The following is a 71,754-nucleotide window of genomic DNA, read 5'->3' as shown; positions in this document are numbered from 1 at the left end:
TGGTCCCTATATAATAGTACTATACTACTATCACCATCTCTAAAAAATTATTATGTTCAAATTGTTATATATGCTTACTATTCAAAGTTACATTATATATTCTCGAGGGAAAATGCTGTCTTTTTCACCATATAACGTACACTCATGTAACCATCAGATTGCATATAGAAAGTGTATAATTTGACGTTACGTTACAGGAGTGAATCTTTCCTCTCTTGTGTTATTGTTAATTGTTATGACGTCTTTTGATGGATTCAAATAAATGAGTAGGCAAAAATGGCCATACGATCATACAATCCAAGCTAAGCTAATAAGGTTGAGCGACGTGTTGTATCTTTACCCATAAGCCGATTATAAGCCCCTGCCTTGCAAGCTACGCAGGGTCGGGCCGGCCGGGCCGAACATCCAACTGTAAAAAGGACCCATTAAATTGTCTTTCTCTTCTCAAAATAATCTCTATGTAAGCTTTCCAACTCCAGTATCTCTCTTAATAGTATAACTAACTTCTTTTTTGCTTGAAAACCTTGGCATTAAACAAGTGAAGATGGAGGTCAAACATAACGGGAAACTTTACATCAACGATGTGATACGTACTTACCTCCAAAAAATTGGCGGGTACATGTTTATTGTGATTGTCTCGAATGGCGGCAGAGATGCTAGTTGGCTAGTTATGCTTAAGAGATTATTTTTGATGATGGTGGAATAAAAGAATTACAGCAGGTTTGTGGTGAATCTTGAACAAGTTTGAGCACAGATTTTGGCTATATCATGTGTTATCTGAACTTGTTAACGATTCACCTTTAACAAAAAAAAAAACCAATCAAAATGACTAGCTAAAGTATGAATTTGTAAGAGAGGTCACTTGAGATCCACTGAAGCAAAAGAACTGCAAAAATGAGACAAGATTTGTGCTATCAGTGTGGAATATTGTGCGTCTCATATTGTGAGTGGAGGCAGGGCCGTAGTTGCGGGTGTGCGAAGAGCCCCTCTGCATAGGGACCATGGTCCAAAATATTTTGGATTTATCTGAGAGGGCCTAATTTGCAAAATATCATACTTTGTATAAACGGCAAACGCTCTACATCTTCGTCTCCGGACTCCATAATTCACGTTCGTTATTCCCTATCATCTTGCTCAATCTCTTTCACCAAAAATTCAACCTTTCATATCTTTAACTTTAGTATTGTCATTAATATTTTTTTCATAATTATCAATAATAATAAAGTCAATCCATCAATCAGTATTGATTCTCCCTACTCTCTATGAAAATTATAGTCCTTTTCTATCACTAAGGGGGAAAAAAGTGCCCAATTTCCATTATAGAACAGGTCCCCGTAAATATTCAAGACGGCCCTGAGTGGAGGGCCCATGAAATAGCCTTGAGAAGAGCCTGTGTTTCAGCATGAATATCGGAAACAACAGCTCCACAATCCCTCCCTATGTGGATGTTGAGAGGAATTGTTACCATCGCTATCTGGTAGGCGTGTCGCGCACCTATCAAAAGTAAATTCCTAACTAACCTCCTAACTATGTAGCAGGGCAAGTCAGGGTCGAATCCACAGGGACAAACAGTATCAAACACTAGGTATCTTGACTCAATCTAACTAAACAAGTGACAAACGATGATGAAAAGGATGTTGAACTAAGACTAACGCTAAACTACGATAATTACTAAGAACACACAAGATATAATCAATTAATTAAAACATCTAGAATTAAGCATCACCACTAGCATGACCAATACATGAATAATTTCCATCCCAAATGATATAATCAAGAATTCAAGAGGAGTAATGCACCCTATAATTACCAAAGATCTCTCCCGAGTACCAATGGACTCTAAGCAAGCAATCAAACCTATTCCCATAGAATCATGCAAGAAAGAGGCATTAAGCATAGCATCACAATTAAATTCCTAGCAATCCCATCTAACTATTCCCATAGAAGATATTCATACCATTGATTGGATCAACAAAACCATCTAGATTCAATTCCCCTTGAAAATAAGATATACGGAGTCAAATCAAAATCACCTATCCCTAGTATGATAATGAGCATAAGAACAATCCAATCAAACAAGAACAATTGATCATATAAACTTGGGATTAATGGAAGAATTCATATATTAAATCATTGCTAGGGTTTTACTTAACCCTAGATTAATGGACTACTCACACATAATTGAAATACCAAAACAAATAAGAACAAATTAAAAGACATGATAATAATGAAGGAAAGAAGAGATTAAGAAAACTTAGTCTTTACTTGAAGGAATCAAAGCGTAGTAATCAATGTTTAATAATGGAGTAAACTCAAAAGCTCTCTAAAAAGTTATAAAATGTATTCTCTAGTAAAAAGGCGTAATTTCTAATTCTAAGAAAATAGGTATTTATATGTCTCATAAATCTGGCGCAACAACGCTTAAAACGCTCAAAGATCGTCTTGCCCGACCGGTCGGGCGAATTTCGCCCGGTCGGGCGGTCGTCAGGTATTATAATCCTTCGTCGCGCCTGACCGGGCGCCTTTCAGCAGGTCTTCGTTCGCCTCGCCCGACCGCCCGGGCGGATTTCGCCCGGTCGGCCGCAAATGAAATCTCCTTGGCTCTTTCAATCGTCTGAAATTGATTAAGTAGAACTCGCCCGCCGCCCGGGCGGATTTCGCCCGGCGGGCGGTCGTCAGACTGCACAAAATCTCAATCTTCAAAACGCCATAACTTCTTCGTTATTCGTCGGAATTAGGCAAATGACCACTCGTTGGAAAGCTCTTGAAATGTAGAATCTAAACAATTGAAATCACTCTATTTGGATTTGTATAATTAAGATATAATCAAAAGAGTGGACTGGAGTCATTTTTCTACTTCTTTTATTATTCGCTTTGCTTCAAAAGTCTTCCAACTCAATGCTCTGCTCTCGAAAGTACATCATCTCTTGTAGTGATATAAATGAGTAGGAAATGCACTAAATATGCAAATTCCTACAATGATCAATCTGAAAATACAAACACACTACAAGGAGCACATTAGTACTAAAAATGGCTCCGAAGAGCGCATTTAAAACCAATAATGAGTGAGGGACGGAGGTAAAATCTCTGTATAAAATAGACATATCAAACTCCCCCAAGCTAAACTAATGCTTGTCCACAAGCATTCCAACATGAAACACACGGTTTTCAAGCACACACAACCACAACACTCTTCAAGCCACACACACAACACGGTTTTCACATCAATCTTCAATGTGAAAATAAGACCATGAAGGGAATACACACAAAACTATTCAATCTAAATCCTAGATCTCATAGTTGTGACTTGACAATCAATACTACCACTTTACTCCCCCAAGCTTGCCTTGACCATACATGATAAACCCTCACTCTAGTCGTGCACACAACACTCATGTGTATAAAAGGATCAAATAGTCACTCAAAGCTCCATTCCATTGACTATATCCTACCATAAGCTTGCACATCTTCTCACTCTCCACCGCTTCGGGACTATGTTATATGCAAAGAATCATGAGGACTTTATATGGGTTGTAATGTAGGCTTAAGGTATGGGTGTGGAAAGTTCTAGGAAAGTGGTGCTCAAAGGGGAAAGTGAAGCTCCTATTTTTTTTTTCTTCAAACATCCTTGACAACAAATACCAATCCTCACACACATTTTAATTTCACTTCATTTTCTCTTTTTCATTGGCCACTTCATAACTCCTCGATCAACTATTAACTCAAATTTCCTTTTATTACGCACTAAAGACATAAATCACAGTCTTTTTTTTTTTCTTCTGTTTTCTCTTTTTTTTTTCTATAAAGGATTTAACAAATTCTCTACAGAGAATCGATAGGAGTTTTAAAAAAACGCTATGAGGAGGTAACTCAATATAATCAAACACCACAAAATATCTCTAATGTAACGTTAACCTCATCAACATAGCTTCACAATTCCCTAGGTAGGACAAGGTAAAGGGCTAAAGATGTAGTTAATCAAGAAAACAGGCTAGGCTCAGAGGGGTGACAAAAGAGAGTAATCAATGTAGGGTGGCATTTGGTTATTAGCTCAGAATACAGATGCCTCAATCATATTCAACGCAAAAACAAGTCAATGCGGTCTCAAGGAGTATCAATGCAAGTTCTAGAGGATAATAATCAAGGAAGAGCATCACACATGAAAAGAAAGACTAAAAAAATGTTAGTCCATTAGGCTCAAATAACCTCACTAGGTAGATTTTTGGCTAACAAGCATAGTCAAGTCTCCCTTGGGAGGATCAAACCGTCTTACCACAAACCATTCAAATCACAACGAGCAAGGAGAGATCAAAAATAGTTCAGAGTTATTCAATCATGCTTAGACTTCACATAGAGATGAGCATAAACCAAGCTTAGTGTGTACTATCAGCAGTGATCGATCCTAAATGCAACCTAAAATGCAACTTAATAATGAAACTATATGCAAAAACAGAAAGTAAAAATGCCTAAATGATGAATATGTACAGATGATGTGGTAAATCCCTCCCCCAAGCTAGCATGTCACAATGTCCGCAGTGTGACAAAGGTAAAGAGTAGACACAAAGAAAGGGGCAGGGTACTCACAAATCCTCACTAAGGAGGGGAGAGCCAAGGGATCAGAAACCCTGGTGACTGCATCCAAGTATTGAGGTTTTCCAACATTGTGAATATGGATGACAAGTTCTTCTGAATAATGCACTGCTCTGCCTTAATCTCAGCAACTGAATGTTGGATTTTTGCAAGTGATCTCTCAATCGACATAGAAGAAGGAGTGCTAGATTTAACCGGGGTATCCTCATTGAGAACATCCACTATATCAACAATTTCTCCCATAGATGGAGAAGCCTTGGAGTTTGTGAGTGTGTACTCCATCTTCTCATCACCTATTTCAAAGGTGATTTTTCCCTTTTTCATATCAATTATGGCTTCAGCAGTGGCCAAAAAGGGTCTCCCAAGAATAATGGGAACGTTTGCATCTTCTTCCATTTCCATAACAACAAAATCACATGGAATTAAAAATTTTCCGACTCTAAGAGGAACATCTTCAAGGATGCCAAGGGGGAACTTGACTGTTCTATCTGCTAGTTGTAAGGAGATGCGTGTGGGTTTCAGTTCACCCATATTGAGCTTCTTGCAGATTGACAAGGGCATGAGACTGACACTTGCCCCAAGATCACATAAGGCATTCTTGATCTCAATATCACCAAGCTTAACAGGAATAGAATAACTGCCTGGATCTCCTAGCTTCTTTGGAAGCTTGTTCTGCAAAATGGCACTACACTCAGCTGTTAGTGAAACAGTGACATTCTCTTCAATTTTTCTTTTGTTGGAAAGCATGTCTTTCAAAAACTTAGCATAAGAAGGCATCTCTGAGATAGCATCCAAGAAAGGGATGTTAATGTGCAACTTCTTCAAAATATCAAGGAACTTCCCATACTTCTTCTCTAGCTTTGCTTGTGCCAATCTTTGAGGGAATGGAACAGGTGGCTTGTATGGTGCAATAGGTGTGACAATAGGTTCCTTTTTCTCAGTCTCCTTAGCTTCCTCTTCCAAACCCGTCTTCCCTTGAACTTCCTCACTCAACTCTATAACCTCTTTTGCAGTGTTCTTTTGCTCAGTTACCCTCCTTGTAGGCTCTGGCAGTTCTTTACCGCTCCTCAATGAAATGGCATTGATATGCCCCTTAGGATTTGGTTCAGTTTGCCCAGGAAGTTGGCCTGAAGGTTTAGAGAGGTGGCTTATTTGTTGGGCTAGTTGTTGTCATCTGATTTCCATCATTTTATTATGAGCATGAATTTGTTGAAGGGAGTTGTTGAAGAAGTCATTCTGCTTCGCTTGATATTCAATTTGCTTTGCTTGAGAAGAAGCTAAATTCTCTATGATGGTTTCAAGATTGGATGTTGAAGATGCGGAGGAGGAGAATGGTGGCCTTTGTTGGAAACCGGGTGGTTGGGAGTAGTTTGTGGGTGGAGGTTGAGGTTGGTTATTTTTGTAAGAGAAATTTGGATGATTCTTCCAACCTGGGTTATATGTGTTTGAGTATGGGTTGTTTTGTGGTCTTGTGTTTGTGTTTAGGAGGGCATTAGCTTGCTCAGTTACCGCTCCCATGGTATTGTATTGACACTCATTAAATGAGTGACCTTGCACTTCACAAATCTCACAAACAGGTGCTATTGATCTGCTACTCAATTGGTCAACCTTAGCTGCCAAAACCTGCACAGTGTTAGATAAAGTAGCAATAGCATCAACCTCATACTTACCTCCCTTTTTAGGGGCTCCACGAGATATACTCCAGTCATTCAAGTAATTGTTGGCAGCCATATCATCCAACAATGTCTTCGCAGCTTCTGGATTTTGCCATGAAAGTACCGCCAGATGCGGCATCAATAGAACTGCGAACTTCATGCTTCAGACCATTGTAGAATGTCTGAATTAGTAGCCACTCAGGAATGCCATGGTGTGGACACTGCCTTTGCAAAGCCTTGTATCTCTGCCATGCTTCATAGAGAGACTCCAATTCATGTTGTTGAAAGCCAGATATCTCGTTTCTGAACTTGGAAGTTCTCATAGGAGGGAAGAACTTGTAAAGGAAAGCCTTCTTCAGTTCTGGCCATGTGGCAATCTTCCTCACTTCTTCTTCCTTAAACCATTCCTTTGCTTCGTCCCTGAGAGAAAAAGGAAAAGCACAGTATCGAATTAGATCATCAGAAACTTAGTTAATTTCAAAGTATTGCATTTTTCTAAAAAGTTAGCCAAATGATCAGTAGGGCTCTCTTTGGGTGTTCCCGCATAAGAATCCTGTGAGATAAACTGGATGAATTGTGGCTTGAGCTCGAAATGATTGGCAGCGGTTGTTGGTCTGGTTATGGTGGTGGTGGTCTCATCGGGCATAGCATATTCCCGTAGAGACTTTGGTGGTGCTTCGTCTCCCATTGTTGGTTCTTGTTGTTGTTTTCTTCTTCGACCTTCTCCTTGCTGTAGCTTCGATCTCGCGATCAAGAGTAATTAGATCTTGTGGACCCTTACTACGAGTGTGCATGCAACAAAAAGACTGAAAGAAAAAGATCAAACAGCAAATAGAGTGACAATGATCGAACAAAGACAGTTTAGCTAAATAAATCAAAGATAAACTAATCTAATACCGTTAGTCCCCGGCAACGGCGCCAAAATTTGGTAGGCGTGTCGCGCACCTATCAAAAGTAATTCCTAACTAACTCCTAACTATGTAGCAGGCAAGTCAGGGTCGAATCCACAGGGACAAACAGTATCAAACACTAGTATCTTGACTCAATTAACTAAACAAGTGACAAACATGATGAAAAGGTGTTGAACTAAGACTAACGCTAAACTACGATAATTACTAAGAACACACAAGATATAATCAATTAATTAAAACATCTAGAATTAAGCATCACCACTAGCATGACCAATACATGAATAATTTCCATCCCAAATGATATAATCAAGAATTCAAGAGGAGTAATGCACCCTATAATTACCAAAGATCTCTCCCGAGTACCAATGGCTACTCTAAAACAAGCAAATCAAACCTATTCCCATAGAATCATGCAAGAAAGAGGCATTAAGCATAGCATCACAATTAAATTCCTAGCAATCCCATCTAACTATTCCCATAGAAGATATTCATACCATTGATTGGATCAACAAAACCATCTAGATTCAATTCCCTTGAAAATAAGATATACGGAGTCAAATCAAAATCACCTATCCCTAGTATGATAATGAGCATAAGAACAATCCAATCAAACAAGAACAATTGATCATATAAACTTGGGATTAATGGAAGAATTCATATATTAAATCATTGCTAGGGTTTTACTTAACCCTAGATTAATGGACTACTCACACATAATTGAAATACCAAAACAAATAATGAACAAATTAAAAGACATGATAATAATGAAGGAAAGAAGAGATTAAGAAAACTTAGTCTTTACTTGAAGGAATCAAAGCGTAGTAATCAATGTTTAACAATGGAGTAAACTCAAAAGCTCTCTAAAAAGTTATAAAATGTATTCTCTAGTAAAAAGGCGTAATTTCTAATTCTAAGAAAATAGGTATTTATATGTCTCATAAATCTGGCGCAACACACGCTTAAAACGCTCAAAGATCGTCTTGCCCGACCGGTCGGGCGAATTTCGCCCGGTCGGGCGGTCGTCAGGTATTATAATCCTTCGTCGCGCCTGACCGGGCGCCTTTCAGCAGGTCTTCGTTCGCCTCGCCCGACCGCCCGGGCGGATTTCGCCCGGTCGAGCCCGCAAATGAAATCTCCTTGGCTCTTTCAATCGTCTGAAATTGATTAAGTAGAACTCGCCCGACCGCCCGGGCGGATTTCGCCCGGCCGGGCGGTCGTCAGACTGCACAAAATCTCAATCTTTAAAACGCCATAACTTCTTCGTTATTCGTCGGAATTAGGCAAATGACCACTCGTTGGAAAGCTCTTGAAATGTAGAATCTAACACAATTGAAATCACTCTATTTGGATTTGTATAACTTAAGATATAATCAAAAGAGTGGACTGGAGTCATTTTTCTACTTCTTTTATTATTCGCTTTGCTTCAAAAGTCTTCCAACTCAATGCTCGTGCTCTCGAAAGTACATCATCTCTTGTAGTGATATAAATGAGTAGGAAATGCACTAAAATATGCAAATTCCTACAATGATCAATCTGAAAATACAAACACACTACAAGGAGCACATTAGTACTAAAAATGGCTCCGAAGAGCGCATTTAAAACCAATAATGAGTGAGGGACGGAGGTAAAATCTCTGTATAAAATAGACATATCACTATCCTCTATAGCCCAACCAAACCCAACCGCTCTTGTATTCCTATTCTAGGCTACATCAAGTTGGATTAGAAAATAATGATAACCAACCCTTGAGGAGCCCAAATTGACTCCTTTAAAGTTTGGTTTAGTGTTAAGAGGCATTTCTGAAGCTGAGATGGCAAAGTTTGTTAGACGTTTCTTTGCTTATTGATGAAGAAGCTTGAGTTGAAGTGTGAGTTGAGCTTCAGCTTTGAGCAAGGAGAGAAGCAATAACTTCAACACCCCCCTCCCCTCAAACTAGGAGATGGTCATTCCTAGTTTGGAGAGTAAGTCTTTATGTTGAGCTATATGTAAGATCTTAGTAAAGACATCAACCAATTGATTTGGAGTAGACAAGTTGCTTAATAGTAGAAGACCTTTTAGGACTTTTTCTCTTGTAAAGTGACAATCCACTTCTATGTGTTTTGTCCTTTCATGAAAAACATGATTTTTTTGCTATATGTAAAGCAGACGTTTTGTCACAATGTAATGTAACAGGAGTGAGAGAGGAAATGCCTAACTCTGTGAGCAAATGAACTAGCCAACAGACTTCGGCAGTAGTCTGGGCCATAGCCCTATACTCAGCCTCTGAGGAGGACTTAGATGTAGTGCCTTGTTTCTTAGATTTTCAACTGATAAGGGAATTTCCAAGAAGCATAATATAGCCATCGACTGATCTTCTGGTGTTGGGACAGAGGCCCAATCTGAATCACTATAAGCCTGAAGTGTGAGCCTATTTGAAGCTTTGAGCAATATTCCTTGATTAGCAGTAGTATGCACATAATTAAGTGTATGAACAAGAGCCTGGTAGTGTGAAACTCTAGGTGAGTGCATGAATTGACGTAGAATTTGAACATCAAAGGCTAAATTAGGGCTAGAGTTTGTGAGAAAGTTCAACTTGCCAACAAGGCTCCTATAAGCAGCATGATCTGAACATAGTTCTCCTTTATCACTCCAAAGTTTTGTGTGAGTAGGTAAGGGAGTAGAAGTATTTCTGGTGAAATAAAGACCATTATCTTGAAGTAATTCTTTTGTGAACTTTTGTTGAGAAATTAAAGGAGAAAACCATCAACCTTCCTTTTTATTCTATACACCCACTTGCAACATATTGGTTTCTTCCCTGAGGGAAGTGAAACAATTTCCCAGGTATTATTGTCATCCAATGCTTTGATTTTTTTTATCCATGGCTTCAAGCCACATTGGATTCTTAGTAGCTTTTGTGTTACAGGTAGGTTCAATGTTAGTAAATAATGAAGCCATGAAAGCTTAGGAAGAAGATGGAAAATGATTAGAAGAAATAAGATTGCACCAGTGAGAAGAGAATGAAGTAGAACAAACCAAATCTTGTAAGTGAGTTGAAGGTTTACTAACTCTAGTGGATCTACTAGGTGGTGAAGAAATTGGAGGTGGTGGAGGACTGATATGTGAGGGAGAAGTAACAGGGAGAGAGGAAGTAGAATCATGAGGATGTGGTTGTAAGAACAGGAAGTGAGGGAAATGAATCACTTAGAACAGTGGCAATAGGTAGAAATATTTGAGAAGGGTAAGTATGTGAAATAGGAGTGTTTGTTTGAGCAACAACTTGGTATGGAAAGTGCTTTTCAAAGAATGTAATATCTCTGGAGATGATGATCGATCTTGTTAATAATAAGATCTAGGAGAAGTGTTGAAGGATATCAAAGAAAAATGCATGGATTGACCTTAGGATCATACTTGGATATGTTAACAAGAGAAGTATTGGCATAGCATAAAAGTCAAAAAATTTATGATCAAAATAGCCCCGTAACTTCGGGAGAAGGGGTGCCCCTCACAAAGGGGGTCGAAGTGACCAGGCCCGGGCGACTGTTTACCAAAAACACAAGTCTCCGCAAAGTCGTAAGACCATGTATGGGGACTGACGCCTGCCCAGTGCCGGAAGGTCAAGGAAGTTGGTGACCTGATGACAGGGGAGCCGGCGACCGAAGCCCCGGTGAATCAAGAAAAGGCTTATGAAGAAAGAGTTTCTCATAAGGGGTGAGATGATTGATGCTAGAGATGGCAATGGGTAAGATCTGGACAGGGTACTATACGATCCAGATCCCTTTTTTAAACAAGGATCCATATCCTACTTGGATCCACTAGGTAATTAAGAATGAGGATCCAGATCCGTATGGATCCTAGGAATCCGAGTCCTAAACGGATCCTTGCCTATTGTCTTCAAACTACCCTAATTCTCACAATAATTAAAGATTTTAAACAATAGAGTCATCTAATATCAACCAAAAAATACATTTAATTTTTGAAAAATAAACATTAATTGCTTACAACTAGTCAATTATCAAATTGTAGATTAGTTATCAACCCAAATTTTGAACTTAATTATCTAGTAAATTCGCACCAAAAAGCACACATTAATTAGAACAATAATCCGAAATTCAAGCGAAAATACGTTTTACATGTAATAACTAATATTATAATATTATTATTATAAAAATGGGTAAACGGATCTGGATTTGGGTAAAAATTTTAGGACCCGATTCGGATCCGTTTTTAAGGAGGATCCTACCCGGATCCATAGAGTCCAAAATTTGAGGACCCAAATTCGTCAAAAATGAAGTTGGATCCACGGATCCTGGTAGGGTCCATTACCACTACCATCTCTAATTGATGCTACTTAAGAGTATTCTATTCACCAAATATGTGGCTGTGAGAATGCATTCACCCCAATAATTTGGTGGAAGTTTGGAATGAAGCAAAAGAGGCCTACTAGTTTCCAGCAGGTGTCTATGCTTTCTTTCAACTACCCCATTTTGTTGGGGTGTGCCACTACAACTCCTTTGATTTTCTATGCCTTTATAAAAGAAAAGTTGTTTCATATCTCCTTCTACAAGATCTGGAGCATTATCTGTTCATACAGTTTGCACTGAGCATGAAATTGAGTATCAATAAAATGTAAGAAGGGCATCATAAGAGTAATAGAATCAGTCTTGTTCTTCATTAAGTGAGTCCAAGTGACTCTTGTAAAGTCATCAACTATGGTAAGAAACACAGTGTGACCAGTATATGTATATGTTTTTGTAGGGACCCCAAACATCTATATGGAGCAATTGGAAAGCAATGCAAATGTAGATTTAATGGTGCTAATTGGAAAAGATTTCCTGGGTTGTTTTGCCATGGGACATATTTGACAAATATGTTTTGCTAAACATCCTTGAACATAAGCTGAGTTTCTCTTGTTTCCAGCAAGCATCCTTCCTTGACCAGTTTGAGTACTAGGTGTATTGAAAGTAACTCTTGGATTGTGTTGTGACTTGTAAAACTTGTGATGAGTATGTGATTTTGTTGTGAAAGCTATCACCTCATTGCTATTTTTTGTAGACTCACTCAAATTCCTATGATTTTCTTCTTGACACAACAATCTATAGGCTTGAGTAATATTAGGAAGGGGTTGCATCATTAGTATTGTGCTTTTAACAAAGGCGTAATTTATGCTCACTTTCATTAAGAAAAGGAGGAGCCTAGTGTTTTGTTTAGACACCAGAATTTGTTTTGTCAAATTAATGTTGCAACCAGTACATACACAAGAAGGAACAAGGATCCAAGCCATCAATCTTGTCCCAAATTGACTTGATTATAGTGTAAAACTTAGATATATTTTCATTTTCTTCTTGAACCACATCATATAACTCTTATTGTAATCCATATAATTTTGTTCCAACAATACTACCAATCCTCTCCTCAAGATTTTCCAGATTTCTCTAGGAGTTTTGAAATATAAAATTGATCTAGCTATAGTTTGATGTAGTGAAGCTAAAAACCACGAAATCACTAAATAACTGCATCTATTCCATATTTTCAGAAGCCCAACATTTCTAGTAGGTTTGGATAAAGATCCAACAATGAATCCTAATTTGTTCCTTACAAATAGTGTTATAATCATTGATCTTTTCCAGTTAGAAAAGGCATTTCCATAAAACAAAGTAGAAACTAATTTTGCAGTATTAAGATAAGATGAACTAAGGTAATAAGGACTACTACGATCTTTCATCATTTCAAGGTTTAATTGAGTTAGTTTCTTGTGAATTTCTAGGCATTTTGAATTGAAGAGATAAATTTTACAAATGAGCAGATGAATTTCAAGAAATGAAAAGATGATCTAACGAACTTACAGTATAATATTCAAACGAAGAAGAGACATCTGACTAATTTCTTTAGGAACTTCTAGATTTCCAAATTTTGAGCTAGATGATCAAACTTCAAATAAGAATTGCGAAAAAATTAGTTTGAGCGGGAAAGTTGCTCTGATACCATGATGAAAATCTCAATATAAATTAAGAAATGTGATTGAATCAGCTGAAAATATTCAACATTGATTGAACTTTTCTTGAATTTTAGAGAGAAGAGATCTATTCTACTCTTCTTAAAGAGAGAAATGTATTGAATGTAAACTAAAATCACTGAAACTAATTTACAAAGCTAGCTCAATATATATACAACAACTAACAACTACTAACTAATTACAAATAGGCTATAACTATATATAAATAGTTAATTATAGGAGAAGCTGAGCTGGCAGAGTTTGTTAGACGTTTCGTTCTTTGCTTGCTGATGAAGAAGCTTGGAGCTGAAGTGTAAGCTGAGCTTGAGCTTTGAGCAGTAGGAGAAGTAACAACTTCAACATGTTTGGAGTAGCTTTTCGTTTTTGAACTAATTTTTTGAAAAAGCTACAAATGTTAGCTTTGGGACAAAGATAACTTTTGAAGATTGAAAATAGTTTATTTTTGTTACTTTTTTAAACTAACAACTAGTTTTACCGAACACTATTTATCATAAAAGCTATTTTCACATTCGAACTCTAACAACTAATATCTGACAGCTGACAACTAGTTAAACAACTAATATCTGACAGCTGACAACAAGTTAAACAACTAACAACTACTTTTACAGCTAATAGCTACCGAAACAACTACTTTTGCCAAGCATGTCCAAAGTATGGTATGCTAACCTTCACCTTCCACCCTCTACGAGAAAAGCGTGGTTCATATAGCAGTTATATAAGTATACAACAATAATATGCGTTTACAACAGATGCATTGTGGTAAATAATGTCCATTTAGTATGGGTAGTTGCAACCTTTTTTTTGACATTTATTGCCAATAATGTCATTGCTAAATGCTTTTCAATCGGCTAAAGCTACATTTAATTTGTAACACCCCCAAAATCCACGCGCGCCTACCACTGCTGCGTCGCGTCGACCTCGGGGGCGTTACCGCCGCGATGGAACGCAAGGCATAATAACGGTTAACGATAACTTAAAACATTAACTTGAAAACTAAAATGCAGCGGAATTAAAATATAAATACAACTCGGGAATCATCAATGACCCCTTTCATTCAAACCACAAAACATATATAAGTCTTGGAAAAACCAATAATACTTATTTCAAAATGCTTTAAGTGTAAATACCCAAGCCTAGTCCCCGTATGCTCGAGATTATGCAGCAGCACCAGCACACCTAGTCTGCTCCCCATTGTAGCATCAATGGTTCATCGCAGTTCATCAAACACATAATAACACACAATCAGCTATGCTGAGTACGTAATGAACCATTGAATACATGTAAACATAAATGATGCACACATGAACAATCTTAAGTATGATGCTACACTATGTTACATCCTTTATCCTTTAACCTTTAATCTTTAATTGGCATCGAACGGGCACCGTCATCTTACTAGAATCATACGGGCTACTGAATCCTTAACAGACACTAGGTCTGTTAGATGAAATGCAAATACGGTTTCGAGCCGTCTCACACCCATCACCTTAGTATGCATACCCCCAAGATCGAACGGAACCTTCCGCCTACTTGAGTGTCAAAATATAAGGACACTACTGTCGTCACAGTAGGCCTGCGTAGGAGCGTAGGACAAGTCCCACACTCCCCCCATTGTTCATCACTTGTAGGGAGTCCAGCTACAAGATATTGCCATAATTCATTTTAATATTAACCATTCATTTCATAACCACATATCGTATCTCTTGTAACACTCTTGTTACACTATGGATACATAGAATCAATTACCTGTTCTCTTCATTAAAATGCTCAAATCGTATCTCTTGTAACAACCTTGTTACACTATGGATACATAGAATCATTTACCTGTCCTCTTATGCTCAAATCATATCTCTTGTAACAACATGGTTACACTATGGATAGATTAAAAATGCTCTTTGAAATACTACGATAGAATTACGCATTCCCATGCAACATATCAATTTCAATTACAAATGTCTAACCAGACAATCTCAATCAATCAAACATTCCCTATCATGCTTCTAGGTTCCAATAACATAGATTGCAACCTAATCATGATACTAATACTTGGGATTAAACTGGTACGCGTACGTACCTTGTAACGGAGAATTTTCGCTGTCTTAATCGAACGTTCCGCTTATGAAATTGGGACCTAAACCGTTAAATAAAAGCTTTAGTGCTACGTCGTTGGTAATATTAACAACTACTACGTAACTAAGACTATACGGTTTAATAATTCGAAGTAAACGATTAATAAACCCCTTGTTTAAGAATTTTCGTTACTTTTCTTATTATAAAGAGTTTAACGTCTTTTAGGAGTCAAAGCTAGTGAACATACTAATATTAGTTAGTGTCATTAGTCCACTATCTTTACCAAACCAGTTAACTTAAGCCCAACCATGTTTTATGTCCAAAATCTTATGTCCAAAAGTCTTATGTCCAAAAGTCTTAGGTCCAATCCAGTATTTTGTCCGAAAGTCAGATCCGCAATTATACTTAGATCAGTAAAGTAAACTCATTAACTTGAATTATTAATTAACTAATTATAATTTAACATAATTATGAAAACGTAAATTATAATCAAACTTAATATAATATATTCAATATATAAAAAATTTTTATACCGTTAAGCTCGTCGGAAATTAAGTTCCGGCGACCGATTTCCGGCAACGGCACGCAACTTCGTCGCACAGCCCTGCCTGGCTCGCACCGCACCTCGCACACACCTGCGCACAGCAGCAGCAGGCCTCGTCGCTCACGCGAGCTTCGCACCACTCGCACAAGCCTTCGTCGTCCCTCGCTCAACACTCGAACCACTCGACTCGTACTTCGAGCTTCGTCGCACAACAGCAACAGCAACCTCGCGCAGATCTGTCGCTCGCAGCCCTCGCACCCCTCGAACACTCACGGGCTCCCTCGTCGCGCGCCTTTCGCCCAATTGCACAACCTCGTCCCTTGCTCGTCTCGCACACACCGGCACGCCTGCAGCCTCGGACTCGCGAAGCCTCGTCCACGCGAGCCTCGCACAGCAGCACACGGCGAGAGAGAGACGAAGAAAGAGAGGGAACAGCGACAGAGAAGAGGAGAGCAGCGAGAGAGAAAAGAGAAGGAAAGGAAGGTGACGGCTGAAGGAGGAAAGGAAGAATTTAGGGTTTTCTGAAATTTCTCCTCTTACTTTCCCTTTTATACCCCTTCCAAAAGTGGTAACCCTAGATCGGGTGAACTCGGTTTAACCTTTATAAACCCGAAATTAACACAACCGACTCGTATTAATATATTATATTCTTATTATTCTGTAAGTAATATTAAAATACCTTTTTATTAACTTCTTTATATTTTCTTAATTAATACGAATTAATTCTCAAAATACGGAGTATTACAGGCTTTCCCCCTTAAAAGAAGTTTCGTCCCGAAACTTGGAGGTAGCCAGTCTTAACGACGATCTTTTGCACTTCTAAGTCCCAAAATTTCATAAGCGTTTTCTAACGTTCGCACAACAGATCAGCAATAATTACAAATAACTATCATAATTAACATACTTTAGGGTGAAAGCGCGAAATTCTATCGCATTCTTCCCCCCTTAAAAGAAAAGTTACGTCCCCGTAACTCACGTACCTCTTGAAAAAGCTCAGGGTACTTCAGACGCATTGCATCTTCGGCTTCCCAGGTGGCTTCTTCAGTATTTTGATTTCTCCACAACACTTTGACAATTCTGATGTCCTTATTCCTCGTACTACGCACTTTGCGGTCTAGTATCTGGACAGGTTTCTCCTCATAGGATAAGGTTTCGTCTATTTCGACATTTTCCGGTTCAAGTACATGTGACTCATCCGGTACATATCTCCGTAGTTGGGATACGTGAAACACATTATGGACCCTTTCTAAGTTATTGGGCAAATCTAGGCGATAAGCGACTTTGCCTACTCCGCCAGAATCTCATATGGTCCTATGAATTTAGGGCTTAGCTTCCCCTTTTTCCCGAATCGCATCACTCCTTTCATTGGAGACACCTTAAGCAATACTTTTTCCCCGACTTCGTAATTCTCATCCCTTCGCTTCTGATCCGCATAGGATTTCTGCCTTTCCTGTGCAGCCTTAATCTTTTCTTGAATGAATCGCACCTGATCCACTGTCTCCTGAATCATCTCAGGTCCTAACACCACAGTCTCACTAATGTCGTTCCAACACAAAGGGCTACGACACTTTCTCCCATATAGTGCTTCAAATGGTGCCATCTTAATACTAGCATGGTAGCTGTTGTTGTATGAGAATTCTATGAGGTCTAAATGGTCTTCCCATGATCCCTGGTATTCTAAGGCACATGCTCGCAACATGTCCTCTAATGTCTGAATAGTTCTTTCAGTTTGACCATCTGTAGCTGGGTGAAAAGTTGTACTCATCAATAGCTCACTACCAAAAGCTTCCTGAACCTTTTTCCAGAAATTCGAAAGGAATCGCGAATCTCTATCTGATACTATACTCGTGGGTACTCCATGCAATCGAATACATTTTTCACATAGGCCTTGGCTAAGGCTTCCATACTCCACGTATCTTTCATAGGTATGAACCTTGCGTTTTGGTTAGTCTATCCACTATCACCCATATGGTATTATTGCCTCCCCGACTCCTAGGTAAGGCTACAACGAAATCCATGGATATGAGTCCCATTTCCATGTCGGAATGTCTAAAGGTTGAATCTTTCCTTGAGGTCTCTTGTGTTCACTTTTGACTTTCTGGCATGTTAGACATTTTGAAACAAATTCAGCTACTGCTCTTTTCATCCCAGGCCACCAGAACATCTTCTTGAGGTCCTTATATAACTTATCTCCCTGGGTGGACGGAATAAGTCGTGTTATGACCCTCACCCATTATCTTTTGTTTCAATTCTTCACATTTTTGTGGCACACACCACCTACCCTTATATCTTATGCTTCCATCCTCATGGATCGCAAACCCTTCTGCTTTTCCCTCCTTAAGCTTTGCTTTGACTCGCTCAAGCTTCACATCCCCAGGTTGATTTTCTCTTATTTCGTCTAGAAAGTTGGGCTCGATGGTTAAGGCACTCAGCAATCTTTCTACCTCCCCTTCATGAACAACTTCTAACTGGAGTCTAGAAAACTCCTCACAAAGTTTGTCGGCAACGACTAATGTACTCAGGCTATGGCTAGACTTGCGACTTAATGCATCAGCAACGACGTTAGCTTTACCCTCATGGTACTGGATGTCTAAGTCATAGTCCTTGATGAGCTCTAACCATCTGCGCTGTCTCATGTTAAGGTCTTTCTGGGTGAAGATGTATTTGAGACTTTTGTGATCAGTGAAGATTCGACAAGTCACCCCGTAAAGGTAGTGTCTCCAGATTTTTAGGGCAAACACTATTGCGGCCAATTCTAAGTCGTGTGTTGGGTAATTGACTTCATATGGCTTCAACTGCCGAGACGCATAAGCTATGACCTTCCCATTTTGCATAAGAACACAACCCAACCCATTCTTGGACGCATCACTATACCCATCATATCCCTCATTCCCGCTAGGCAAGGTTAGGACAGGGGCTGATGTTAACCTTTCTTTGAGCGTTTGGAAAGCTTTCTCACTGTCCTATTCCTGTTAAACCTACAATCCTTCTTCATCAAATTGGTCATGGGCTTTGCTATTTTGGAGAAGTCTTTCACAAACCTCCTATAGTAACCGGCTAAACCCAAGAAACTTTTTATGTCTGTGACATTCTTTGGAGTAGGCCATTCACTCACGGCTTTGATCTTTGCAGGATCGACTGACACACCCTCCTTGGAGACAAAGTGACCCAAAAATGACTCTTTCCAACCAAAATTCACATTTCGAAAACTTCGCATATAGTTGGTTGTCCCTAAGTGTCTGCAAAATGACTCTCAAATGACCCTCATGGTCCTCCTTGCTCCTAGAATAGATCAGTATATCGTCTATGAACACAACGACAAATTTGTCGAGGTAGGGTCGAAAGATCCTATTCATAAGATCCATGAAAACTGCAGGTGCATTAGATAACCCAAAAGGCATTACCGTAAACTCATAGTGGCCATATCTAGTCCTAAAAGCAGTCTTCGGTATATCATGATCAACAATCCTCAATCGATGGTAACCTGACCTCAAGTCTATTTTGGAGAACATCCCTGCACCCTGAAGTTGATCGAACAAGTCATCAGTTCTAGGCAATGGGTACTTGTTTTTCACAGTGACATTGTTCAACTCTCGATAGTCTATACACAACCTCAAACTACCATCCTTCTTTTTCACAAATAAGACAGGTGCTCCCCATGGTGACATGCTAGGCCTAATATACCCTTTGTCTAGTAGTTCCTCCAATGGTTTTTCAACTCGTTCATTTCTGCTGGAGCCATTCGATATGGGGCTTTCAAAATTGGTCCAGTCCCAGGTACTAGGTCAACAGTGAACTCTACATCTCTCCTTGTTGGCATACCAGGTATATCTTCAGGAAAAACATCCTGAAATTCTCGGACTACTGGCACATCCTCAGGTCTTAACGGATCATCCTCAATTCTTCTCACCGAACACATAAATAGAGGCCATCCCTTGTCTACATAGTTCTTAAGTTGTAAGGCATTGATACCTTAATTCCGGTTCTCGAGGTATTCTCCTATATGACACTCTTTTTCCCGAAAGATCTCTCAGTTCACTTTTGCGCATCGCAATCTATCTTAGCCATGTACTTTCCAAGCCAATCCATCCCCAAAATAATGTCTAGGTTTGATAAGTTAAACTCTATCAGGTCAGAAGGAAAGAAACTCTCCTATTTTCAGTGGCACTTTTAGAAATCTTTTAGAGCATTAACAGTCTCACGACGGAATGACTATAGGCATAGAAATCGACTCAGACTCGATCAATGTTAAAGTCCTAACAGTTGAATGGGCAATAAATGACAATGATGCTCCAGAATCAAACAATACTTTAACAGGAGTGGAGTTGATAGAAAATGTACCCGAGACAACATCCCTTCGAGCCTCTTGTTCTCTAGTCGACATCATATACAGCTTCCCTTGCCCTTATCTTGGGAATTGGTTGCATTGTTCCCATTAGATGTCTGATTATTGGTGTTGGTTACAGGCTTGGAGTAGTTAGAATTCCCATTGTAAGCACTTCCCCCATTTCCATTCCCATTTCCATTTCCATTTCGAGGTTTGTCCCCATAATTCCCATTCTTTTGGCCATTAGGGTTCAGTTTGTTCTTCGAATAGCACTCATATGCCCTATGTCCCAATTTCCCGCATTCTCGACATTCCACCTTGTTACCCTCACAGTCTCTACCAGAATGATTGTTAGGGCACTTTCTACACCTATACACACGCTCAGTCTGCGTTATTGGTGTTGTTATTGCGGTTATTGTTGTTGGGATTAGCGTTGTTGTTATTGGGTCCTTACCGAAATTCCTTTGAGGGTCTTGATGGTTTTGGTTCCCATTATGCTTCTTCTCAAACTTCTGGACCTCAGGTTTGGATTATCTTTCGTTTCTCACCCTGCTTACCCCCTTCCTCTCTCTTCCTGATGGCATAAAGATGAGCAGCTTTGCCAAACACATGATCTAAAGAGGTGAAGTATCTCCCCCTAGTCTTCCTTGCAGGTCAAGGGTAAGTCCTAGTTCGAAACGTGAGGCTTTAGATTCCTCAGTAGGTGCTATTTCCGGGGCAAATCTCATCAGCTCGATGAATTTCCGGTAGTACTCCTCAACAGACAGAGTCCCTTGTTCCAACATCATAAATTCTTGGGCTTTCTGCTTCTTAAGGTATGGAGGGTAAAATTTGTCCCTTAAGGCCTTTTTGAAAGTTTCCCACCCAAAACCAGGCTGACTCAGGAGGTTGCTCTTAGCTTGGGTCCACCAGAAATGAGCATCTCCCTGAAGGTAGTAGCTCGCTAAGGGCACAGTTTTCTCATCAGGGCAAGATGAGGTGAAGAAAAGTTTATCGAATTCCCCAACCCAGTTCTCTAATTCTTCAGGTCCCCCTTTCCCATTCAGTATTGGTGGGTTCCTACGGGCAACCTTTTCAGACAAATCCCCTTCACGATTGTGACCTTGGGCTAGGTTGGCAGTGATTTGCACCAAGTCACGTATCGATTGCTCGATATTCAGAGAGGTTTCAGGCGTGCCTCCCCCCCGAACCATTCTACGCTGAAAATAACATAATAGCTATCTCAGTGACACATATCATCCTGTCCTTTCTTAACCAATACACATTGCACATATAGCAAGCAGTTGTCACGAACAAATATTAAGTCTTTATTGACTTGCAACACAAACATCTCACATGAGACGTCACACCCATAACAAGGAATATCATAAAGTATCCTTAAAGGTTTTCGAACATATATCAATATATATATAAGAGACAAACGATTGTTCCAATCAAGTAAATAGTTTTGTCGCAAAAATAAGGTTTTAGCTCAACACCATTTTTGAAACATCCTTGTACATCCTCTTTACCTATTCATATTTGAATATTGCAAGAATCGTTCGCAACTTCAATTTGAACAATCAAACAGCAGATTCAAGTTCAAGACACGAAACGAAATCACATTTGCAATCATTCCTATGACTTAATGCACATAACATAATATGTTCTATATGCTCCTATCCCATACTACCCATTTTGAAATCGTTTTTAAAACGTCTTTAAAATTCAGAGCCTTCGGCTCTGATACCAGTTTTGTAACACCCCCAAAATCCACGCGCGCCTACCACTGCTGCGTCGCGTCGACCTCGGGGCGTTACCGCCGCGATGGAACGCAAGGCATAATAAGGTTAACGATAACTTAAAACATTAACTTGAAAACTAAAATGCAGCGGAATTAAAATATAAATACAACTCGGGAATCATCAATGACCCCTTTCATTCAAACCACAAAACCATATATAAGTCTTGAAAAACCAATAATACTTATTTCAAAATGCTTTAATGTAAATACCCAAGCCTAGTCCCCGTATGCTCGAGATTATGCAGCAGCACCAGCACACCTAGTCTGCTCCCCATTGTAGCATCAATGGTTCATCGCAGTTCATCAAACACATAATAACACACAATCAGCTATGCTGAGTACGTAATGAACCATTGAATACATGTAAACATAAATGATGCACACATGAACAATCTTAAGATGATGCTACACTATGTTACATCCTTTATCCTTTAACCTTTAATCTTTAATTGGCATCGAACGGGCACCGTCATCTTACTAGAATCATACGGGCTACTGAATCCTTAACAGACACTAGGTCTGTTAGATGAAATGCAAATACGGTTTCGAGCCGTCTCACACCCATCACCTTAGTATGCATACCCCCAAGATCGAACGGAACCTTCCGCCTACTTGAGTGTCAAAATATAAGGACACTACTGTCGTCACAGTAGGCCTGCGTAGGAGCGTAGGACAAGTCCCACACTCCCCCCATTGTTCATCACTTGTAGGGAGTCCAGCTACAAGATATTGCCATAATTCATTTTAATATTAACCATTCATTTCATAACCACATATCGTATCTCTTGTAACACTCTTGTTACACTATGGATACATAGAATCAATTACCTGTTCTCTTCATTAAAATGCTCAAATCGTATCTCTTGTAACAACCTTGTTACACTATGGATACATAGAATCATTTACCTGTCCTCTTATGCTCAAATCATATCTCTTGTAACAACATGTTACACTATGGATAGATTAAAAATGCTCTTTGAAATACTACGATAGAATTACGCATTCCCATGCAACATATCAATTTCAATTACAAATGTCTAACCAGACAATCTCAATCAATCAAACATTCCCTATCATGCTTCTAGGTTCCAATAACATAGATTGCAACCTAATCATGATACTAATACTTGGGATTAAACTGGTACGCGTACGTACCTTGTAACGGAGAATTTTCGCTGTCTTAATCGAACGTTCCGCTTATGAAATTGGGACCTAAACCGTTAAATAAAAGCTTTAGTGCTACGTCGTTGGTAATATTAACAACTACTACTACGTAACTAAGACTATACGGTTTAATAATTCGAAGTAAACGATTAATAAACCCCTTGTTTAAGAATTTTCGTTACTTTTCTTATTATAAAGAGTTTAACGTCTTTTAGGAGTCAAAGCTAGTGAACATACTAATATTAGTTAGTGTCATTAGTCCACTATCTTTACCAATGCGATAGAATTTCGCGCTTTCACCCTAAAGAGTTATGTTAATTATATAGTTATTTATTGCTGATCTGTTGTGCGAACGTTAGAAAACGCTTATGAAATTTTGGGACTTAGAAGTGCAAAAGATCGTCGTTAAGACTGGCTACCTCCAAGTTTCGGGACGAAAACTTCTTTTAAGGGGGAAAGCCTGTAATACTCCGTATTTTGAGAATTAATTCGTATTAATTAAGAAATATAAAGAAGTTAATAAAAAGGTATTTTAAATTACATTACAGAATAATAAGATATAATAATATTAATACGAGTCGGTTGTGTTAATTTCGGGTTTATAAAGTTAAACCGAGTTCACCCGATCTAGGGTTACCACTTTTGGAAGGGGTATAAAAAGGGAAAGTGAGGAGAAATTTCAGAAAACCCTAATTCTTCCTTTCCTCCTTCAGCCGTCACCTTCCTTTCCTTCTCTTTTCTCTCTCGCTGCTCTCCTCTTCTCTGTCGCTGTCCTCTCTTTCTTCGTCTCTCTCTCGCCGTGTGCTGCTGTGCGAGGCTCGCGTGGACGAGGCTTCGCGAGTCCGAGGCTGCAGGCGTGCCGGTGTGTGCGAGACGAGCAAGGGGAGGTTGTGCAATTGGGCGAAAGGCGCGCGACGAGGGAGCCCGTGAGTGTTCGAGGGTGCGAGGGCTGCGAGCGACAGATCTGCGCGAGGTTGCTGTTGCTGTTGTGCGACGAAGCTCGAAGTACGAGTCGAGTGGTTCGAGTGTTGAGCGAGGGACGACGAAGGCTTGTGCGAGTACCACTGCTGCGTCGCGTCGACCTCGGGGGCGTTACCGCCGCGATGGAACGCAAGGCATAATAACGGTTAACGATAACTTAAAACATTAACTTGAAAACTAAAATGCAGCGGAATTAAAAATAATAAATACAACTCGGGAATCATCAATGACCCCTTTCATTCAAACCACAAAACATATATAAGTCTTGGAAAAACCAATAATACTTATTTCAAAATGCTTTAAGTGTAAATACCCAAGCCTAGTCCCCGTATGCTCGAGATTATGCAGCAGCACCAGCACACCTAGTCTGCTCCCCATTGTAGCATCAATGGTTCATCGCAGTTCATCAAACACATAATAACACACAATCAGCTATGCTGAGTACGTAATGAACCATTGAATACATGTAAACATAAATGATGCACACATGAACAATCTTAAGTATGATGCTACACTATGTTACATCCTTTATCCTTTAACCTTTAATCTTTAATTGGCATCGAACGGGCACCGTCATCTTACTAGAATCATACGGGCTACTGAATCCTTAACAGACACTAGGTCTGTTAGATGAAATGCAAATACGGTTTCGAGCCGTCTCACACACCATCACCTTAGTATGCATACCCCCAAGATCGAACGGAACCTTCCGCCTACTTGAGTGTCAAAATATAAGGACACTACTGTCGTCACAGTAGGCCTGCGTAGGAGCGTAGGACAAGTCCCACACTCCCCCATTGTTCATCACTTGTAGGGAGTCCAGCTACAAGATATTGCCATAATTCATTTTAATATTAACATTCATTTCATAACCACATATCGTATCTCTTGTAACACTCTTGTTACACTATGGATACATAGAATCAATTACCTGTTCTCTTCATTAAAATGCTCAAATCGTATCTCTTGTAACAACCTTGTTACACTATGGATACATAGAATCATTTACCTGTCCTCTTATGCTCAAATCATATCTCTTGTAACAACATGGTTACACTATGGATAGATTAAAAATGCTCTTTGAAATACTACGATAGAATTACGCATTCCATGCAACATATCAATTTCAATTACAAATGTCTAACCAGACAATCTCAATCAATCAAACATTCCCATCATGCTTCTAGGTTCCAATAACATAGATTGCAACCTAATCATGATACTAATACTTGGGATTAAACTGGTACGCGTACGTACCTTGTAACGGAGAATTTTCGCTGTCTTAATCGAACGTTCCGTTATGAAATTGGGACCTAAACCGTTAAATAAAAGCTTTAGTGCTACGTCGTTGGTAATATTAACAACTACTACGTAACTAAGACTATACGGTTTAATAATTCGAAGTAAACGATTAATAAACCCCTTGTTTAAGAATTTTCGTTACTTTTCTTATTATAAAGAGTTTAACGTCTTTTAGGAGTCAAAGCTAGTGAACATACTAATATTAGTTAGTGTCATTAGTCCACTATCTTTACCAAACCAGTTAACTTAAGCCCAACCATGTTTTATGTCCAAAATCTTATGTCCAAAAGTCTTATGTCCAAAAGTCTTAGGTCCAATCCAGTATTTTGTCCGAAAGTCAGATCCGCAATTATACTTAGATCAGTAAAGTAAACTCATTAACTTGAATTATTAATTAACTAATTATATATTTAACATAATTATGAAAACGTAAATTATAATCAAACTTAATATAATATATTCAATTATAAAAAATGTTTTATACCGTTAAGCTCGCCGGAAATTAAGTTCCGGCGACCGATTTCCGGCAACGGCACGCAACTTCGTCGCACAGCCCTGCCTGGCTCGCACCGCACCTCGCACACACCTGCGCACACAGCAGCAGGCCTCGTCGCTCACGCGAGCTTCGCACCACTCGCACAAGCCTTCGTCGTCCCTGCTCAACACTCGAACCACTCGACTCGTACTTCGAGCTTCGTCGCACAACAGCAACAGCAACCTCGCGCAGATCTGTCGCTCGCAGCCCTCGCACCCCTCGAACACTCACGGGCTCCCTCGTCGCGCGCCTTTCGCCCAATTGCACAACCTCGTCCCTTGCTCGTCTGCACACACCGGCACGCCTGCAGCCTCGGACTCGCGAAGCCTCGTCCACGCGAGCCTCGCACAGCAGCACACGGCGAGAGAGAGACGAAGAAAGAGAGGGAACAGCGACAGAGAAGAGGAGAGCACGAGAGAGAAAAGAGAAGGAAAGGAAGGTGACGGCTGAAGGAGGAAAGGAAGAATTTAGGGTTTTCTGAAATTTCTCCTCTTACTTTCCCTTTTTATACCCCTTCCAAAAGTGGTAACCCTAGATCGGGTGAACTCGGTTTAACCTTTATAAACCGAAATTAAACAACCGACTCGTATTAATATTATTATATTCTTATTATTCTGTAAGTAATATTAAAATACCTTTTTATTAACTTCTTTATATTTTCTTAATTAATACGAATTAATTCTCAAAATACGGAGTATTACATAATTTCCTACCTCCCTCATATAGATATTCCTATTTTTTATCACTCAGGCTGGTGAAAAATAACAATAAATTCATTAGGAAAAGAATACTAAGATCAAAGTTATATTGAAATAATTACTCTCTTTTAAAGGAGACTTGTAATCTACATGACTAAATTTCACATTTTGTCAATATATCTTCTTGATTATTTATATAAGTAGATTAAATGGATCATAACCTAATTTCGAGTTAGAAATTCTAATCTTAATTCAACTTGTTTATTTTACATTAAAAATTTTATATTATACTAGTTTCTTAAGTTAGGTTCAGATTGAGTTATCAGATCACTTCGGCTTTCCCATGCCGACCTATCACGCTCGATTGCCCAAAGCCCCCACTATTGTGTATTTTGTGTCTAATTTTGTTGCCCTACTTCGCCCCACCTTCAACCGCCAGCCACTTAAGCATCTCCTTTTATCTCCCTCCCTCCAAAATTGCGTGTTTTTGTTCGTATACTCATATTACATTTTACTTCACCTACAGTATTTCTTCTGTATTATCAATCAAATCAATTGTAGGTGTAATTACAAAAAGAAAATCGCAGAATAGCGTCAATTTTCGCTGCATTCGCGTGAGGATAGAGAAATGGATGAATCTAGGGAAAGTGTTGCATCCCCTACTAATTCCCAGCAAACTGGTACCATTTTATAATTCGCTTCTATTATTTCTTTCCGATTTTTTTTTTTATATTTAAGCTTAATTTCGTCAGTTATGCATTTAAATTGATCAATAACTTCGGAGTAGTAAAATCAGTTATATAGTGAAATTTTGGTAGTTTGGAACCCTAGTTTTGCCCAAATTAGTACATATACACATCCGTAGGAAGAGAACCATACTCACACCAATGAACATGTACCAACTAGAGATGTACGTATGTTCATTTGACTTGTTATCCAGGTACACACCATGCTCTATGTACTAGCGTATGCACCATCTAAGCTTTGCTAATTTTTTAAGTATTTCAATGTTCCTGTGAATGTATATACTACTACATGATAATAGTGAACTTTGCTGCCCCTTGAATATGCTTGATCAATAACTTCTAAGTATCTGCTTAATTTCTTGTTGTGGGTTATGTTATATGTAGTAATTGGTGTGTGCTTCTTGATGGTGGAATTTCAGTTTCTGATGATGATGAGATAGATTACTCAGTAAAACCGGAATTTTATGATTCTGATCTTGATAACAAGGATGAATCATGGGTGTCCAGCAAGAGGAAAGGTAAACGAACAGACGCGGTGCTCAGCTGTCCTGCCTGTTTCACCACGCTTTGTCTCGAGTGTCAAAGGTATTTTGTTGCATCCATGGAACACGGAATTTTTCAACTGGGATTTACTGGTTGGAATATCTCATTTGCTACTTGTTTTGGTGTGATCAATTTGGCTGAAAGAACTATAAGATGATAAACCAATGCAAGATTTAAATTAATTGACGATGTCAGTCTATACTTGTGAAAGGAAGAGTATAAGGCTACATGGTATCTTAGCATAGTTAGTAAGTTGCTAAAATGAATTTATGATGTCGCTGAGTTCAGAAGTAGAAATACCTGAATCAGCAGCTCCTGGGAATTTCATGAGTTCGGGGTACATGTTAAGATGTATTATCGATTTGTTGACGGGGAAGAGGGTGATTTGCTCGATCTTCATTCATTCAGGAGCAGAGCAGAGAGGTATTGATATTAACATAAGAATATCGGAATGAGACAATGAGGTTATTGATAAGCTTTATAGGGTTCCTTTGAGTTTCTTGTCGAGATCTCTTCAGGATAATGCTATGTTTCGTTAACCTAAATTTCTTTGTCTTCTTCCACATCTTCAATTTTTTAGTACTTACTGTCTTACTTTTTCGTGTCTTAGCTAGAAGAGCTTTTAGCATTCTGACTTCCCACAGTCTTTGATTTCGTGTTTTTCTTTATTTTCACTTCTGTAGTTTTTTGTTTTGCATGTGCCCTGTTTGAATAGCAGTCATTGCCTCTGATTATTTTGGCCTTTAAACATGCTCTAGATGTTGATCCCATTTTTTTTTTTAATCTTCATCACATGGTACTTGTTGAATGCATCTCTCGTTTTCCCCTCTCCGGTGATTTTGTCAGAGAACCTAGCTCTGATCTTAAGTTTCCATGGCATCCTGCATAATTACCTCTGCCATCAAGTTGGTAAATACCTTCAAAGTTTGCATTTCCTTTTCTCTAATTCTCTTACCTATCAGAAGCTGCTTATGAGGAGGTAGTCAGTTAACATGTTCGCAAAAAAAGTGAAAATTCTAGAGTTTACTCCCTCCGTTTCAAAAATTCTTTCCTACTTTGACCAATTTCCTCTCATAAAAAGATTTCAAACAGGAAAAACTTTTTGAAACGGAGGGATTATGTCATTTGCCCTCCATCCCTTCCCTCCATACGCCAACAAGGATTAGCCCTGGTCGAAGTCATGGAAGCGTCCTCCCTCTGATGAGGTTTTGACCGATTGTCATGAACAGGTTAACACTGTCCTTCTAACCCTGATGGCAGACACACCTCTTGTAGACACACTTACCTTTATCCTCAGCTCCATATTGGAGCAGTCATTTCGTGCTTGCTCTGTGTCAGAATACACTTTACACTGAGTATTTATACCTCAACAGTGTGGAAAATGGTTAATGACTCATTTTTTAAAAATAAGCACACTTATCATAAATACATGCGGCAGAATGTATTAAAAATATGAATGGTGCGTGCTTTTTGGGGCAAAGGAGCTACTCGGGTATCCAGTTTGAGGAAAGGATCAGAAGACAACTTCTTGTTGGGAAGATGATGGATGTCCACAGCATTTACCTTTTGGTCTAGGCCTATGCTTCCATTTAAGTTAAATGAATTTTGTGCTTTTCTTGTTCTCGGTTCCCTTTGCCTGGGGGTGTATCTTGGTTACTTCAAGCACCCAGGAAGTTATGCATATTGTTTGACAAATCACAAGCTCCTTTGAAGTTTTAGTTTTGGCACTGGAGTGGGCATTAAGGAATTGAGAATAGAGTAGGATCTGGTTTATCCAGTATTACAACCATTTGCGTAGTCTGGTAGGATCAAGCGGTGGCAAATGTAAGATCGAGAGTAGACAGAATCCAGTAACGCTGGTACGCTAAGATTAGGATTGAGGGTCGAGAGAACCAAGTAACAAGTGGTAGTCTGGAACTCTTACAGGTGGCAAGATGTTGGAATGAAGAGTCCGACTAATAGGAATATATGATACAATTATGGATCAGGCCTAACCTTCAGCTTAACTTGATAAACATAATTTTACTTCATAACGGAACCGTATTCGTTACTAATTGCTGTTCATATTTGGATTTTCATATAGTCTTTGGATGAATGTTGTACCATCTGATTTATTACAAAGACCATCTACATGAGAAAGCCTTGTCTGATTTTTCCCTGCAGGCATGAAATCTACCTGACCCAGTATAGGGCCATGTTTGTTGTCAACTGTGAGATTACAGACAAAAAGGTTTTTCCTCATGGGAGCAAGAAACGGAGAAAGAATAGGAAAGCGAGGAAGCCTGAGGAAGCTGAAGAAGAAAGCTCAACAAGTGTTGAAGCAGTTAGCCAAGTTTGTTGCTCTGTCTGCTCTACAGAGGTTGGAGTTATTGACAAGGATGAGGTTTATCATTTCTATGATGTCCTTCCAAGCGAGTCTTGAGTCTGCCAAACATCTCTGTTTTTCCATGGAAGATAGAAGTACTCAATTCCTTTATGCTCACACTCGAACCCTTCTCAAAAGATCAAGGTCGGTCGGTGGTGCAAACGCTAGGGGATCCCGCCAATTATCTTCCTTGTGCCGTACAGGTTATTTGACTTGCACACATCCTTGGTCCGTGTTTCAAGACGGGCCGAATTGGGGGCCCGCAGACTACGCTTGGAGCGCACAGGTGCCAAAGCACGCAACATACTATGTTAACATATTATCCTTTTTTTAAGGTTCATTAGGCATCATTTCATATGTAATATTGGGGATCATCTTCATTTGAGTATCATCGCCCAGTGAGGAGAAAAAACAGGTTGTGGATGCCGACATGCGTTAAATTGAGTATCATATATTCATCTTTCATATCCCAACTAACAATTTGGGTGTTGCTCATAAGTATAAAAATTCGAAAATTGGGTGCACGAAGATCATACATTACATTATTTTTTTTTGGTTTGTTAACTAGTATTCTGGCTGTTTTTCAAAATTCATGGGGTACCCTTGTTTCAAAAATGCATTAGGTATGCTTACTTTGAGGGTGAAATGCACGAAATTTCTTTAATGACTTACGGTGTCAAGTTTCTGTTAGTCATTAGGGTTAATTAACCCCTCAAATCCTAATTAAACCCTAAACCCTAACCCCACTCAACCATCACAGCCCCCCTCTACCTTCCCACAGTGCGCCAACCACCGAAGAACAGTAGCATTGAGGCTGCGGCTCCTGCTTCCTTTGTTCTCTTAATGTGCCTCCTCTGTTTCATGTCGTGCCACGCCACCATGCTGCTGCTAGCCTCTGCTTCAATCACGTCTGATCGCCTCCTCTGCTTCAAGACCAGCGACGAAGGTGCAGCGTGGTGGAAGAGTTGTTCCAACAAGTCAAATAGAAGGGGGAGGGGGTTGCGGGGATGAGAGGAAAGGGGGTTGCGGGAGGGGGGGAAGGAGTGGGAGGGTAGAAGGGGGTTGTGGTGGTTGGGTTGTTAGTGTTAGAGTTTAGGGCGGGGTTAGGGTTAGGGTTTGGGGTTAGGGTTAGAGGGCTTAATTAAGGTTAGAGGGGTAATTAATCCTCATGACTAGCAGAAGCTTGACACCGTTAGTCATTAAGGACATTTCGTGCATTTCATCCCCAAAGTAAGGGTACGTGGTACGTTTTTGAAAGAACATGGGGTACTTGGTGAAAAAATCGTATTTTTTAACTGAACTTATTTCCAGAACGAAAATTATTTTTCTTAACTGGACTTTTTTAAAAAAAAAACTGAATTTATTATTATTGAAGTGGACTTATTTTTGCTGAAACTCGGAACAATTTATTAAGAATTGAAAATGATTTTTGCAAAACTTATTTTTGCTATTTTTTTTTTCTTTAATTGAACTGAACATATTTTTATTGAAACTAAGATGTAGAGAACAAAGCCTTATGAAATGTAAAAAACATGCAACATTTTTTTTGTGACTTTTCCTACTTACGAGTTACTAACTCGTTTCTTTTTAATTGTTACACTTTGACATTTTTCACTATTCATAAATTGCACTTTGACCGTCGTTTGTGATTTATATGTAAAAAAAACATAGTTATGTGGGGTCTTGTTAGATTCGTCTTAGTATATATTGTATTAATATGTACATTTTATAATTTTTCCAAATACAAAGTAGAGACATATATCCTCAAATTTATGCATTGACATACGTGAAAAGTGTAAGTGTAACAATTAAAAAGAAATGAAAGGGGTATAATTTTATTTTTGATCTATAGAAAATGAGTTTATTTTTATTTTTTTTGATGGGGAAAATGAGTTTATTGGCTTATTAAATTTGTTTGTTGTATATAATTGAAAATTTGACAAATATTTTGAAACTTTACAAAAAGAAGATTTTTGATAACTATAAATGGAGGGAAATGGTAGTTACCATTATCCATTTCATTTACTTTGGCTATACCAAATAATTTAAGGAAAATTTGGCAGAAACAATCTTTTGAATACAAGTTTTTACGAGAAACAACCTTTTAAAAGAATCTAGTAAAAGAAACCGCAAAAAAAAAAAAAAGCGAGGAACAACCTTGACTTGTTTTCCTACACTCAACAAGTATGAGCAGGGTATGTGACATCTACGTGACACATATGTTGATAAACAATTACTCCTATCTTCATTTGCGAAACAGTCTAAAAACCGCATTTTTTATGTATTAACCCGGTTTATAATATTACATTTTTTACGTTTCAACCCTTTTTAGAATCTTCTTTTACAATATTTTTATTTCTGGCAAAAAATTGCATTTAAAAAGTTGTTTGTGAAAAAAGTTCCATTTGTTCTAAAAAGCTTGCTTCCTCTATCCTATAATATAGTGCTCACATTCCTTTTAGGATGTCCCAAAATATTGTGCCAGTTATTTTTTTTGTTAATTTATTTGGACTAAATTATCCTTCATTTCTACATAAACTTTCCAATATACTTCTATATTTCTTTAAAATATGTGCCCTTATTTATTATTTTTCATTATTTCAATGAACATTTATTGCTTTTTTATTTTAATTTAAAACAAAAATAAAATAAAGAGTTAGTTCCAAGACAAATGTATTAAGAAAGCACCTACTCCTTTCATTTTCCTTAATTCTCGTGAAAAATGAGAAGTAAGCACTATATCATTAGACGAATGGAGTGTTTCCGTAACATGCAAATAAAGTTGTTATCGATGGTTGGTTGTGGCCATCGAAAAGTTTCAATCAGTTGCGCCAAGGTTGGTGGTTTAAATTAGTAACAGTTCAGTATGTCGGTTTTTTGCTTTCTGTGCTGAGGGTCAAGTTGACTCACGATGTTCGTGAGCAAGGACGAGGTGATGATAGGCTTTCATGGTTGGGATGCGTATTTACCGGTTTTGAAAACCGACGGTGTGTTCGAGGGCTCAACTTGTTTGGCTCTCCTTTTAGCTCGACATTAACCTTCATGGTCTTTGCCCTAAAAACTTCAAATCTGCAGGCGGCACTAGCTCCAGTTGCATCTGGAGGTTTGCAACACGCCCACTCATCAGCGTTTCTCTTTTATCAAGAAGAAATCTGACATACTCTCGCTCGAGAGTAGTGAGTCACATTTTCATCAAGAAGAAACCTGACATACTCTCGCTCGAGAGTAGTGAGTCACATTGGAATGTGACTCTTCACATGGTTCTGAGATTAGAATCCCGAGTGACGACAGATCATTGGGATTGCTCATACAGCGAGACGCGACGCTTGTCGTTGGTTGTTCGTTGTCGAAATCGTGATCATCAATCGCTTCATCAAACATCCGAGGTTTGCATCCACCATCATCACTGACCAGAGACGCCCCCTTTCTACGCGACTTTGTTTTGTTTGTATTTATTTATGTATTAGGTGGAATGTACGAGCTCTTAAGGCTTTTTTAGGTTTATGTATTTGTTTTAGTTTGGATTGTATTAGCATTAGGCTGTACATCCTCTTTACAACCTCTTTTAATTAATACACGATTTTCCAAGTAAAAAAAACAGAATATTAGTGTTTCTCCAAACCGAAGGAAAATAAAATGGAGGAATCAACTAAGAATTTAGGACAATATGACAAAGCAATTTAATCAGAGTATTAATGTACAAAATGTTGATAAATTTCATTAAGTCAAAGCTATGGAGTATACAAAGCATTGAATATTTGGTCATTAATGGAGTTGTTTGTCAGTTTGCTGGGTGCAGTTGTTACTGCTGCCATGGCTGACTGCTTTATTAGGTGAGTAGTTTATTTTCCTATTCTGGGTTGATATTGCAATAGTTAAGGAATAATTTAGCAGTTGATGTTTCTGGTTTTATCAATTGAAAAAGTCAACTAGTTTTAAATGCTCTTTCTTCATAACTCTCTCTCTCCCTCTCAATTTTCTCTCTCCTCTTATGAATGGAACAGTATTTCGGTGCTCATTTATGATTTGCATGGAAGAATGTAATTTCTTTCTCTCTTTCTTTTTCTCCCATACCACTTTAGCTGTCAATTTCTTGCTCAAAAATTATCCATCCTCCCAATTCTTGCATTTCTGACTTCATTCATTGAAATTTTCCCTCTTTCTTCATTTTTTCTTTCACCATGTTCTGTTTTTAAGCTTATTATACAATTACCCACAAAAAAAGATGAAATTTTTACTCCATAATTGAGTTTTTTCCTTCAAATACTGCAATATTGATGATCTGGGTATTTCTCTAAGGTGATAAAAATGGCATCTTTGAGGTTTCTTCTTTTGTGTTTTATCACTCTGTTTTTGGTAACTTTCTATTTTGGGTATAGTTCATGCATGGAAAACTCCACTCTTGATACTCTCTTACAGGTGAAGAAATCATTTCTTGAAGACCCAAATGATGTGTTGAAGGATTGGTCTGAAAAAAACCCAGATTTCTGCAAATGGAGAGGTATAAAATGTAACTCAGTTGGTGTTGTAGTGAGTTTAAACCTTTCCGAGTCATCACTCAGTGGGTCAATATCTCCTTCACTCGGTGGTTTACAACACCTACTCCACCTTGACTTATCTATGAACCAACTCAGTGGGCCCATACCAACTAATCTTTCAAACCTTTCTAAATTAGAATCTTTGCTTCTTTTCTCAAACCAACTCAGTGGGACCATTCCTACTCAACTTAGCTTAATCACAAGTCTTAGTGTCATCAGAATTGGTGACAATGATCTCACTGGTTCAATACCTACTTCATTTGGGCAACTCTCTAATTTGGTCATTTTGGGTTTAGCTTCTTGTAGTTTTACTGGTTTAATACCTCCTCAATTGGGAAAATTAACCAACCTTGAAAACTTGGTTTTACAAGATAATTTTTTGGTTGGTCCAATACCATCTGAGCTTGGTAATTGCACAAATCTTGTTGTTTTTACAGCTGCAGTAAATATGTTGAATGGTAGTATTCCTCAAGAACTTGGTCAGCTTCAAAATCTGCAAACTCTGAATCTTGCAAACAATAGTTTATCTGGGGAGATTCCTGACCAAATTGGTGAGTTGGGTCAGCTTAATTACCTTAATTTATTGGGAAATGAGCTTGTGGGTCAAATCCCAAGATCATTAGCTAAATTGGGTAATCTTCAAAGCCTTGATTTATCAGTGAATAAGCTCAGTGGAGAGATTCCTGCAGAATTTGGCCAAATGAATCAGCTAGTAAGCTTGGTTTTGTCAAGCAATAGTATTTTTGGTGGTATACCACCAGATATTTGTTCAAATACAACTAGCCTTGAAAGCTTGTCTCTTTCAAATGCTCAACTTTCTGGTGGCATCCCGCCAGAAATTGGACAATGTAAGTCCTTAACAAGCCTTGATTTAGCTAATAATACACTCAATGGTTCGATACCGGTCGAGCTATATCAGCTGGTTGAGCTGACTGATTTGTATTTGTATAACAACAGTTTGAGTGGATCAATATCTCCTGCCATTGGGAATCTCAGCAAATTGCAGACTGTGGCACTTTATTATAACAAGCTAGGTGGATACTTGCCTAAAGAGATTGGTATGTTGGAAAAACTGGAGGTTATATTCATCTATAACAACCAATTTTCTGGGGAAATACCTTTGGAAATTGGCAATTGCTCAAGCTTACAAATGATTGATTTCTATGGGAATCAATTCACTGGGAGGTTGCCTGCTACCATTGGACTGCTTAAGGAATTGAATTTCCTGCATCTTCGACAGAACGATTTGGTGGGTGATATTCCTGCCACCTTGGGGAACTGTCAGCAGCTTACAATCCTCGACTTGGCAGATAACCGTCTTTCTGGAGGGATCCCGGTCACATTGGGCAATCTGAAAGCGCTACAGCAGTTTATGCTGTACAATAATACTCTTGAAGGTAACATCCCTGATGAACTGAAAAACTTGTCTAACTTGACAAGAGTGAACCTTTCAAATAATAAGCTGAATGGTAGTCTTGCTCCTTTATCTAGTTCAACTTCATTGCTTTCTTTTGATGTGACTAACAATGCATTTGATCATGATATTCCACCTCAATTGGGGAATTCTCCTTTACTTGAAAGGCTTAGACTAGGAAGCAACCATCTCACCGGGAAAATTCCTAGAACATTCGGCTTTATACGCGAATTATCCTTGTTAGATCTTTCAAGAAATTCGCTTTCTGGTTCGATACCCTTTGAGCTTTCCTTTTGCAAGAAACTCTCCCATGTTGATCTTAATGGAAACCATCTCACTGGCAGAATACCAACATGGTTTGGGAGTTTGCCACAGTTGGGAGAAATCAAATTGTCCTCAAATTCACTGTTTGGTCCTTTACCACCCCAATTATTCAATTGCTCTAAACTTCTTGTCCTTTCTCTAGAGGACAATCAGCTGAATGGTACCTTGCCAACAGAAGTTGGTAATCTTGCATCTCTCAATGTGCTTCAGCTCAGTAAAAACCAAATTTCTGGTTCCATCCCTCCTTCCATAGGCAAACTTAGCAAGCTCTATGAGCTTCGACTTTCATATAACCACCTCAATGGTGAAATACCAATTGAGATTTCTCAACTCCAGAATCTCCAAATCATGCTGGACCTTAGTTTCAACAATCTCATTGGGCATATTCCGCCACAAATCGGATCACTTTCAAAGTTAGAAGCTCTCAGTCTATCCCACAATCAACTTACCGGCAGTGTTCCTCCTCCGATTGGTGCAATGATCAGCTTGAGCATGCTTAACCTCTCGTACAACAACCTCGGAGGGAAGCTTGATGAACAGTTCTCACACTGGCCACTTGATGTTTTTGTTGGGAATAAGCTCCTCTGTGGGAAGCCTCTTGAACATTGCAGTGCAACCAATGCAAGCAACCATAAACATTCACCCAAAGCATTGATACTCTCATCATTTCTTGCTGTTGTAGCTGCTGTGGTCTTACTACTCGGACTGGTGATCTGCATCAGACGAAGAAGAGAGATCATCAAGAGATCAAGGGAAGTAGGGAGCACTTTCTCCTCCAGTTCCTCCAACACAAACCGTCGCTTGCTCAATTCAAAATCCCCTAGGAGACAACCAGAGTACAGATGGGATGACATAATGGCTGCAACAAAGAACCTGAGTGATGCTTATATTATAGGTTCAGGTGGTTCGGGTACGATCTATAAGGCTGACTTAGCATTTGGAGAGACAGTAGCAGTCAAAAAGATAGCAAGGAAAGATGATCTGTTGTTGGATAAGAGCTTCGCAAGAGAGATTAAAACACTCGGGAGGATAAGGCACAGGCATCTGGTAAAGCTGATTGGGTATTGCAGCAACAAAGGAGCAGCCTCAAATCTTCTAATATATGATTATATGGAGAATGGGAGTGTTTGGGACTGGCTTCATGGTCAAGAAAACAGCAACAAGAAAGTGGGAAAGAAGGGACTCGATTGGGAGACGAGATTAAAAATAGCTGTGGGGTTAGCACAAGGAGTGGAGTACTTGCACCATGACTGTGTGCCAAAGATCATTCATAGGGACATTAAATCAAGTAATTTGTTGCTGGATTCTAACATGGAGGCTCATTTGGGAGATTTTGGACTGGCAAAGCAAATTCATAGCAATTATGAGTCTATCAATGACACAGAATCTGGTCTATGGTTTGCTGGATCTTATGGATACATTGCTCCAGGTAAACTAGTTACTCATAATTAATCGGCTTCTTGGTTTTATTCTTTTGCCCCATATTACAGTGTTTGTTAATCTTTATCATAATCTTATATTCCATGTTTCATATACATTATTCATTAACCATGGCTGAAATTGTGGCTGAAGTTGCTAGCTTTGTCCCTAATTTCTTACCATTATGTGCCAGCAAACATTATCAAAGATAATACTCCGTCGTTAAAAGATTTTGCAAGGGCATCAACTTTCTTAGACTAATATCTGTACTGTCTTGATTATATAATGTGGACGGTATCTGTGATTATCTAACATATAATTTCGCATATTTTTGTAATGACCAGAGTATGCATACTCATTGAAGGCAACAGAAAAGAGTGATGTTTACAGCATGGGAATTGTATTCATGGAGCTTGTAACTGGAAAAATGCCAACAGATGGGAGTTTCGGTACAGACATAGACATGGTTAGATGGGTGGAAACCCATATAGAAATGGAAGGACCAGAGCGCGAAAAGCTGATTGATCCAGGTTTGAAGCCTCTTTCTCCTATTGAAGAATGTGCAGCTTTTCAGGTTCTAGAAATAGCACTTCAATGCACCAAGACTCACCCTGCTGAAAGACCGAATTCGCGCCAAATCTGTGATCAACTCCTACAGATCTACAGAAATAGGACAGTTGGTTCAGCCAAGAGTGAGCATCTGATAGTGTGAATTGTGCAGAAGCATTCTGGATCAGTGTTACTTCAGTGCATCTTAAAGAAGAGTACATTGCTTTTAAATTTGATTTTTTTAAGGGATTTCTTGCTAACACACTGATTATCATAAGTGTATTTGTTGACTATGATGACTTATTTTGTTATAATTGTAAGCTGCCTCCAAATATCAGCTACTATGATCTACTATGATGTAAATAAGACATATTTATCAAATGTTAGTGGTGGGTTTGTTATTTTCTTATACTTGCTTACTTACAAAGATGTTAATTGACACTTTTAATAGAGGTTGGAAATAGTAATTAACCGCTGTAGATTTAAACGCTATCATAGGAGGGCATAGCATTTCACGACGTAAATGCATTGGCCTGGTAAAGAAGGTGTTAGTAACAAGACTAGAGCTTCAACACCGAAACTATACTAAATCGGCACGCAAGGAATTTAAAATTCTACATGATAGCCCTCTACTAATACTATTGACATTTCTATATGGTACCACCTTAAAAATAACACAGATTTCCGCCATCTTAATTAATCACCTACCAATATCTTCCCACAATCTTCATATTTACTATTGCCACTATCTAGACCCGCCATGTTTCCTCTTCACAACTTTTTTACTTGTTCTAAGCTTCTGATAATACTATGTAATAGGTAACATTATTATCAAAAAGGGCTAATTGTTGCGAAAAGGGGTTAGTGGGCTTGGTTGATGGCGATGATAGTAGTGTGGACAGTGGACTCGTAGAGGGTTGTTAATGGGTTCTTAACAAGGTCGGAGGAAGTATTAGATTTTTTAAGAGGTACCATATAGAAAAGTCAATAATTAACTGAGTATCATGTAAAATACTAAACCATGAGTGTACTTCCTAGAAAAGTAAACAACAAGGGACACCATTTGCTTGGAATTTAAGTGGGAAGGGGGATTCATTTTTAAGGGATAACTCCTTATGATTGATGGAGATATAGAGTATTTTAAATTTGGCGTCACTTGAGACTTGTTTATAATCTTTTACCTATATATAGGTGTATTTAAACTTTTCACCAACTCTCGGACAATCATAATAACAAAAAAGGCGAACATGTGTTGTCGTCTTACTATAAGAGATAATTGTAACACTACATAAACAAATATTTGTTAGAGAAATTAATCTAGAAAATTGTAAATGTTTGATGAAAAATGTGAGAAAAATATTTAATATGTATCTAGAATTATCTTGTGAAAAATCTAAGATATTTGTACTTGAAAGAAAAAATCTAGAAGTTAGGATACAACAACTATAAATATGTAATATGTGCATGAGTTGAGAAGGGGGTCAAACAAGTGAACGGCACACAAGATATTAGGAGAGGTAGAAACAAAGGGTTATACCAAGGTGAATGAGAGACATGAGCTCTCACAAACACACTTATACAATTCATTATCAATGAAAATGCAATATTATGATGCTATTCGGGTCCATCAAAATTTTCGTGTGCACCACGGATTCTATCAATATTTGTGTTTAAAAAGGATCTATAAGAGTTCATGATAGGTATAATCCTCAAAAAAAAACATCCAACACAATTAAAATAGTCGACATCCACGCAACCATACAATTATTTAATACTCTTCTATTCCTAAATACTAATTGTCACACTTACACTTTTTACACATGTCGATGTAATACTTTAAATTTTTATATCTCTAATTTTATATTTATAAAAACTACAAAACTCGAGACGAATAAAACATGAACTATGATCGAGCTGATAAAAAATTGTTGTAGGGTTCTTAGAAGGATTATTTTCTAGCAAAAGACACCAAAGTTTAGTATTATTTTACAAGTAAAGAAGGCACACACACTCGTGCGTCAACCCTATTAGAATTGAAAAAGGGCTTTTTGTTGGTCCTTCAAAATGGACCCATTTACACTCTTCTTAGTCCTCTATATAGAAATGATCAGGTCCAACTTTGGGTCACAACTGGGGGCCCATTTACTCACACACCAAACGACAATATTTTCATGAAGAAAAATATAATATCAACAAAATTGAAGGAATCAGAACATTTGGATAATCTAAACCAAAAATAAAAAGTTGTATTTATTATGCTACATGCATAATCATCCATAATAATAATGAGATTGCAATCAAATTGTTTAATGTGATTGCTTGGATGTACTAATCCATCTTTTTAGTATTAAAATTGAAACAATCAAAAGCCAAAAAGAGTACGTCAAATCCTCTTGCATCATTTTCAATCATCCTTTTTGTAGTTGAATTATTATGATTGCCATATCTGTAGTGGTTAGAGAAAGTAGCAATAAAATTTCCTTTCTAAAAAGAAAAAAACAACTTTTAGTCCTTATTATCTTATAATAATCCAAGTAATTAGAGGACAAAGAATGCACCTAGAATATCATATTAAGTAGAAGTATTAGATATTCATATTCTCATGCATATGTAAGTGTGTTTATGCAACGAAACTTCCATCACTACTCTTATTGTGAAATTTGAGTTGCGTTTTATATCTTTTATTTTGAGCTCTAAACTTTTAAATGTTAAAACACCAAACATCTTCTAAACTTATTGGCGTTGATTATATTTTTACGGTTTAATAACTATTGTTTCCGATAGAGTATAAAACTATTCCTTAATTGGATTCTACTTAGTAGTTTAAACTTCTGGTTGAGTTGGTCTTTTGACATGTTACGAAAGTCAGGGTGACATAAAGGTTACGGGTTCAGATATCATCCACCCCTTTTTTCTAAGTGGAATATTTTGCGCCACGTATGAGGAGGCTTGTGCCGCATCCACACTTTAAACCTAATGGGCTCTCGCGTGAGGAAGCGTGAACATGTAACCAACGTTTATTGGAAAAAGCAACCCCAAAAATTTGGGACCAAAAGTGGTAAGCGGTGACCATTGAATAAGTTTCTTCAGTATAAAACTATTCCTGCAACTCCAACCATTAGCTTAAACTTTTGATTTAGTTGGTCATTTAATAATTTCATTTGAACTTTGACTCTATTCTTATACCCTACTATGATCATGCCTTTTTTTTAGGGAAACAAAAACAAACTATTACATATCTAGACCAACTTATTTTAGGGCAAGTTTCGATCTCCACGTATTTTGAGTTTTATTGTGAAACTAAACTCTAATTTCGCTCGAAGCATAAGTTACCAATAGACGTGACTTCTTTATTACTTCAATCAATAGTATCCGAGAAAGTTGTTTCAGTTCAAGGACCCTCGAAGTTGTGGCAATTTATTTGAAGATCGTTTGGGTGTCATCTTTCAACAGGTTCCCTCTCATAACATGTCTTCTTCAGCAAGACATTAATAAATTATATTTATATATAGTTTTTAGGTGTATTTAGGTTGCATTCTAGAGTATTTAAATTCAATTTAGGTTTATTACTGTATCATATTCTTAAGTTATGCTATTCTACTCCTATTCGGTATGTTTTCTTATTTTTGATGAATTTCGGGTAATGGAAACGTATTTGGAGTATAATCAGCTAAACTTGGGGATTAGAAGCTCTTGGAAAGAAGCTACAATGCATAAGGAACGTTTGGATATTTCATAGTACGAGTTTGAGCGGAAAATCATTGGAAGAAATGTGAAAAAGGAGTCATGTCTACTCTTCTGATTATAACTTTTAATGTGATTATGATAATTGAATAATTCCAGCATATATGGAAACTAGCTAGACTTGAAGATATTCCCAAACGATAGGTAGCACATCCCGAGGAGACTTATAGTCAAGGAATTATGCCTTTCCGAAGTTGGGAATGGTTTCTGCTGGAATATGTTTTTGTACGCGCGGATAACGAATTCCTCCCATTTAATGATTTATTCAAGACTTTCCTTATCTTTTAAATTACTTTCCTAATCATATTAGGCTATTTAATAATATTTAGGTTAGTAATAAATTTTTTCTCTCTCCTCCTCCCTCTCACTTTTCAAGTTATTTTTAATTCTTAGGTTTAGATTAGTTTTCTTCATCTTTTTCTCTCTAGTTTTTTAGTTGCAAACCCTAACTTTTCATGTTCTCCATTAATTCATGATTTCTATTTATTTCTTTCATTGATTTCCTTAATTATGCTTTTCTTTGTGGATTTAGATTACATTATCTGTTTCATGATTGAGTAGTTTTTTTTTCTAGGATTTTGGTAATCCATGTTCATATGATATGAATTCGAATCTTGATTTATATTTATTGATGGTTTGATTAGTTACTGATATCTCTAATTGATTAGTGTTTTTATTGTTAATCTTGCAACCTGATCAATTGTTTAATTAAATCTTGCTAATAAGAGTTAGAATTGATCAAGATCTTACTTTTAGAGCTTGTCTATAATTAGCAAATCTGATTATGTTAGTGACTGTATTGCATATGTTGATTTGATAGCGTTAAGACCCGATCGTAGAATTTAACCTGCTCTAGACATCTGATTAATTGAACGGTTGATGATATTTTAATAGATTATAAGTATAAAAATGGTGAACCATTGCGCTAGATCCATTTTAGTTTGATTAGTTCAAAACTTCAATTCTCATATTACTGATCTTGTTTAGTTTCTCTTAGAGGTGATCATTTTGGCCCGGCCCGCGAGCCCCGCCCGGCCCGTTTTTGGGCCGGGTTTTGGACAAAAATTTTCGGCCCGCCCGTATTTTTTTTTTGCTTTGGCGGGCTTTGGACAAGCCAAAAACAGCTTTTTAGTCTATTTTTTGGCCCGGCCCGTTTTGGCTCGCAAAAGTCCGCTAATTTAGGCCCGAAATAGCGGGCTTTGGACACAAAAATTCGGCCTGCAATTTAGGCCCGGCCCGACCAATGGGCAAATTTTTTTGGTCTCGGCCCGGCCCGGCCCATGATCACCTCTAGTTTCTCTATACCTTAGAAGTTAGATCAAAACGACCATCTCTCTGTAAATTCCACCCTACTTAGCTACTACATTGTTAGAAGGTTTTGCGGAAATTATTTTTGACAGGTGTGCGCACATCCCATCAGATATTTACCCTAATTCCACTTACCGTCGTTCGAGCGAAATCTAAGTTGGTCTAGATATGTAATAGTTTGTCTTTGCTTCCTAGAGTTTGTAATAGCAACTGAAGCTCCTCTAGTTTTAATTTTCTTTGTTTTATGTTTGGTTCTATTAGCGTTACGTTTTACATTTGATTTCAATTAATGCAAATTTTCCCATTGTCAAAAAAAACATTTTTTTTGCCCAACATGAAAATAAAACGTAATCTTCAATAAAAAAAAATTGTCAAAAAGATCTACAATGGATCTTACCTGTTATTCTCTCTCTCTCCCTTCTTCTTCTTGCTTTTTCTTTTTTAGCAATATACGCCAACTAAGATATAGAAGTATGTAGGTATTTTGATATGATGATGACAATGAAAAATAATCTTTATCATCTTACTTTTTTTTACTTACACTTGAATAAAACATTAAAACCCAAACCCTTGGCCAATAAAGAGAAGGAAAAATGAAAAATACACCTACAAAAAGTTCACTCATTATATAATATATACATTTAAGTGTACCTTGCACATCCAAGTCTTTTTTTTGCTTATTTAAAATTCTCTTCATTTCGTAATTTTTGTTCATTTGTAGTACACAGTCTTTTAAATGGTATCACATCAAAAATATAAAACTGCAAATATCATAAATTATGTTGCCTTCACAAGTTTAGCTCTATCAAAAAACATTTTTCGCAAAGTTATCCTTTTTCATGTTAAAAAGTAATTTTATTATTGTATAGTACTTATAGATCAATTATTAAAGTTGATTAGTTGACAAGATTCAACTACAAAAATTCCAAATGTGGCATATTATTTTTGTAATAGATTAAAATATATTAATCAATAATTTAATTTATATATTTAAGATCTCAAATCCTTTATGCAAGACTTTGAATGGGTCATCTAAAGACTCAAAAGTCAAAATTAGTCAAATTCATTAAAGTATTTTTCTTTCCATGTTTAGTATACATTTTAAAAAGTGGAAATTAAACTTATTAAAAACCACTCTAAAAGAAGGAAAAAAAGAGGCAACCAACAACTTAAGTGTATGAGCTGGTTCAAAATCATTGGCATTGATTATGAGAAGGCCAGAAAAAAGAAGTAAAGATTAAAGAACAGCTATTACTTACTACTATTATTTACCAGTGCTTACACACTTTGAATCTCCCAATCTTTTTTTGTTTTTACCACTAAGTGAAGCCAGCAATAATGCAACATGAACAGGGTTTGAAAGGCAAGCTTTAGTTTGTGGCCTGCTGAGTGATAGCATGCCTCCTGTTTTAGACACACTCACACATTTACTGACTACATGTACAGGGGCTACATGATACTATGGATTTATGGTCTATGGGGAGGAACTACCTACCTAACTATTTCGATTAGGATTTTTTGTTCCGAACTATCTTTAAGTTACAAGTTTTTACGAGAAATTACCTTATAAAAAAATTAGTGTCGTAAACTACCTTATTTTTACCATTTTGTTGTTGACAGCTACTTTATGTTGGTTTTCGCCGGCGTTGAATTTCGTTTTTTCAATTCAAAATTGTGGGAAAAACAAAATTACCCTTGTGAAAATTGAGGAGGGTGATTGTTTCAATTTTAGTTAAAATAGAAGAGGAATTTAATGGTGGATTGGTGGTACAAAGTATCATGTAAATACGAGAAAGAGAGTGCGGGTGCACACAAGGAAATGGGAAAATTAGGGTGGGGAAAATTAAAAAAGGGTTTGAAGAGGTTAAATGATATAACGCGATATTATAAAACCGAAAAAACAAAAGTCAACACCGGAAGCCGGCATAAGGTAATTGTCAACAACAAAATGGTAAAAGTAGGATAGTCTTGACAAAAAATAATAATATAAAATAGTTTCGCGCAAAAACATGAAAGTTAAAGGTAGTTTGGGATGAAAAATCGTCTCCATTATGATGCCAAAAGAATAAGACTGTGTATTAGTATTCTAAAATAATCTTAATTCTTAACTATTACCAATGTCTTCAAAATGATTGGTTTAAGGTTTGTTCGATATATTTTTTGTTTCATAAATTGTAAAAAGATAAAAGAAATTCAAGGTAATTCATACGTAAATTAGACATAAGCAGTTTATATTCTTTGATGGCCACTTTTCATATCGAATAAAGTTCCAAGCATGTAACTAAGATTAAATTTGTTATGCAGCCTATATCATACAATTTTTAATTAGTTAATAAAACCAAAAACTTGCTTTCACTGATTTTTGTTTTACACTTTTCTTCAGTGTTCCTATCCTCTCTCTCTCATTATCTACCGGATAAACAATTAGTTTATCTTCTACATTGCCACATTGGTAACAATGGGGAATAATTGAAGTTTAGACGATCGACTATAGTTGAGAATCATATTATTCTTGTGAACTTATTAGAATTTATGGGGCCTTAACTAGATTCATTGTTGTAAGATGAAGTAATGAACCAGGAAGGCTAGTATAGTCTTCTTATTTGTTTATTTAGGCTCCGTTCTTTTGGACTAGACTGAACTGAACTGAAATTAAACTTAACTGAACTGAATTGCAGAAAGAAACTGAACTGAAATTAATTAAAGATAAGCCCAAAAGAATAGGGCCTTATTTATTCATTTGCCACTTGAACTTATTGGGTTTCATCCGAAATTAAACCCAAGTAGTCAAGCAGATGTTGCTCCTAGCTAGCTTGATGCCTAAGTACTTCCTCCGTTTCATAATAAGTGAAACACTTATCTAAAAAACCTCTCACATAAAATAGAGAAGTGTTTCACTTATCATGGAACGGATGCACTTCTAAGTCTTTTTTTTTTTGGACTGAATTAATAAAAATTCAGTTCAATTCGATTTATTTCAGTTTGGTTAGTTTAGCCTCACAATTTCCATTTATTTATGTTCAGTTCTAAACAAAAGAACAGTGGTTAAATAATTTAGGTTCAAAGTACACTAATCTTTCAATACAGCAAGATGATATGAAATCAGACTAAGAAATTGACTTGACACAAAAAGTCGTAAAGACATGATTAGTATATGCAATACGTTTGTGCAAAACCGGCATGTTATCATCAAATCTGCCACTTAGGATTCATTAGAGATTTGATTACATAATAATATGAGCACTACCTAATACCTATATGGCTATATCAAATCCTTACATTCTCTGTACTTAAAAAAAGTTCATGAAATAGGAAAGTTACATGTAAGTTCATTAACATTCCTGATAACTGTTGCCTGATACAACCATCATCATTCATAAGCAATTTTTCATTGCAAGACTTAAGCATGAAGCCTCCCAGAGAATCAAAAATTCAGAACAAGACTCACAACCCATCAATGTCCCCCATTGATCTAGAACCATTCATGAATTTAATTTGGACATCCATCAAGATCGCTCGAGTTCAAGTCGCGGTGGATAACTTATCTAAGGCATATGGGTAATGCTCATCAGGTCCAATAAATTCAGTTCACATAAGTTTAATGTTGAAGATAACGCAACCTAAGACTGACAACCCATCAATGTCCCCCATTGATCTAGAACCATTCATGAATTTAATTTGGACATCCATCAAGACCGCTCGAGTTCAAGTCGCGATGGATAACTTATGTAAGGCATATGGGTAAGGCTCATCAGGTCCAATAAATTCAGTTCACATAAGTTTAATGTTGAAGATAACGCAACTTATGCCACCACCGACCCTTGGAAATTTGGAACGACAATAATGTCGATTGATTATCCATCCAAATTCGAGTCGAGTTTTCCGTACTGAAGGCGATGAACACACAAAGAGAGCTTAATCAAGAGCAAGAAAGGGTGTCATATTCAGAATCACAAGAACCACAAAAACCCCACCAGAAACAAGGTCATTCAATTCCTGAACCCTGACAGCTAATATTATGTTGACTCAATCAACACCACCATTTGCTTACACACTAGTGAGTTGAAACTTGAAACTACAGCATCCAAGCATTCCTTATCATCAATATCATCACCTTCACCTAAAAAAGGAAATTGTAATATATCTTACCAACACTTCTGTACTCTCCATCAATATAGAATCTGCCTAAATGAAAACAAATGCATTAAAATACACCATCTTTTTTTTCTTTTTTACTAGAACAAGGGAAACAGAGTTACCTTAAGAAAGAGTAAGACAGTCTTTTATTCTATTACAGCTCATACTGATGAAACTTTGCACCAAAAACAGTAGAAAAATCAAGTACAACAAAAGATGAGCTCCTTTATTCCTTCACACCCAAAAAACAAAAAGCTAAGTAATCAGATTACAAGTTTACAACTTACAAGCATTACATTACATATGATAAAAGTAGTACATGAAAACCTAATCTGATTATTTTGATCAGCAAAATGAAATGTAATTAGCTAGGAAAACAAACCAACCAACAACAACACTTGAAACCTTACAACCAATAACCACAGCTAATTTCGGAACGAACGAGACATGGATCGAGAGCGAACGTCCACTGCATTATACATTAGTCAGTTCATCATTGTCCATAGCTCGAAATCGAAATGGCAGTCATTTAGTAGAAACTTCCGTAGTAGATTGATGGATAAACTCGATCATTCATTCATTCACTACACTAATAATTGTAACTTCAAACAAGTTCCATTAAAGTGAGCCAGTGAGGCAAATGAACAACAAATGTTTATGCAATTGAACACCATTTAATGATGCAAGAAGAATTACAAAAGATTCCAACTTCACATTTTCATGAGAATAAAAAACCTTTTCCATAGGTTTTCCTCACTTTTTTTTTTTCCTTACTTGAATTGAACAAATTCAAAAACTCTACTCATAACATTACAAAGAATTTCACCAGCAGAGCAAAAAAAAAAAAAAAAAAAAAAAAAACAGAATCCTAAACCCTAAAAACCCTAAAAAAAATTGAATAAAATCAATCAAACAGCAAACTTCTCCTACCAATTCTTTCCTCCCCTTCGAGAAAGAACGAACACTCAATACATTACTGATCATTACACACAACAAACAATCGTACACATCCATCATTAATAACAATTAACAACACCCCTAATTAATTAACCCTAATCTTTTTTTTTCAATCCTCAATTCTCTCACACACAAAAGACATATCAAATTACTTACAATACAACATTCATCATGATCATAATAAAGAATAACGATTGCGATTACGATTTCGATTACGAATAATCAACGAGGATCATCGTCTCTCCTTCCACCAGCAGCAGATGAAGCACCAGTAGCAGAAGCAGGTGCACCAGACAACGAAGCGAGTAAATTAAGATGATGACCTTGACCAATAGGCATGTAATTTCCAACTCTAGAAGGTTCTCCTAAGCTAACCACTTGATGTTGTTGATGTTGATGATGATGTTGTTGTTGTTGATGTTGGTGATGAGAAAGAAACCTTCCAGCCATAGCAGCAGCTTGTTGAGTAAGAGCAGGGCCCACAACCATTTCAGGCCCAGCAGCAAAACTCCAGAAATCAGGCCTAGTAGGAATAGCCCAATACCCAGTAGCAGGCCCAACTCCAATTGAAGCAGTAGTAACATCTTCTTTATCAACGACACCGTTTTGAGCTTCGTTTTCTTCAGCTGTTGTTCTAAGACGTTTACCTAGTAGAAAAGGTGTTGTGGTTGTTGTTGTTGGTTTAAGGTTGTTGTTGTTGTTGTCGGAAGAAGAAGTAGTGAGTACGGATGTACGGAGTTGTTGATGGTGGTGAGAAGTGGAGGAGAGAGAGTGAGGAGAAGAAGTAGAAAAAGAAGCAGGTGTAGTACCAGTACCGGTAGCAGCTATGATAGAAGGTTCAGCTTGTCGGAGAAGCCACTCAATAGTTTGACCATCTGATTTATGACCTAACTCACGTGTTAACTGGAAGACACGTGCGGCGCAGATGATTGGCATACGTATCCTTCTACCTCGTCCGTCTACTTTACTGTGTCTGTCTTTTGCTGGTGCTTTCTTCACCGTTAACGTTGTTGATGTCGGTGCTGCTACTGTTGTAGTGGTTGTTTGTGTTGTTGTTGTTGACGTGGCAGCTTGTCGTTGTTGAGAGAGTGAGTGAGTGTGGTCAATGATTACGCCGCCGCCGCCACCGCCACCGCCGCCGTTGGTTGCACCGTCTGTCGCCGACATGGGAGAAGGATTGATTTTCTGAGTGAGGAATATTGATTTTTTTTTTGTTTTCAGGATAGAGAATAAAATGATAATTGGGGGCCCAAAAGAAAAGGAGGGGGAAATAATAATAATAATATTAGAGAGAACAGAGAGATGAGTGTAGGGGAGCCCGCCGACGAAGGAGAGATGAGATGAGAGAAGAGAGAGAGTGGGGGAGGTGGGGAAGGATTAGGATTTAGGAAGGAGGAGAGATTGAAGTATTTGATATGATATTGGGAAATATGAGAATATGAGATGAAATGGGTTTGGGTTTGGGTTTGGGTATGGGTTAGTTGGAGGGTAGGGGAAAAGAGGAGAGAGAGAGGGAGAGAAATGATTGAGAGAGAGAGAAGAGAGAGGCAGGAGCTGGTGGAGACAGGAAGGAGGGCACATGGGTGGTGGGGTAAATTAAATGGACCCCACTGGCAAATGGGCCCTATTGTTGTTTCTCTTTCTATGTCTTTTAAAAGTCTAGTTTTGTGCTACACGCGCTATACTTCATCTGTTTCAAATTAATTGCAATAAAGAGGTATTATTTGTAAGACATAAAATATTTTTTTTGTAACATTTAATTCAAAATGGCGGAAATATGAGAAAGGTGCTCTATTCAATCACTTGAACTTGTTTGAATTGAATTTCTTAGACGTGATTGGTTTTGATTTTCTCTTATGTTTATACCGAGTTAAATTTGATTGGATTGGATTAGACTTGAATCTTATGTGTATGTATGGTCTTTCCGTCGAGTTGTACTCTTTTTCACTTTTGGATTTAGGCTCTGTTCTTTTAGACTGAATTGAAGTTGATTCGTTTGAATTGTACTTGACTTAATTTTGTTTGAAGTGAGCTGAATTGAAAATGTGAGAGGAAACTAGATGTACTAAAATGAATTTGTATGAATTGAACTTAATTTGGCTAAATTGTACATGTACTTAGTTAACTTTATTTTGTCTAAAGTGAGCTGAATTGAAAATGTGATAGGAAACTAGCTGAACTGAAATGAATTTGTATGGATTGAACTAATTTGGCTGGATTGTACATGTACTTGATTAAATTAATTTTTCTAAAGTAAACTATATTGAAAATGTCAGAGAAAATTAGCTCAATTGAAATGAATTTTGTTCGGACTGAACTGATTTAAAACTATGAGAGGAAACTAAATGTACTAAATTTGACCGAGTTAATGGATTAATTGTCCAGACCAACATAGTCGTCTTACCCTCTTTGTTTCTCAATGTTCTTCCTAGTTATTTTTATTAGGGTGTTTCACAATGTTCTTCATACCCCAAGGTAGTTCCATGCCTTATTTTTTGTATTAGGTAGTTTCTCGCAAATAGTGTATTTTTTAAGGTAGTTTTTCGCAACTTTTCTCTATTTAAACAACAAAATGTCGGAATAAACAAAGAAGTACTAGAAAGTTTATGAAAAGTAATATTTAAAATATCATATTCATATCAATAGTATAAATAAAACCATATTGTACAGATTTCTTAAAAGTGATTGGGTACTCAAATTTGATGTCCACTAGCTAGGGTCGAAGATCGATTCTAAAAATTTCAAATTTGATTTTGATCCGTATCAATCGTATTGCAAGTAAATTTAACTGGATTCGGGATTACTTTTAAAAATTTGAACTTCCATAAAAAATAAAAATTAAAATTAACCAAGTATGTGATCTCGTAAATCTTTACAAAGCACGAAAGTTATATACTAAAATTCATATCACTCTAAATTGAAACTATTTCCTCAATATTGAAATTCATATCACTCTAAACTGAAACTATTTCATCAATACTAGAAACTCACATAATATCTATCTTAGATATCAAAATCTAACGTTAATGTATGAATTTGATTTTAAAAAAAACCAATCTAGAAAAAGCATGATAGTTGTAGATGAGATATGACACTTTTGCAAGCCCTTTTATAATAACATTGGTTAATTATACAACGAGAAGACCCATTATTAAACTGTTATTTTGATATTGATTGTGATCTAATTCAACTGGTTGTAGATGAATAATTGACATTAAGATCCAATCAATAAACCAATTTGTAATAGACCAGCTAATATATAGTAGGAAAACAGAAACCATAAAATTATATTAACACAACTAATTGAAAAAAGAGAGAATTAAGGCTTACATCACCCTAAAGACGCAACCGCAATAATAAATGAAAACTAGAGTTTTCAAGAAGAGAAGAGAACACATAAGAAGGATATATACATTTTTTGGAAATTTATTTCAATGATAACTCGTACTATCTACTAGTGATAATTCCTAAAATGTTAAATAAAAGTACAAAATCATATAGTTAGATTCATTTTCAAATTTACCTTCATAATGTAATAGTGAGACTCGGTCCCATGACCTATAAGATCAGAGATGACGTCAACACCACTAGGCTATCACCTACTGCTCTTGTAATTGTGTATTATGGGAAAAAAAAATGGGAGTATCCAACTTTTTTTACCCCCTCAAAGTTTGACTACCTTCTCCTATAGGAGTGAAGGAGTCAATAAATGATAAAATTTAGTATGAATTCCAATTTTGGGGATATTGAAGTGGGTTCCATTTTCTAATCCACAATCTGCTACTACAAGTAATTTTCAATTTAACATACAAGAATAAGATACAACAGCATTTCAATTACCTTTCCAGTGGGGTGCAAGATGATATTGATAGTGCATGATCTCAAATCTTTTCTTTTTTAACTATAATTGAACCTACCTTTTTGTCCAATTAGTGTTTCAGTCATCCTTGTACACAATTATGTAATTTAATCTAATTCTTCACTACCTGTATGTATGTAGCAGCCTTTTCTTTTTTGTTGTTCATTTTATTTATTGACGAGAAGTCGAGGAACCTTAAAGCTTAACTATTCTATTAGTCTATTATTCCTAAAGTCCTACTACTAGAGAGTCAAGCTAGGGACGGTCTCAACTTTCTTTTCAAGTCTTTAACTATATCAATACCAATTGTATAGCTAAACATCCACCACTAAGGACACATCACAATTTTAAGACAAGTGTCCTCTGACAAAATTTTGTATTTCCTCCCATCTATATTTATTATTTCCTCCGTTTTTTTTTGTTGTTCCTATATGGAATCTTTTTGTAAGAGGAAATTGGTCAAAGTAGAAAGACCTTTTGAAAACGGAGGGAGTAGTTGTAATTTAAAAAATTGGTAAGAAGATTTATTCAGGACTGCCCTTGCACTGGACGCTCACCCAGAGGCCCATTACAAGCCAGATACCCTGCAACCACCCTCCCCCCCCCCCCCCCCTAAATCCTAAGCAAATGTTTGGGATAGAAATTGAACCCTAGATCTGGATAGGGAAGATGAGACCTTGCTAGGGAAGATGAGAAATCTCACCACTTAAGCCAACCCCAATTCCTAGGAAGTAATTATAATGTTAGTCTTATGATTAAGAGAGTCTAAGGCCTTGTTTGGTTGACAAAACAAATCATGGGAAGTGCAAATTCCTAGGGAGTAGTTGTAATTTAAAGTTGTTTGGTTGGCAAAATCATGGGAATTTGCACTTCCTAGGAAGTTCTACTTCCTCCAAAATGGAGGAAGTTACTTACCTAGGTCCCCCTAGGTAAATAGAGCTTCCCATAGGAAGTTCTACTTCCCATTATCAACCAAACACAATTTTACACTTCCTAGGAATTTCAAATACATGGAAAAAAATGACTTCCTAGGAAGTATGACTTCCTATATACAACCAAACAAGGCCTAAATTATGTATATAACCTATTCATTATATATACTGCAATTTATACCAACGATCTTTGAGTCCAATTACTATACTTTTTATGTGATAATAAGTAACTACTAGTAGGGGTGAAAGTTATTCGGATAAAATCCAAAATCCAATCCAATCCGAATTAGTAATTCGGATCGGATTTGAACTGTGTTCGGATTGTATTCGGATTGAGATTTTTTGAAAAATTGGACTTTCGGATTGGATTAGATTTAGGGCAATCGGATCCAAACATTCAATATAACCAAATAGTAATATGGCTTGTATTATGTATCTGGATTGGGCTTAAGTGCTTAACTGATAAAACCTACTCCATAGCCTAATACACATAGCACTTCAACCCTTCCCTAAAACACTAAGTGCACTTAATTCATTATTTCCTAAAGCTACTAAGTTGTAGTTGTGCTTAATTCATTTCATCGAAAAACTAGAGTTTTAAAAAAATCGGATTTTCGGACCGGATCCAATCTAGAGTATGAAAATTCGGATTGGATTGGATCGGATTCAAACTCTAATTGGTTTGATTCGGATTGAAAAATTGAAATCCAAATTTTATTCGGATCGGATTGTACGTATTAGCACCTAATCCAAACCGCACACCGAACTTTCACCACTAACTACTAGTTAGTTGTTGACATGGGCCATGCATCTAGTCCTTGTATCTTAACTATGACATAGTATCTAATAAAATTAATGAAAATAATTTAAAATGAGTGAAGTGTATATTTATGTATACTACTTTCTATACAAATATTATGTACCTTTATGGATAAGTCTTCTCAAATCGAGAGTGAGGGATAACCTAGTGGTTAGAGTTTATCTCCCGATTCTAGAAGGTTCTAAGATCGACTCTCACCCTTGACAAGTTGGGATCCCCTTTATTCCCCCACGTTAAAACTTCTTGTGTTCTTTATTGCTTTAATTTCTTAATTCCTTCACATATTGTATTTCAATTGCTTAATTTGTTAGTGCCTATGATACATATTCCTAACATATAGCATAAGGAAGGTGTCATTATTGGATATCCTCCTCATTACAAGTCTTTGAATATATATTATACATAGTTTATATATTCATATATATGGTTCAAAATGAGAGGAATGATTATTTCTATTATCATTAGTGGTAAGTTATTTTATTATTACTTAGAATTTATAAGACAATTTTTTTTCTTGAAGCCAATATTCAAATCAATATCAAAGGAAAAGTAAGCTTTCTACTCATACTCTTTGTCTTTTTCAATTGGTGAATACATTTAAGTTTAAGGTTTTATTTAATGGTGTGCCACTTCTCCTTATTTAAATTGAATTTATAATAACTTATCTGAAATTATTAGAGCTATCTAAATTTATTTAAACTTATTGAAATTATAATAAGAGTTTAAACTTATTGGAACATATTTAAACTACTATATAAATATATTTAAATTAAATCCTTTAAACTGAAAAATTATTTTCGTGAAGTGAAGGTAACTCACTCTAAATATGTTTTATCCACGACAAATCGACAAGCGGTTAACAACCCTCCATAGTTTTATATAGTTGCCAAAAAAAATCAATATAATAGAAGTTTTATGTCAATAGACATATGATGGAGGGCAATTTGGTCAACTCAAATAAATTTGTTGTTTAGATAATACTTCTATAACTTTGTTTATCTAGAGATTTTTTTTTCTAAAAGCCATTTCATTAATTACTTTTGAAAAAGTATATTCTAATAATGTCTTGCATGCTATTATAATAAAGCTGTACATTTAGCATGAAGAATTATCTTTAGTACTGTTTACTTATGCATGGTGGCTTTTTTAATACTTATCTGTCAGCTTTCTGATATTAATAATTTGAATAGTTATGTTATAGTATACCTCTATATAAACTTATAATAGTTCCTCAAATATTGATAGTCAACAATTAGCTTTATCTCAAGTTATTTAATGGCGACATCTTTTGACCTTTGTGCTCTTAGCTTCAATTATTTTGGCCCACCTTCTCCAACTGCATACGCGGTTTGTATATATATGATATTAAACTTTGATTAGTATAGGCATTACCAATATACCATATCTTATTTACAAGGGACTAGCCCTAGGGAGGGATAATGAGTTGAAAGAAACTGGTACTAGGCATTGTTACATCAAAAACAAGGATTCTATTAGACCAATACTTATTGTAGGTCAGTCGGCCCAGCTACACACGCTTAACGGTTTGAGAGTAGGGGGAAATAAGGTAATCCCTACCTCCAAGCACTAGTAAGTAGCAAGCTTGGTTATATTATACTTCTACATGATATGTGACAGTTTTCATAAAGTATATATAAGTTCAAAATTTAAGATTAAAGTATATATGAGTCAAATTTTTGCCATTTTTTGTTTCTCCTCTTTGTGGGCACCATTCACCACCCAATGTTGTCACCTTTGCCTAGCCACAAGCCACAACTACCAATACATGCAAGCACCTACACTTGCTCGCCACAACCACTGGGACCACCCATTGCAACCCAAAATCACATAGTGTAACCCACAACCACCAATATGAGCACCCAACCCAAGCACTCGACACAACCACTACTACGACCACCCACTGCAACCCACAACCACCCATACGAGCACCCACCACGAGCCACATCCATATACAGCCACCAATTGTACTTGCCACAACCTATACGACCATTCACCGCAGCCCACAAACTGTCCAACCCAGTTGCCACTACTCAAAAACCCAGATCTCGATTCGAAAACCCAGATCTCGAATCGAAAACCCACAACCAATAACTGCCCCGCCCACACCCTACCACCATTAGCACCAAAATGAGGGAATGAAGGGAAGTGGATGAAAAATGGCGAAAAAAACTAGGTCACGTTCCCAGCATGTCGTTATTATTGAACTGGAAACCACAATTAACCCCCCCTTTAAATCATTTAGGTACTAGTCAATAATTGTTTTTATTGTTTAAGGTAGTTTTGGACAATTTTGTTTACTTAAGGTATTTCTCATCAAGTGGCACAAAGTTAAGGTGGTTTGAGACAAAAAATCCTTAAATATATAGTATAGATTATAAATAACAAATTCCAGTGAGCTACAACATATCAACAATAATCAATAAACTCATTTATCATACCAAATATTGAATTGGATTACGTGAGATTAACAAAATTTGGTGTTTGATATGAAAACAGTGAGAAGGAAAGTTCCAATAAGATTATTCTTAGTTGGCAAGCACTTATGCAGTATTCCGTTCGTCGTAACTAGCATGTGTAATTCTGTACTGAATGTTTTCTCCCTTGAGTTTGTCTTTCTACTTTTCCAACTTTCTTGCCTTCTTGGTTGTTAATTTTTTTTTTTTTATCCATATGAGACACGAAGGCAATACAAAGTACAAAAAAAGGGAGGGGGATTCGAACCTGTGACCTATCGTTCACAGCACCTCAATCTTAACCACTAGGCCAAGACATCCTTGGTGCCTTCTTGGTTGTTATGACTTATGAGTGAGAATTGATACAGCTTGGCGTTAAGGAATGTTGGTGTGCATTTTCAGATTAACATCCAGGTGTTTGGGAGATGAGAATTATTATTAAAAAAAAAAAAACTTATATAGACTTGATCCATACTAAATTGGTATAAATCTGATGTTAATCCATGTAATTTATGAAAAAAATGGTCACTATATTATAAAAAACGGTCATTATGATAGATAGTAATTGTATTTATACTAATATATGTCACGTGTCATCATCTCCAGTCAATAACATTCTATCCACGTCTTTCTCATATAGTAAAAAATAGAAGAATTGTTTACGTGGAGATTTGAACCCACAAGTCCACAACCTCGAGTATGAAAGAAGGAAATCCAACTATTATTCCACCATACCATTATTGTTTTTTCAATCAAAATTAGTGATACCATATGAATGGAAAACGTTTGAAATACATATAATGAATAAGATGACTTTTTTGAATGAGTGAGATGACTTATTTAACTACTATTAAATTGTAGCAAAGCGAAAACACGGACATTACCTGGGCCTAAATACTAGTTAAGATTTTAAAAGGTTACTGTATGGAAAAATTGGTCACTATGTTAGATAAATGATTTTGGTCCACAATAATATTATTGTGGACTAGGTCCACACAAGACTACCTATAACTCTTACTCCTCCGTCCCATATTAAATTATTTGTTTCTTTTTACACGGTTTTCAATATATATCTTTGACTTTAATATCTTCAATCCCCTAAAGGATGAGGAGCTAGCTCATGTGGTAGAGCACTCCCCTCTGATCTTTGAGGTCAGGGGTTCGATCCTTACCCCCAGCATTATGTTGGGGTATTTCCTTAGCATGCTTTACCAGCCAATGTGCTAGTAGTTCCTACAAGGCTAGTAGCCTTGGTAGGGGTTAGCCCTTGGGCTGATTTAATTTCCCGATCAAAAAAAAAAAAATCTTCAATCCCTTATTAATAAAAAAAATATACAAAGTTGATATTATGAAAGGACATATCAAAAATGAATTTTGAAAAGATTCTATATGAATATGGTTTTTGTTATAAGTTGATAAAAATATTTGATCAAAAATTTTAACATTTAACTCATTAAAAATGAAATAGGTACTATGAGGGAGTAGTATTTATAGGGCTTGAGTTACTTTAGTCTTGGACTCAACCTTTCCTTTTCTTACCGATGCCATATCCTCATGAACTTTCCACCAGCCCACTCCCAAAAATCAGATATCTAGTTGGGCCTAGCCCAATTAATCAGCAATCTGCATAAGCTAGGTCCACGTCCAAAATTAAATACGGAGTTTGAGGATGTTCGAGGGGAAGGATAAGGTCATTACAATTTAGACCAACATGACAATATTACTCCAATTCAAGAAGGTTTTGAAGACCAAAAATATAGATTCAATAAAAAATATTCAAATACAACTTAGAAGTACTTTGAAATTTTTTGATGTCTCCAAGATTCAGGTCGAGTTCTCATATTTTAAAATTAAACTAAAAATATATCAAATCTTGTAATTAAAATTATAATATTTATAAGTAAAAGTATTGAGTCAAACTGTTTTATCAAAAAATTATCATTAATTGGCCCAACCACAACAATTAAAATCCAAGTAGGACTCCCTTCTCATGTTACTCTCCTTAAATTTCACCACTCCTTCTATGCGCTCCTACTCCCAAATACTCTAAGCAACACTCATGATATTATCAATACCGTTTAGGGTATAAGTTGGCGAAACATTTATGAATTCCTTAAAACTTTCTAATATATTAACAAGTTATTACCTAAATACATATTGATCGACAAATATTTCTAAAAAAAATTCATATATTGTAAAATCTTATTTATTTATTTGGAATAATATATGGTTAAATGGATGGTTAAATGAATCTACATAATCAATAAGTAGCCTTTTAATACATAGGTTAGATTAACGCCAAAGAAATTCCGACACGACAGGAAAACTGGATCAGGTTAATGTCAAAACTTTTTGACACAATGGTAACGGCTCTAATACAAACATTAAATACATTCAATAAAATATAACATATTGGCCTTTACAACAAAAATGCAAATCAACATGTAAAATAAAAAATGCCCCCATGCAGGATCGAACTACAGACCTTCAGTTTACAAGACTGACGCTCTACCACTGAGCTATAGGGGCACTTTTTATTTTCAAATTCTACTTCACCCAATTAATTTATTTCATAAAACGCTTTCAATCAACAACAAAAGGAGAATAAAGAAGAATGAGAAAGAGGATAAAAAAGTTGGAAAATTTGTGAAAATAATTTTGTAAATACAAGTTTTTGCCACCTTTTAAAAAAATATTTTAAAAATATATTTTTTAAGGAACAACCTTAACTCATTTTTTTTTATATTGACGAAGTATTTTGCAGCTTCAATTCACTAAAACCCTACATGACTAGGCATATAATCCACATTTCTTATGTTTCAACCCCATTTTCCTTTATATATGTTAAATTCAATGTCGGAAAATATTTGGTCAATATCGAAAAATGGATAAAAACGAGATGCAGGTCACGTATCCTCCACATGTTTGATTTTAAAGAGTCAACATTAAAAAATGCTTGATCAATGCCCCGAAAAAATACAAAATTATTTCTCGCAAAATATTTTTTCTTAAAATCTTATTTTATCATATTTTTTTATTTTCTTCTCAAGATCTTATTTTACCATATTTTTTTAAAAACGTTGTTTATGGTAAAAGCTTATATGGTTCTTTTGGACAAATTTTCCAAAAAAAGGAAGTAAGGTTGCAGAAAAGAGAAGAAAATGGCGAACAAAGGTGGAGGAGGAGCATTAGTACGAGCAGCAGAGATGGAGAAGATGAGCGTAGAACAACTAAAAATGGTGAAAGAACAATCAGATCTTGAACTCAACCTTCTTCAAGATAGTCTTTCTAATATTCGTACTGCTACTACCAGACTCGAACTCGCGTCGTCTGCTCTTCAGGATCTCTCTCTTCGCCCTAAAGGTACTCTTTCTCTTTCTCTCTCCTCTTTCAAATTCAAATTTAATTTGATTATTTGTCAATGAATCTATCAGGGAAGGAGATGCTTGTGCCTCTTACGGCGTCGCTTTACGTCCCTGGAACTCTCGATGATGCCGATAAAGTTCTTGTTGATGTCGGAACTGGTTATTTTGTTGAGGTTTTTCTCTCTCCTTTGACTTTATATTGACTTGTTTACGTCGCTTCTCATTGTGCCTGTGATATAGAGCTAGGTTTTTTGAGAAAAATGATAATTCATCTCCAAGTGACCCCGAATTAATACATACACACATCCGTAAGATGATAACCATATGCACGATGAACATGAAATACTAGATTATGAACATAAAGACTAATATCGATGAACATGTAGCAACAGAGATGTACATATGTTCATTTCTTGTTAGTCATATACATGTGTTCATTTGGCTTGTTATCCATGTACATTTGGCTTGTTAGCCATGTACATATGTGCACCGTAGTTTTATGTACAAGTGTCTGCACCATCTAGGGATTGCTAAGTGACATTTAAAATATTACTGATATTAAGTCGTAGGGGTTAATGTTAAGTTGTAACTTTTTCGTATACAGGTTTTTTCCGTTGAAATTAATACTTTCAACTTAGACAGTAAACTTCAATTATTTACTATGTCTATGATGTTAGTTTGATGGATGATTATGTATTTTCACATATGAAGTTAAAACATTCTTTATGATCAAATGATGTGTAGTTTAGGAGGAGTAAATTGTTAATCTTCTAGACTAGATAAACATGGCAAGTATATCCAAATGACATTTTTTAGTGAAAACAAAGTCAATGTGCAATCGAAGAGATTGTATATAAAATCTATAAAGTTGTATTCTCTTATAACAAAAAAAAAAACTTTGAATTGATAAAGGTTATAGATGTATAAATTTTTTAGTGCTGAAAATGAATTTATAGATGTTAAATATACAATTGAAGCATTGAGATATGTTTTGGTTGGCTAATCTAGAAGATTAGTTAGGGATTCTCTTGTAGTTTAATGACCATGTATTTTCTTGATCTTCTGGAAAGAGCGTTTCTTTCAGCTTTGATTGGAGTTTCTTCCATTGTAAAGAATGCAATTTGACTGAATTCTTAGTCCTACCCTTCTGATACTGTCAGTGGCTTAAACCGATGCCTTGCCGTTATTGCATAAATGGGAGTATTGAAGTTCCTTAAAGCCAAAGGCTTTTCAGATTTTTGACAGTTTGCATCCTTTTGGCATGTCAATTGCACACTTGTGTTCGTATCTTTTTTTGTGTTGGGGAGGGATGGGGGATTTGGGATATGTTGTTTCTCTCTATTATGTGTGCTTGTTTATTGTGGAAAGAAGGTGCCATTATTTGTAGTCTTGTATCTCCTTATTAAACATCGATGTGTGCATTTTCATTTCTCAAACAAGAAACAACTTTCAATTTGGTTTGAAATTCTTCTGGTTTGCATATGTATCAGAAAACAATGTTGGAAGGCAAGGACTACTGTCAGCGTAAAATCAACCTTCTCAAGTCTAATCATGAGCAACTTGTTGAGGTACTTATAAGTTATAATGATCATTTCCTGTGTTCCTCAACTGTGAAGTGTTAAATTATTTGTTTAGGCTGATGGAATGATAACCACGCTGCTACAATTCCTGGTTGTGAAAGGTGTAGCTTGCTGTTTTGATGTATAATTTTTAACATCTTCATCATACAAGTAGACCTTTTTTTCCTTCAATAATTAGAGTGTGGGTAGTTAACTAGTTATGTTACATAATACAGGATCAACATGTGGTATGTATAACTTGAGTTTATAAATGATATTTCTACTAGCTTTTTTGACCTCCATTCTGTAATTGACATATGATGGTGATGTGGATAATTGTTGATGTTGCCTTTTGCACTGGAGTCCTGTCAACTATTGAGATGGACAAGTTCTTCAGAGACCATTTGGTGCCCAGTTCACTTTAATAGTTCTGACTTTTTAAGAATCGGAAAGCCTGATCATTGGTGAAGATTACTTTTCCAAAAAAAATTGGAAGAGGGATTTCCATCAATGAGGAGAAGTCATTATGTACATAGCTTCTGAATATGTCTATTTTCCTTGGGATGTCTTATTTATAATGAAGCACATTTACATTCAGGCACTGGTTAAGTAAAGACAATATGCCCTAGAAGGCAGAGCAGCAGTTCTAGGTGCTTTTTGGTAGTCCTGATGAAAGATCATATATTCATGGACTCATTGGACTGTGTGGTCAATGATGTGAGTCTGTGACTGTTACTTTGGGTAGCAACCTACCTGAGTAAGGCAAAATTTTTGGCTTAAATGGGTTTTGTTGTCTCTGTTGATCTTGTAGGAAAACGTGTATAATTGAGGGGTCCAAGATTTACCTGGTTTTCTTATTTGAAATCTGATGCTTTTTACTAGATTTTTGAATGAGGAGCTAACTAATCCTATATAGAGAGAGTTGCTATATCCTGAAGAATTCCTAATAAGGGGACTTTTGGCTGTAATTCTTTTTCTTTTGTCTTTGGATGGGATATTGACGGAAATTGTGATACAAAATGAAGTTAACAAATAACATTTATATTATGTGGGGAGAAAAATTGAACTTTCATAGACACTCATTAGTCATTACCTATCTCACCTGTGCTCTCTTGCCATGAATTTGGTTCACATTTACCATTATTTAGTGCTTCCAAGTCCTTAAGGCTAACTATGTGGACGACTTATCTTAGATGCTAATACCCGGTTACTAAAAAGTGTTCGACACTTTGACCTCACAAATTTTGTGATACACCCCTCCACCACTAGGAATTGCAAGCAATTTTAGAGATTCTGCTTTATTGTGCAGCAGGGGATTGCTCAGATCAGGAGGGAAGATGTTTTAAGCTATTCTAGAGTGTTTCACTGTTTCTTGGTAAATATACAGTAGTACAGGGTTGAAAGTTTCTCTAGGTTTTGTTTTTGAACAATTTTTCATGTTCTCTCTTTGTCCCGAATTGTGACGTGCTGTAACATGATTTTTTTTTTCAATGAAGTTAATGTTCGAATTGCACCGAAATTAATGTTGCAAAACGTCTCCTAGCCAGACCTCTCTGATTTTCTTGTTCGGCATGATATGTTGGTGTATATGTTGCAATACTTTGACCTACATTTTAATTAATGGAAGATAACATCATTAAGCAATAGTAAATTGTTGTTCGGCATGAGATGCTAGCTGTTTGTGTATATGTTGCAAGACTTTGACCTACATTTTAATTAATGGAAGCTAACATCGTTAAGCGATAGTATGACGGAAAGAGATTTATAGTACTATAGAGTTTATTACACAGTAGGAGAAAGTTTACCTATTATCTTAACAATGAATTTTTCCTTAGCCCTCCTAGAAAGATTATTCCCTCCTCGAGTATGACTTACGAGCGCATGAACTACTTTTGCAAATCGAGCATTACAACCTAAATCGATGCTGGTGCACTCTTTAGTTTAGTTTCACTTTTGGCTGTATCTGACTTACTTTGCATCTTGTTTTGTCTAATTCAACTGACTGCTGCCTACTCCCTCATATTATTCAATGGTCTTGTAATCCTGCGGTGTCGTACAATTTCAAATGACGCATAGGAAGAGTCGTCGGGCATAACTTCGTAATAAGTCAGTTGTAGCTAATCACATTTTGTATTGTATGACAAAATGCAGGTTGCATCAAAGAAGAAAGTTATAGCCGATGAAGCTGGAGTTGTATTACAGGCCAAGTTAAAGCAGCTAGCATCAGCCTCATGAGAATTTACTTGAAACACTAGTTTTGCAATTCTGGATTATGTCTTTTCAAATCATAATTTCCAATTTGTTTGTACTTGTACATCTAGCTCTCCCCTTTCTGCTAGAATCTTGCAACCATTTGGAGTAGTTTGTGTCGCGCGATTTCTAGTAACAATGATTTTGAGGAGTTTTTAGTAGTTACTCATATAGGGGATCCTCCATATATAAAACTCAAAAAAAAATTCTCGTGTAGCTTTTGCTTATAGACTATAAGTCTATTAGCTTTATGTTTGTATGCAATATGCTTATGGCTTTTTTTTTTTTAAACGAACCCAAAGGGAACTAATATATTAGATCATTAGAAGCCAAACACACAATAGAGTCCGGGAACATATCCTCACAACAATGTTTGCCAACCTCTATAGGTTGGAGGTTATCCATCTACAATAGGTGGGTAGATATTCAAAAATAAAAAATAAAAACTTCTATAAGTTGGAAGTGAGCTAACTCATGAGCGACTTTGTTCCTCGACCTCTTAATAAAATATCACATAGCAGACTCAACGAAATGACTAAAACTATAATATCTTCTAAAATCATGTGAAAATCACTTGGTTCCATCTCTCCTTTTTGTAAAGCTTGGACAACCCATAAACAATCACTTTCAATAACCACTCTAGATAACCCCATCTCCTTGACAACAATGATACCTTCATGGATCGCTTTCGCTTCAACAACATGGGTTTCCCATTTTGCAGTAGATTGGATAATAGCACAACACACAAACTCTCCATTCTGATTTCGGCCAACCACGCTCAACGCCTCAACCTGAGCCATACTCACCGAACTTCCCCGCATCAATGTTCAATTTGAACCAGTCCGAATTAGGTGGGTGCGGGGTTCCAACATAGGATGCTCGTCACTCAGCAACTATGGCCTCTCGACACACCTTCCCCACATATGTAGCAATAACATCAGCACTCGCCCACTCACGTTCGATCACGGCTTTGCACCTTGCCCCCCAATGGCCTAACAAACAGTTAAAAATGAACTCACCTAATCCTTCTACAACATGCTAAAACAGTGCTTCCACCAATCCACCACCTTTGATCATTCCCTCGCCCATGCAATATGCATATCTTAGTTAAGTTGGTCACTTATATTGTAATTGAGATTTGGTTTTCTTTTCAATTTACACACCGTTACTTTTTCTATTTTTGGTAATATGCCTCATCTATTATGTATAAACAACCTGCTTAATAAACAAAAAAAAATAATATAATCGTATTTTTATCTCTATTATGTATAAAGAATTCTATACTTCCTCCATTCTTTTATTATTGCAACATTTCCCTTATTTCTAAGTTTAATATTAATCATAACATTACTAAATTTGACTACGTTTTGTCTCTATCTCTCTTCTAATCACATGAATCCCTTTTTTCATCTCTTTCATCTCCTTAAAAAAATGTGCAACCCCTATAATCTATATGTTGCAATTACTAAAGAACGCAAGAAGTATGATTTATGAACTGTAAATAGCGTCAGGTTTAAGTCTTTAAAACGCATCTCTATTCTATATGGGAAGTGGGGTAGGACACCAAAATATTAGAAATCCCATTTTACCCTCATAACATCCCTATTCTAACTACTTACTTTAATGAAAAAATAAAAAATAAAACTACCTAATTAATTTTTAAAAAAAATATTACAAAAAGAAAACCATCAACAATTCAAATATTCCTAATTTATTAGAAATAATTAATAATTAATTTAATTTTCTTCATCTCCTAAAAGAAATTAATTTTCTATGTATCTTCGCACGCATCGCGTGCATATAAAAACTAGTAGTATACATATAAGGCTAATACGGTATTACTCCTATAATTCTCCTCCCCTCCTCTTTGTCCAATCTTTCATTTACACTCCTCAAACAAAAGAGATTCTTTGTCTTTGTCACTTTCACCTTCACTTTATACAAACACCAAAACAATTCTCAATTCTCCCTTCCTCTCTTTGATCAAACCATGGAACCACCACCACCACCACCACACCACCACCATGACAGCACCACCACATCAACCACCGACTCAACCACCCAACCACCATCAAACTGCTGCAAATGCGGTGCACCCACCTCCTTACCACCACCACCACCATCAAACTCCATCCCATCTTACCTCCCTATTCGTTACCCCGCCATCAACCTTCCCCCTGAAACCGCCTCACGTACTCAACAATCAATCATACTCACACCAGTCCCTCAACCTCTACCCATTCCCCCTCTTTCCCCTCCTTTCCATTTCATTCCCCCAATCAAACGCATCTCCACCCCTTCCCACGCTTCTCACTTCGTTGATTCCCTTTCCTCCGGTAAACCTTTCCTTGGTTTCATCGCTTCTCTTTCTCATTCCATCCATGGTATCAAAATCTCTGACTCTTGCTTTCTATCTCATACCCTTTCCCAAATCATTTCTATTCTCGACACTTTAATCTCTTGGGTTGATGAAATTCCACCTGCTTCTCAATCTGCTAGGTATGGGAATCCCTCTTTTAGGGTATGGCATGATAGAATGACTCAAAATGCAGATTCTTTTATACACAACATAATCCTTGATTCACATGATGAATTGAAGGATTCTGTGGTAGAGTTAACACCCTATTTTACTGATAGTTTTGGGAACCCGTCTCGTATTGATTATGGGACGGGACACGAAACGAATTTCGCTGCTTGGTTGTATTGTTTAGCTAGATTGGGGTTGATTAAAGAGGAGGATTATCAAGGAGTTGTTATTAGGGTTTTTGTTAAGTATTTAGATTTGATGAGGAAATTGCAGATTGTTTATTGTCTTGAACCTGCTGGTTCTCATGGTGTTTGGGGTCTTGATGATTATCATTTCTTGCCTTTTGTTTTTGGGTCTGCTCAACTTATTGATCATAAGTATATGAAACCTAAGTCTATACATAATGATGATATTCTTGAGAATTTTTCTCATGAGTATATGTATTTGTCTTGTATTGCTTTTATTAAGAAGGTTAAGAAAGGTCCATTTGCTGAGCATTCTCCTATGTTGGATGATATTAGTGGGGTGCCTAATTGGAATAAGGTTAATAGTGGTATGCTTAAGATGTACCGAGCTGAGGTTCTTCTTAAGGTCCCCGTCGTTCAGCATTTCCTTTTTGGCTCCATCATACCATGGTATGTTGTTTCTTTCTTGCTTATTGTTTGTTGTTGATGGATTCTCTTTCTTTATTGTGTTTATGTTTATGTAAGTAGGTTGTTGTGTTATATGATTATCTATTAGAGATAAGTAGATAAGTGTGCAACTTCAGTGGGTGATTGGATTTGGCTATTTTACTAATGAATGACTTGTAAACCAAGGATTTTGGGTGATTTGTCCTTTTGTAATATAAGATGGGATTCTCAAAATGTACTTATTATGCTTAAAAATCAAAATCAAGATGATTAAATTTGAATCATTTTCCAAGATAGAATGGTGGATCATAATAGAGAAAACCCATTTATTTGATGGAATTCTAGAAGGTTTGAATCAGGCTCAAGTTAAGCACATGCCAAAACTAATTATGATGCTTGACTGAAAAGGACAATATTGTAGCTAGGATGGAGAAAGGTTTTCCGTCTTTTTGGAGGGTTATGACTGGTTAGTAACTGATGGGTGTGATGTGCTGGTGGTAGTTGATGGAATTTGAGGCGAAATGGTTTTTGTTATGTTCACTCTGCAGAAGCTAGTAGTGAATGTTTGAACCTTGGAGATAGATATACTATAAAGAACAATGGATATATATACATCGCTCAATTGACTAATTTCCTGAGTAGCTCATGCCGAAGAAATGGATGGAGCCTTTACTTGTTGCTGTGTTTTGTGGAGAAAATGGATGGATATAGTTTAGATTTTAAGTGTGCCTTTTGCAGTTCTAGAGACAAGCTAAGAGCTTTTTTGTAATTGTCTTGGGTACTTGGGTAAGACTACATACATCTAAATCCTCCTTATATGACATGTATAAGGCGTTGGTATCCGGAGTATGGTATGGTATGCAAATTGGGATCACATCGTTCTTTTTTAGAAATGACAAAAAGTAGCACAAAATCAAACACTAGGTTACAGAAGCCAAAGTAGTAGATACTTGAAATACTTTAGGAGTTTTCGTTGATGTTGTCAGAATGTGTAGTTGGTAGGAGCTATGCCCTTTTTTTCGAAAATGCAAAATGTGGTTCTTATATTATGGTTTACTTCCACCTTCAGATGTCTTTGGAACCTTGATATGGATAGATATGTGATGAGAATACCTCTTGTTTCCTAATGTTGCGTTGCCTATGACCTTGAAATGGGATCGTGATGTTCACTCGGCAGAAACTACCAGCAAAGATTAGAACTTTGGGAGAATACTCTGGAGTCTGGAGAACAATTGAAAAGCATCTCTAATTTTCTTGAATAGCTTGTGCCAAATTATGGATAAGGCTACATGTATCTAAGTCTTCCCTCCATCGCATTATAGGACTCCGTAGAATGGTATGGTATGCGAATCTGGAATCAGATAATCGGCTAGAAATGACAAAAACTAGCGCCCAATCAAGCACTTGATTAGAGAAGGCAAAATAGTTGATACTTGAAAGTCTTTGGAAGTTCTCGTATATGTTGTAAAAATGATTAGTTTGTAGGAACTATGACCTTTGTTCTATTCAGCATATATATACTTGATTTGCTCATAATTTGCATGATGGGTGTAATTGTTTTCTTCCACCTTCATATATTATTGGAACCTTGATATGTATTGATATGTGATGAGAATATTTGTTGTTTCCTAATGTTGCATTGACTTTAACCTTTCACGTGTTGTTTGCTGGAGCCTAAAATTAGTTGTGATGTCCTCTAGAGCTACAGGCTGCTGTCACTTCAAACTGCTCATACTTGCTTATGAAAAGTACACCTTTTTTTAACTGAGTTCTAATTTCACCCATGTGCTTGAGTCTTATCATGAATGTTTGGCATTAAAGACGAGAGTTTCTTTTAACTGAGTTGGAACTTCATCTTCTACCTTATGACCCAGAGTGTGGGGTAGACTTGTAATTACCAAAAGTATCCCCAGAGGGACTCAATCCATAAAACATACTTATATGATATATCCTTATTAGATTTTTGTAGGGATTTCATATTGTACATAAAACACATTTGCATCCAATATGGCTTTTGCTGTTCCACTTTCTGGGAACCATCTAAACATTATAGTGAGTGATAACAGGAGCATCTTAGATATGCCCATAATCTTCTTCTTGCCGCCTTTCATTCTAATTTGTAGAATTACTGCTATTAAACCTCATCCTTAGTAAGATAATGCTTGTGCTTGAGACAAATAGGTAGTTAAGGAATAAATTTGATTATTGCTTTGAGTCAATTAGATTTTGTTCCCATCATCTCTAAAAGTGCTCAGGTGTATATAGAACTTGTGTAATGCACCTGCCCGAGACATCTGGATCAAAAAATTGTAATCTTCTTCTTTATCTTGGCGTCTATTGTCAACGCATGGCATTTTATGTATTCCTTGTTGGAAGTCTCGTGTATATTTTGTGATTATTATTACTCTTCATGAGAATGGTAAGGTAATACTCTCGGAGTAACATTCTATGTAATTCTCTACAACATAGAAGTTTCCGAGTTTTAGACAGCTCCACTCCTTTTGCAGATACATCATGTTACTATTTCTTTAGCTTTAATGTTTGTTTTTCTTGTTTGTTCAGGGAGTGAGATGTCATACCTGTTTGATTTAGACCTTCACCAAGAAGACATACGGCCTGCCAATGTTAACATCAGAGTGACTAGCTTGATTGGAATGGAGAATAATGCTTTGGTAGTGTGTATTCTCTACGTTTAGCTGTTATTCCAACATTTTGTAGTTTGTACATGCATATTGATGCTCTTGTGAGCTTGTTATCCTCAGGTAAACTTGTAACTAATGTTTGGTGACTAAAAATAATGACTTTTTGTGTGACAATTAATGCCTTAGTGGTTGAATTTACTATTTTTCAGCCCCGTGTTTGCAGTTCTGGAACATCTTATATTAGTAGTTTGTAGTTGTATACACAGATTTCGAGTCAAAATATATATAAGACAAGAGACAAAGAAATTATATTTCAATAATGTATTGAGTATAAATCTCTGTAAACAGTTTATAATAAAAATAAACCAAGTCTCCTGATTTTGTTCCGTAACTTGAGAGTGACACGTGTTGGTTCGACGTGGAGCTGAATGTAGACTGATGTGTTGTCAACGTCAACCTGAAGTTTGAGTGTGGGATGACGTTTTGTCAACGTCAATCTGATTTTGAGTTTTGTTTGAGTATATTCGAATGAGGGCTGACAAAAACTTGAATTCGAATATGTTTGAGTGTATCTGAACAGTCGGCAGGGATTTGATGCGCTTATTGACTATTTGCAGAGAGAATTCCAAGAGAAATTTATGAGCTCTTGAGAATAATAATTTTCCGATCCCCTCAATTGAGAGATGTGGGGTCTATTTATAGGGAATGGAGATTTCTTCATGGACTTGGTAGTTTATGAAAGTCTTTTTTACCTTTGTTATTCGACCATCTTATTTGGACCATAATATTGAGTAGCCTAAATAGTTGACAACCCAAATTATAATTGTTGGGTTTAATTTGGATATGTTATTTAAGTGGGCTAAATTAATTAAATTGGCTAACCTATTTATTTTAGCTCAATAGTAATTAATTTATTTTAATTGTAAAACACTAATAAATTTTTAGTATCTACACTAGTCCTCAAGTATTGTTGTGTTGGATATGGAAAGGGGGGCAACGAAAAGGAAGAGATTTATAGTTATTTTTTGGAAATCAATTGAGAGCAGAGAAGGAAAATGATTTCCCTAAAATAATGGAAATTGAAATGAGTTTTGTTCTTAAAGTATATGAAGATGGAAAAATTGGGAACAAATGCATACCTCACTCTTCCCTGATCTTTCTCATCTGTTCTTCATAATTGCTATTGAGATAAAAGTATTACTCCCTCCGTCCCATAATATAGTGCCTACTTCATTTTTGGTGGGTCAAACTTTAAAATCTTCGACCCAATATTCTCATTTGTATATATAAAAAAACATGTTCACGTGGGATTTTGTTAGATTTGTCTTAATGTGTAGTTTCATAATATCAACTTTTTATATTTTTTATTAATACGGAATTGAAAATATTAAAGGTCAAAGTTACATCTTGAAGACCGTGTAAAAAAAAAAACAAACACTATATTATGGGATGGAGGGAGTAGTACTGAGATCAAGTTCACTGTAATTGTCGGAAGGCTCGAAACTCGAGTTCATGGCACTCACCTATTGGCTATCGGTGAGTTACTTGTGATAGTTCCATTATGAGTAAAGGTTGTGACAAAAAAAAAAAATCCAACGTTGTTGAGTCGTAGGCCTATACAACAATCATATATTGGTGTCTTGGTTGTTGCTATTTGTAACATCCTAATGCTTCAAGTTTTGTAATGATGCAACCGTGCAAGAACCAATTAGCCAGATTTTACAATTCACAATAGCATCCCCTTAAATCATATCGGCAATTGTTTGGGCATGTACGGTTTATGTTAGCCTTGAACGTATAATTGATTTTATGTGTGAACACGTTGAGTGGATTTTTAATGAAGTTGATTATGAGAAGTTGTAGTAATTAAAAGAAGTAACAAGATAGAGCAATGTCTAAGGATTGAATCTGAATTTGATAGCGGATGTTTTCAAAATTTAATACAGTCTAAGGATTGTTTGGGCATGTACGGTTTACGTTGAGTGTAAATATGTTTAGGGTGAGTTTATCCCTCAAACTCAATTCCAAACTTCAGATTGTGCAATATTAGCTTTGTACTACTTTTTAATTTTACAAACTCACTCCAGATTCATTCTAA

At 36.6% G+C, this 71,754-nt stretch overlaps 6 protein-coding genes, 2 long non-coding RNA genes and 2 other non-coding genes across 10 annotated transcripts in view; 6 read left to right on the top strand and 4 right to left on the bottom strand.

The window, feature by feature from the left end:
• LOC125493408 (uncharacterized) overlaps window positions 1–1,240 on the top strand; it is a 3,729-nt gene extending 2,489 nt beyond the window's left edge. Inside the window, exon 2 of the long non-coding RNA XR_007269964.1 lies at window positions 1–1,240. This exon is cut by the window's left edge and continues 1,772 nt beyond it. This is a non-coding gene — a long non-coding RNA (uncharacterized LOC125493408).
• A 3,353-nt stretch (window positions 1,241–4,593) lies between these two features.
• On the bottom strand, window positions 4,594–6,384 carry LOC125493852 (uncharacterized). Its single transcript, XM_057391912.1, has 3 exons — window positions 6,141–6,384; window positions 5,438–5,717; window positions 4,594–5,320 (listed from the first exon to the last, which is right to left on the bottom strand). The coding sequence occupies exons 1-3, from the start codon at window positions 6,382–6,384 to the stop codon at window positions 4,594–4,596; spliced, it is 1,251 nt and encodes a 416-aa protein (XP_057247895.1).
• A 65-nt stretch (window positions 6,385–6,449) lies between these two features.
• On the top strand, window positions 6,450–6,556 carry LOC125493941 (small nucleolar RNA R71). The gene has a single exon (XR_007270264.1). It is a non-coding gene; the product is annotated as a small nucleolar RNA R71 (small nucleolar RNA).
• A 15,522-nt stretch (window positions 6,557–22,078) lies between these two features.
• On the bottom strand, window positions 22,079–25,315 carry LOC130590128 (uncharacterized). Its single transcript, XR_008967793.1, has 3 exons — window positions 25,275–25,315; window positions 23,028–23,084; window positions 22,079–22,136 (listed from the first exon to the last, which is right to left on the bottom strand). It is a non-coding gene; the product is annotated as an uncharacterized LOC130590128 (long non-coding RNA).
• A 1,638-nt stretch (window positions 25,316–26,953) lies between these two features.
• Window positions 26,954–30,741, top strand: LOC104902553 (uncharacterized). Its single transcript, XM_010690358.4, has 3 exons — window positions 26,954–27,232; window positions 27,718–27,883; window positions 30,005–30,741. Exons 1-3 carry the CDS (start codon window positions 27,181–27,183, stop codon window positions 30,261–30,263), a joined length of 477 nt encoding a protein of 158 aa, XP_010688660.1. The 5' UTR covers window positions 26,954–27,180; the 3' UTR covers window positions 30,264–30,741.
• Window positions 30,742–31,333: 592 nt separating this feature from the next.
• Window positions 31,334–38,859, top strand: LOC104902552 (LRR receptor-like serine/threonine-protein kinase GSO1). Its single transcript, XM_010690357.4, has 2 exons — window positions 31,334–37,911; window positions 38,246–38,859. The coding sequence occupies exons 1-2, from the start codon at window positions 34,515–34,517 to the stop codon at window positions 38,611–38,613; spliced, it is 3,765 nt and encodes a 1,254-aa protein (XP_010688659.1). The 5' UTR covers window positions 31,334–34,514; the 3' UTR covers window positions 38,614–38,859.
• Window positions 38,860–48,280: 9,421 nt separating this feature from the next.
• On the bottom strand, window positions 48,281–50,057 carry LOC104902550 (transcription factor TCP21). Its single transcript, XM_010690356.4, has one exon. It carries the CDS (start codon window positions 49,761–49,763, stop codon window positions 48,819–48,821), a length of 945 nt encoding a protein of 314 aa, XP_010688658.2. The 5' UTR covers window positions 49,764–50,057; the 3' UTR covers window positions 48,281–48,818.
• A 9,081-nt stretch (window positions 50,058–59,138) lies between these two features.
• On the bottom strand, window positions 59,139–59,210 carry TRNAT-UGU (transfer RNA threonine (anticodon UGU)). The gene has a single exon. It is a non-coding gene; the product is annotated as a tRNA-Thr (tRNA).
• A 564-nt stretch (window positions 59,211–59,774) lies between these two features.
• On the top strand, window positions 59,775–64,071 carry LOC104902549 (prefoldin subunit 5). The gene is made up of 4 exons (XM_010690355.4): window positions 59,775–60,044; window positions 60,116–60,219; window positions 61,537–61,614; window positions 63,757–64,071. The coding sequence occupies exons 1-4, from the start codon at window positions 59,843–59,845 to the stop codon at window positions 63,838–63,840; spliced, it is 468 nt and encodes a 155-aa protein (XP_010688657.1). The 5' UTR covers window positions 59,775–59,842; the 3' UTR covers window positions 63,841–64,071.
• Window positions 64,072–65,710: 1,639 nt separating this feature from the next.
• On the top strand, window positions 65,711–69,864 carry LOC104902548 (uncharacterized). Its single transcript, XM_010690354.4, has 2 exons — window positions 65,711–67,017; window positions 69,577–69,864. Exons 1-2 carry the CDS (start codon window positions 65,846–65,848, stop codon window positions 69,581–69,583), a joined length of 1,179 nt encoding a protein of 392 aa, XP_010688656.2. The 5' UTR covers window positions 65,711–65,845; the 3' UTR covers window positions 69,584–69,864.
• The last annotated feature ends 1,890 nt before the right edge of the window (window positions 69,865–71,754 follow it).

Source organism: Beta vulgaris, chromosome 9, assembly GCF_026745355.1.
Source record: "Beta vulgaris subsp. vulgaris cultivar EL10 chromosome 9, EL10.2, whole genome shotgun sequence".
Classification (NCBI taxonomy): Eukaryota; Viridiplantae; Streptophyta; class Magnoliopsida; order Caryophyllales; family Amaranthaceae; genus Beta; species Beta vulgaris.
Note: the sequence above shows the minus strand (reverse complement) of the source record. Positions and strands in the feature narration are given on the sequence as shown.

Coding starts and splice junctions, on each gene's coding strand:
- LOC104902550 (XM_010690356.4), bottom strand. CDS start 49,763: ATGTCGGCGACAGACGGTGCAACCAACGGCGGCGGTGGCGGTGGCGGC.
- LOC104902549 (XM_010690355.4), top strand. CDS start 59,843: ATGGCGAACAAAGGTGGAGGAGGAGCATTAGTACGAGCAGCAGAGATG. Junction 60,045..60,115: donor TCTCTCTCTTCGCCCTAAAG/GTACTCTTTCTC, acceptor TGAATCTATCAG/GGAAGGAGATGCTTGTGCCT. Junction 60,220..61,536: donor GAACTGGTTATTTTGTTGAG/GTTTTTCTCTCT, acceptor CATATGTATCAG/AAAACAATGTTGGAAGGCAA.
- LOC125493852 (XM_057391912.1), bottom strand. CDS start 6,384: ATGCCGCATCTGGCGGTACTTTCATGGCAAAATCCAGAAGCTGCGAAG. Junction 5,718..6,140: donor TGAGATTTGTGAAGTGCAAG/GTCACTCATTTA, acceptor CTAAACCTTCAG/GCCAACTTCCTGGGCAAACT. Junction 5,321..5,437: donor CAAGCAAAGCTAGAGAAGAA/GTATGGGAAGTT, acceptor TTCCAACAAAAG/AAAAATTGAAGAGAATGTCA.
- LOC104902553 (XM_010690358.4), top strand. CDS start 27,181: ATGGATGAATCTAGGGAAAGTGTTGCATCCCCTACTAATTCCCAGCAA. Junction 27,233..27,717: donor TACTAATTCCCAGCAAACTG/GTACCATTTTAT, acceptor GTGGAATTTCAG/TTTCTGATGATGATGAGATA. Junction 27,884..30,004: donor CTTTGTCTCGAGTGTCAAAG/GTATTTTGTTGC, acceptor TTTTCCCTGCAG/GCATGAAATCTACCTGACCC.
- LOC104902552 (XM_010690357.4), top strand. CDS start 34,515: ATGGCATCTTTGAGGTTTCTTCTTTTGTGTTTTATCACTCTGTTTTTG. Junction 37,912..38,245: donor TTATGGATACATTGCTCCAG/GTAAACTAGTTA, acceptor TGTAATGACCAG/AGTATGCATACTCATTGAAG.
- LOC104902548 (XM_010690354.4), top strand. CDS start 65,846: ATGGAACCACCACCACCACCACCACACCACCACCATGACAGCACCACC.